The 71,811-nt window shown below is 46.1% G+C and overlaps 3 long non-coding RNA genes and 5 other non-coding genes across 13 annotated transcripts; all 8 read left to right on the top strand.

Moving 5' to 3' along the window:
* The first annotated feature begins 14,319 nt into the window (after positions 1–14,319).
* LOC119392060 (U5 spliceosomal RNA) lies at positions 14,320–14,444 on the top strand. The gene has a single exon (XR_005183652.1). It is a non-coding gene; the product is annotated as a U5 spliceosomal RNA (small nuclear RNA).
* Positions 14,445–17,574: 3,130 nt separating this feature from the next.
* Positions 17,575–22,949, top strand: LOC119390569 (uncharacterized). The gene is made up of 4 exons (XR_005183384.2): positions 17,575–17,833; positions 18,374–18,464; positions 20,487–20,628; positions 20,742–22,949. It is a non-coding gene; the product is annotated as an uncharacterized LOC119390569 (long non-coding RNA).
* Positions 22,950–24,938: 1,989 nt separating this feature from the next.
* Positions 24,939–27,694, top strand: LOC119390568 (uncharacterized). 5 transcript variants are annotated; one of them, XR_005183382.1, is made up of 4 exons: positions 24,939–25,072; positions 26,860–27,011; positions 27,158–27,326; positions 27,491–27,694. It is a non-coding gene; the product is annotated as an uncharacterized LOC119390568 (long non-coding RNA). The 5 variants fall into 5 exon arrangements; XR_005183381.1 differs by having other exon boundaries at positions 26,860–27,326; XR_005183383.1 differs by having other exon boundaries at positions 26,838–27,326.
* Positions 27,695–30,844: 3,150 nt separating this feature from the next.
* Positions 30,845–30,969, top strand: LOC119392064 (U5 spliceosomal RNA). The gene has a single exon (XR_005183656.1). It is a non-coding gene; the product is annotated as a U5 spliceosomal RNA (small nuclear RNA).
* A 4,510-nt stretch (positions 30,970–35,479) lies between these two features.
* LOC119392054 (U5 spliceosomal RNA) lies at positions 35,480–35,604 on the top strand. Its single transcript, XR_005183646.1, has one exon. It is a non-coding gene; the product is annotated as a U5 spliceosomal RNA (small nuclear RNA).
* A 5,567-nt stretch (positions 35,605–41,171) lies between these two features.
* LOC119392053 (U5 spliceosomal RNA) lies at positions 41,172–41,296 on the top strand. The gene has a single exon (XR_005183645.1). It is a non-coding gene; the product is annotated as a U5 spliceosomal RNA (small nuclear RNA).
* Positions 41,297–45,521: 4,225 nt separating this feature from the next.
* Positions 45,522–45,646, top strand: LOC119392066 (U5 spliceosomal RNA). The gene has a single exon (XR_005183659.1). It is a non-coding gene; the product is annotated as a U5 spliceosomal RNA (small nuclear RNA).
* A 1,348-nt stretch (positions 45,647–46,994) lies between these two features.
* Positions 46,995–51,270, top strand: LOC119388944 (uncharacterized). Of its 2 annotated transcripts, none has more exons than XR_007415844.1 (3): positions 46,995–47,110; positions 47,177–47,236; positions 51,145–51,268. It is a non-coding gene; the product is annotated as an uncharacterized LOC119388944 (long non-coding RNA). The 2 variants fall into 2 exon arrangements; XR_005182916.2 differs by having other exon boundaries at positions 47,002–47,110; positions 47,195–47,236; positions 51,145–51,270.
* The last annotated feature ends 20,541 nt before the right edge of the window (positions 51,271–71,811 follow it).

Here is a 71,811-nt window from a genome sequence, read left to right as displayed (position 1 = left end):
AACGTTTTTAGATTATTTTCAGTTTGCAAACTAGCTTCGAGAGGCGACCACGTATTGTCGCCGTCGCGAGAGGTGGCGCTGGCGTAGCGTTGAAATCCATTGTGCAGAAATTAGTCGAGGCAAAAATTAAAGGTGAAAGTGAACGCTGGATGACAGAGATTCGCGAAAAGAAGAAGGCCGCGCCTAGGATATTTTGGAGCCACCTAAAAGCGCTGGGTAGGAAGTCTGTCACAATGCAACAACATATGGTAGATGAAGGAGGAAATAAATTGGAAGGATATGAAGCGCTAGGTTACATCCGAAAGATAACAGCCGATTCGTTTAAAAAGGTCCACCAGGGGATTCCCCCGGTGAGTAAAAGTACGCAAAGGGGTGCAACCGACGAAGATGTAGTACTAGAGAATTTCAATTGGAAGAAGGCCGAAGGAAAAATTCCTAAGCGCACTACTCCGGGCTTAGATGGGGTTCCCGTCAGCCTCATTAACGAATTCGGACATAACACTAAAGAAGCACTGCTGAAAGCCGTAGAAAAGTGCTTACAGGAGAGGGAAATACCAGACAGTTGGCGAAAAAGTAGAATGAACTTAATCTATAAAGGCAAGGGAGAAAGGGATAACATTCGCTCGTAAAGACCGCTAACAATTACATCGGTGCTATACAGGTTGGCGATGCAGGCAGTAAAATTAAAAATAGAAGCGTGGGTAGAAAAAAAATGATATTTTGGGAGAACTTCAGAATGGATTTCGAATCGACAGGCGGTTAGACGATAATCTGTTTGTTCTTACCCAGTGTATAGAAATATCTAAAATAGAAAACAGGCCCTTATACGTAGCTTATCTAGATATCACCGGGGCGTATGACAACGTTAATCAGGAAATTTTGTGGGATATATTGAAGGAAGTGGGCATAGGTGACGACTGTGTACAGCTTTTGAGGGAAATATACCGAGAAAATACAGTTTGTATAGAATGGGAAGGAATAAGGAGCAAGGACAGCGTTGAAATTAGCAAGGGGCTGAGACAGGGATGCCCTTTGTCCCCGCTGTTATTCATGCTGTACATGGCGAGGATGGAAAAAAGCGCTAGAAGGTAGCAACATTGGATTTAATTTGTCACACAAACAGGTCGGAGCGATGGTTGAGCAGAAACTTCCAGGTCTATTTTATGCTGATGATATTGTCTTATTTGCGGACAGTCAAGATGATATACAGCGACTGGCAGATATATGCGGAAGGGAGTGTGAGGCTCTAGGACTAGGATTTAGTGCAACAAAATGTGGATTGATGGTATTCAATGATCACGGAGACCATACGGTCTTAATACAGGGCCAAAAAATACCGAGGGTAAGCGAGTACAAGTACCTCGGAGTATGGGTAAATGAGGGGGATAGATATATGGAGGTACAAGAGAAAGCATCGGTAGCAAAGGGAAAGAGGAATGCTGCAATTATGAAGCACAGAGCTTTATGGGGATACAATAGGTACGAGGTGCTTCGAGGGCTGTGGAAGGGTGTGATGGTTCCGGTGCTTACATTTGGGAACTCAGTGGTGTGCATGAAGTCAGAGGTGCAATCAGGAATGGATGTAAATCAAAGGAAGGTGGGCCGCCTCGCGTTGGGCGCTCACGGGAAGACGACAAATGAGGCGGTAAAGGGTGATATGGGATGGACAGGCTTTGAAGTGAGGGAAGCGCAGAGCAAAATGAGATTCGAAGAGAGGCTGAGGAAAATGAAGGAGAGTAGATGGGCAGAGAAGGTTTTCAGGTATTTGTATAGAAAAAGCGTTGACACGCAGTGGAGAAAAGAACTAGGAGGCTCACCAGTAAATATACGGCTGGCAGTGCGGGCGATATGGCAACAAGGAGCATTAAGCGGAAGGTCAGAGAGGCGGAGAGGACTTATTGGATGACAGCGATGGAAAAGAAGCCGGCTCTGAGTAACTACCGAAAAGGAAAAAAACGAAATAAGGAGGGAAAGGTTTTATGATAATTCAAGGGGAAGCGCTTTACTGTTTGAAGCAAGGTCGGGCTGCCTTAGAACGCGTAGTTATAAAGCGAGATTCAGTAACGAAGAAGAACATTGTGCATGCTGCGGGGAACTAAGGAAACGATGGAACATGTACTGATTGAATGTGGCGATATTCACCCAGGTATACGTGTGGGCACGAGTCTACATGAAGCCTTGGGTTTTAGGGACAACAATGGAAAGCTGAACACGTCCGCGATAGAAATAAGTAAGAGACGGTTAGAGTATTGGTGGCAGAAAAGTAGAGATAAAGTACAAAAATAAATAATGGGGGAAAATAAGGTCATTCTGCCTTAAGAGGCAGAGAGATGGACCGTGAATTTATATTTTTTGGTATAATAACATAGATTTAATCAATGTAGATAAGGCATTAGGACAACATGAAACAAGGAAGCTTTTTTTCTTCTTTATCTTTTTTTTCGCCTTCGAGCCTGGTGGCAGACATGTCACCGCCCCGTTATAAAGGGGACGCTCATAGCATCCATCCATCCATCCATCGGTTGAGATGTAGTGGATGCAGTACGAAGGGCGACGCTTGCTTCAGCCGCGTGCTTTTGCTGCGTTGTTGGTTTGTGCTCGCGCGTTAATCACTCATGTATTCTGAGGTTTCACGCTTTCTACCAAGGCATGAGCTCTTTGCAGTGATCGTGCATACGTATTTGAGTAGATACCGCGGAGTGTCAGCGCGGATTCTCGACATGCCGAGGTGCAGCGCGCCGTTATCGGGGTATGCTTCGGCTGTGGCAAGTACCGTACCGCGACATTTCTTCATGGCAGCTTTTCGTATGTTTAGAGGCATTGAAACCAAGTTGTTTTCAGTTTAGCTGCAAAGGAACCGGGTCTCTTTCGACACTTTTTGAACCCTTCTTGGCGCACTTCGGGACTGTGATGTGACAAGTGTCGGTTGGACTTCACAAGGACACCACTGCTACATAATATATGGGGTGTTTACGTTCCAAAACCACGATCGATATGATTATGAAGCGCGCCGTTGTATTGCCTCCGCAAATTTAGACCATCGGGTGTTTAACGTGCATTGACATCGCACCGTACACGGTCCTCTAGCCCATCCATCGAAATGCGACTGCCACGGCTAGGATCGAACCCGCGGCATTCGGGTCAGCAGTCGAGCACCTTAACCACGTACTGCACCACCGAGGCGGACCACCACTGTTGCAGAGCTTCACTCATACGTGGTGTTAATAATGCATTTTGCTGCCAAAGACGCTTGCAAAAGCCTAAGGTCTTCAGAAAAGGTTGCAGCCTCAAAAAAAAGAAATCAAAGCTAATGTGAAGGCTTCCCGTACAGTTCCGTCATCGTAACCAGCTTGAACCGACGTAGCGGCCGCGGGGTGCGCGAACAGAGATTTTTGAGGCCGACTGGAATAGTGACAGAAGCGAATAGAGTTGAGCATGGTATACTTTTAACACGAAAGTGTTTTATGCAGGGGTCCACCAAGACTTTCATGACGTATTTCCGTCACGGAAGTACGTCAGCAAAATGAACGCCATCAGATGGGAAAGAAAAAAAAAACTATAAGTAAAAGTTCCGTTGACGGGAGTCGAACCCATGAGCTCTCGGTCCGTGACGATGGCTGGCGGGCGTTTAGCCAACTGAGCTACCACCAAACACATTACGGAGGCTACATGAACGCGCGTTTTATCTTTCACACTTTCCTCTCGCAGTGCTCTTGGATTGGTGGATGGATGCTATGTGCGTCCACTTTTTAACGGGGAGGTGACATCTGTGCCACCAGGCTCGAAAAAAAAAAACGCACCGTTGCTACGACCGTCCCATTCGGCGCGTTTCCAATACAAGTTTAATTTCGTCAATGCTTTAACTCACCGTGAGGTGGCAGCTTTAGCTCAAGCTTCGCTCATAGCATCCATCCATATCGAAAAATAGCTTTCCGACGCTCGCCTGGCTGTCGCACCGCGTTCCCCGCTCGCTCTGTGAGATGTAACGGTCAGGCTAGAGGGAAGGCACGACGCGCATAGCGTTTCTCTTCGCATTTCACGACGCTTTGAAGGAGTGCATATCGAGTATCAATGTTTATTATGTGCTTGTTGATGCCATCTTTGCGCGGGATTCACCATATGCGGTGTCCACGTATATGTTAAGAACTTCAGCTACCGCAAGGGTTAAATCATGATCATGGGCGTTAGTCGTCGGTACGGAGATGTGCCACTAGGAGTCAACGTGAGTGAGATGCGTCCACCATCAAGCGGTGTTATATCTGCGAAACAACAGTAGGCATTGTACAAGCTCTCATATACCAATGCACTACAAAACAATAAACTACTTGTGTGACGACACGTTTCACTTTCGTGTTATACCGATTCCTATGACGGAGGGATCAGCCATCATTTTTCCCTGTCTTCCTTCCTTTCTTTCTTTCTAGTTCTCTCTCCCACTCTGTTTTTTCTCTCTTTTTCTTGTGTCTGTTTCTATTTCTTTCTCTTTCTCGCTCTTTGTGTCTTTCTTCCCTTTCTCTCTATATATTTCTCGCTTCCTCTTTCTTTCTATCTTTATTTCTTTCTCTCTTCTTCATTGATTATCTCTCTTACTGACTTTCTCTTTCTGTCTTGTTCTCTCTTTTTTCTATATATTTTTTGTGTCTGTTTCTTCTTCTATCTTTCTCTCTCTGTACTCGTCCTCTCGCCCATCAGAGCTATTGAATCCCACGCCGGACAAATCGACGCACGTGTTCCGGGAGCGAAACAGAAGAAGAGGAAGCAGAGAGCGCGTGCGGGCTCATGATGATGATACTTTTCGATTCGCTGTGCAGGAACTAACGGCAACGCGAATACTGCGAGTTGCTAATTATCTCACTGCTAATGCTTTACACAGAGTGAGTAAGCGGGTAAGTCACTGCAATGTTACTTTGTAGGTCTCTGGTTAGGCTATGCATAATCAGGTGTCGCCACTAGCGTTGTCCGTCTAGTACACGCCTCCGGTAACCCGGCCAGAACTCGAGACGTACGTTGTTTACAAAAAAGGCCCCGCACGATGACATCATCGCTTTTTGCTTCTATTTCCGATTCGGCACTTTCACGAACTTCAAAACTGAATTGAAGTACTTTTTAGGCTGTATTTGTTGCTGATATTGTACAGATGGCACCTACATACACCCATTAGTGCGTTGCGACAGTCAAATTGTGTCCAAATTTTTGTGTCATGACTCCTTTAAAAACAGCTTCGCAGTTGAAAGACTCCGACACAGAAAGGCAAAGGAATCCAGCGTTCGTATGCTGTTCTTCTGCCTTTCTGTGTGTGCTTCTCTCATTTTTTTTCCTTTTTCTCATATACGCTCGAAATTCGTTAAACCAAAGTGTGACATGAATCCGAAGATTCATCTTGAACTAAGACAGCTTACAAAGAAAAAAAAGTAACTTTAACTTTAGAAGGCAGGAGAGGCCGCGCCCAGACGACCGAAGCGCGGCAGCCGATCGCCTCCGCGACTAAAGAAATAGTCCCGCTCAAGATGGCCATCCCCTGCCCAGCAATAACAAGCACAACAAGCTCACCAGATTAAGAAAATCACCTTTTTATCTTTTTTTTTCTCTCTTTTCTTTCCCATTTTTTTACACCATGGTGCTGAAGCCAACAAGCGAGAGCACTTTGTATATATTCCAATAAAGTTTTCAATCAATCAATCAATCAATCATGCATGCGCCGATGTTCTCCAAATGCGGAGCCACCAGCCGTCCCGCTCATGACGTCAGTCCCGAATGCGGGCCCATTGGTGCAAGCTTGTGTTCATCCGCCTTTGAGGAGGAAATGCCACTGCCTTCTAAAGTTGTATCCGACTATAGTATTCATGTTAAATAAACAGGGCGTGCAAATACGGACACAAGAGAGAAGTCAAGACACCACAAACGCGTACGTCTAGACTGAAATGATGACACCGTTTGTGGTGTCTTGATTTCCCTCATGTGTCCGTGTTTGCACGCCCTTTCCCTTTAACATGAATACTTACCAACTAGCTCAGCTCTCTGTTATTCTAAAACTAACTAGGACTTTAGAATTAGCGACCCGCACAACAGGCACTGACTGAAGGACTTATCGACTCTTTTGCACAAATACCGACAATTGGAATTAGAGGAGTTCTCAGTTTTGCAGTGGGAACAAATCCGTACGTTCGTGGTCAAGTAGATATGAAATGAATCACGCTGGAGGTAAGAGAAAATGGTGCATACATGGATCGGTTCTGCGTTTTGTACCGGGTGTTTCACGTAACTAGAACCAAGGTTTTTTAAAAAGTGATTGAATTGCAACGTAATGAAATCAACGACAAAGGGTTGTCGTCAAGTGGCGCTCGTAAGGGCTTATTTATATTGAGCTGAATTAATTGACCAAGATCAATTATACAAAATTTCTAATACTCACTGTAGGGCCAAGTGCGTTTCATTACGTTGCAGAGGGCATTCCAAAATGACCGATCCAATTTTTTGTGACAACGTATATGATGCGCGGTGATTTTTTTCCGGCGTTTAAAGAAAGCCAGCGAAATATGAAATAAAACCACGTGACTGCGCTCATGCGCTAGCGTACTGCATGCAGCGCTCTAAACCGTGCTACAAGCGAAAGAACCGGGCGCGCCGACCGTGGTGAAATCAGCGGCCGTGGCTGTAGGCATCGGCTTCACAGGGCGTCAACATTTATGGTGGTGGCACACAGCAAGGAATAATAATCTCTGGGGTTTAACGTCCCAAAACCACGATATGATTATGAGGGACGCCGTAGTGGAGGGCTCCGAAAATAACGACCTCCTGGGGTTCTTTAACGTGCACCTAAATCTAAGTACACGGGCCTCAAACAATTTCGCCTCCCTCGAAAATGCAGCCGCCGCGGCCAGGATTCGATCCCGCGACCTTCGGGCAGGCCCGTAGCCAGGAATTATTTGGGGGGGGGGGGGCACTTGCTGAAAGCTTTGACTATTTGAGAAAAAAATGCCTATTTTCATGATTTATTTTCGATAAAACACCATGTGTCATCAAAATTTGGGGGGGGGGGGGGTGCGCCGGGCCACACACAGACACATACATACATACATACATACATACATACATACATACATACATACATACATACATACATACATACATACATACATACATACATACATACATACATACATACATACATATACACACACATTGGTGCAAGAAATTCCGCGGACGGGTTGAAAACACGCCTGCGTACTCCTCTGTGATGGTGCACATGTATCCTGCGGAAGGCAGTTAAACGTCCCATACCGAGATGAACGTTCTTCGCCGCTGGTGTGGTGGTGGTGGCGCCATGCAGGGGCGATAGCGTGCACCTCACGACCCGTGCCAGCGCGGCCGGCACTGCAGTGTCTACCGCCGAGGTCGATGACCCGTCCGGCGTTCGGCCGCGGCCTCCCCGACCCACATCGTTGGCGGGTCTGGCCCAGTTTGCCCGGGTCTCCGTTGATTCACGTCCTATTCACCGCCTCCTCCTCCCTTGCACGCAACAGTTCGAACCCGCTTCCCTCCTCCGGCTGCTAGGTTACGGGGAAAGCGTCTCTCTCTCCATCGTTCTTCTTTTTTTCTCTGTACACCGCGCTTTCCTTTCGCTTTCCTGTCTTGCTTGCCGTTCCGTTCGTCCGCATCTCAAGGGCACCCCGCCGTGCTGCCTGAGCGTTGCATTTGCCGTCTCACTCACGACCCCCCCCCCCCCCCCTCTCCCGCTATTTCGTTGCGTGGTGGAAACCGGAGATTCCGGGGGCCGCGCAAGTTAAGGCGTCCTTTCGAGCTAGCGCTGATCTCGACACGAAACGCCGCGAAGCGTTGTTTGCCTGTCTATTGCTTTTTTTTTTCTTATCTGCCTCATTAACATCGGACACTGTAAATGACGAGTCAGTGGTTTTCTGGCGCGAGGCTTCTTTGGGACGGGGCTAAAAAGCGGTCACGGGTCGTTGACCTCTGGGAGGTCGCAGGGGAACTTCGCCGGCTGCTCCGGTGTCGAGCGGTGCAGTTAACTTTCGGGGTGCTAGCAGTGGAGAATGCGATACTTGGATGGAGGACCGCGACAATCGGCTGTTAAATGTGATTCACTATAAAGCGGATGTACTCAGAGCGCTCTAAGATTTGTGGGTGTACGCTTCAAATATGTAAGTCTACTCAACCGTTGGTGAAGAGAACGATGTCATCTGCAAACCACGGAGGTCTATGCGATGTTCGCCGCTGATTTTCATACTAACATATAATATTTCCCTGTCAAAGAGCTCCAGCATGCAATGAATAGCATTGGGTGAATGATCCTTGCCTCGCCCAGCAGCCTTTGTCGTTAATATTTTTTCCCGCTTTTCTTGTAAGACATTTATGATGCTGTGAAACCATCTTCAAGTACTGCGATATTCACCTGTGCTCTGTTTTATTGCTCTATGTATTCACCATTTCTCGCACTTCTAGTCAATCGAAAGCTTTATAGACCTCTTCGAAAGCCACATAATATATGTTTCACACATTTCTCACACGCCTAATGACGACACGGACGCGATCCACTCTAAAAGCCATGTCAATCCAGCCCGTTCTCAACTGATGAAGCTCAAGTGTTGCCCTGATGCTGTTAAAAATGACGCCAATCAATGTTTTATAAGTAGAATGTCGTGAGAGGATAGTTAGTTGGATCTATGCACTGACTGCTATGTGAGCAAATCGGGAAGCAGCAGGCGCAGCTCAAGAGGGGGCGGGCAGAATAACCGAGAGTGGTGTTGGTTGGTTGGTTGGTCGGTCGGCCGGTCGGTCGGTCGGTCGGTCGGTCCGTCGGTCGGTCGGTCGGTCGGTCGGTCGGTCGGTCGGTCGGTCGGTCGGTCGGTCGGTCGGTCGGTCAAACTTTATTAAACTGTGTCTCATATCTTTTCTCGTTTAGTATACTGTTTGCCGGTGCGTGCATTTAGTAATCAGTTATTATAATATTTTTCTACCCTACCAAGAGCAAGTTAGCCGATATATGCCAGTGATTATAAAGTGTCGACTCGCAATACGGAATACAAATGGCTGTTGCATTGCTTGAAGAAGTATAGTAACCGTAAAATGCAGTGCAACAGCGCGGCAGTGCAGACCTCTTCAAAGGAGAAGAAGAGAAACTCCTTTCTGGAATGTGGGAGTGCAAAGGCTGACCCATGCTGACGCTGCTTCCGCAGTGCATTTTCGGGGTGTCGCGCATATTTACCACCGCGGTAATACTCTCTGCATACTGCCGCCCACTACCTGGAAGGCATCAACTCTGCCGGAGTTGATGCCTCAGGCAGTATGCGACACTCCCAGGGTTTTCGTGCGCATAAATACCCGATAAGTGGACGTAGGGTACGACCGCCGCTGTATAGCTCAGTTTGCAAGAGCATCGGGCACGTAATCCCAATTAAGGTCGCAGGTTCGGTGCCTGCCAGCGGCAAGCTGTCTTTTCGTCCACTTTCTGGATTGGGAGGAGCAATGAGAACTAATCGACACAATGTTCACTGCAGGCGCTTCATCTAGAATATACGTATATTCTTAATTTTCAATGGCTTTCAACAATACCTCAAGACATGTGGGCTTCAATTGGCTCCGGAAAAATCTGAATTGTTAGTACTTGAGGCACGCACCCGGGGCAGACCGCCAAGTTACGACGCACCGGACCCCCAGGTCTTTCTACAAGACATCCCAATACCACAAGTTGACTCACTTCGTGTCCTCGGACTCCATATACATAAGGACGGATCCGGCTCCGCTACACTACCCCGGCTGCAGAACACCGTGACACAGCTCACTCACCTTATACGGCGGGTGGCCAACCGCCGCAGCGGCTTCAAAGAACACGATACCTTAAGAATGATACAAGCCCCCCTTTACAGCCGCATAACGTACGGGACACCCTACTTAAACTTGAAAGCAGCGGAGAAACAAAAACTAAATCCGCTGATACGAAAGGCCACAAAGTTTGCCTTAGGGCTGCCACCAACCGCCTCCACTGACCGATTGCTTCGCATGGGAGTCCAAAATACATGGGAGGAACTCGCCGAAGCACACCTCATCAACCAGGTCTCGCTATAGCACTCGCGACCCAGACGAGCGAAGACTCCATCGTGGTCTTCACCGACTCACAAACAGCTGCACGGAACTACCTGAAAGGCAGAATCTCCACGACTGCGATACGACTACTTCAGCGTATGAACACTCCTACTCCCTACACCTGCGTTGTATGGGTCCCGGGTCACGAGGGCCTCGAAGGGAATGAATTGGCACACACCGCGGCCCGCGCATGCGTCCACCGGGCTTCCCTGCATGAGACCCCAGACACCTTCCTAACAACATCAGCAGAAGAAACGGAATCGGTACCCCTAACCTACCATGCACTGCTGCAACACCATCGGCTCGGACGCAGGTTATACCCTCCACCACACCCCAAACTTACTAGAAACGAAGGCACCGACTACAGGCGACTCCAATTGCACCATATGAAATTGCACCATATGAAACCAGCGTTGCACAGCTACATCTGCCCACACTGCAATGTGCCAGACACTTTGGCTCACCTATACAGTGCAAAGCCAACATGCCAGCGCTACAACCAGCAGCAACAGATGCGGACCCAACCGTCCTCAGTGAAGCGTGGGAGGCTGTGATCTCCAAGCCGGACCTGGTCGACCAGCGTCAACTCGTCGCCCGAACCCGGCGGGCGATCCAGGCCAGAGGGTTCCTGGAATAAGGGACCCTCCCACCTTCACTCACAAATATCTCTACAATAAATGTTTTCTCTCTCTTTCTCTCTCAATGGCTTTCCATTTGTTTTGGTAGTTTTGTTAAGCATAATTTCTGGCCTCATACACAATGGCATGCTCCGGCCACAACGCTTGAATACTACTGGCACAACATTTGCAAAAACACATTAGGTGGACGGGGGCAAAGTGGCAATCGAAATTAATTTGTCTATTCGAGCATCAAATGTTGCGAAATTCAGCACAGGTATGTAATTCTTTTTGCTAAGGCTTATACTTGTTATAAAGCTTTGTGCGGGCCGGACATTCCGAAGAGTAGAGGTGCCTTGCGAATCGAATTGAATACCGAAATATCCGAGTCGAGTATTCGAAGTTTCGAATATTCCGGCACATGCCCATAATTTTTGTTGTTGGAGCTCGCGTTGATGATGATGATGAAAAACATTTATTATAAAAAGAAAAAAGAAAGAGAGCTTGGGGGCCAAAGCATGACCCCGCTACATGGTCGGCGTCCCTAGTCCGGGACACCGCATGACGAGGCCCCGTCTCGCGCCCGTCGCACCAGAGCCCGTTGCGACTCCAGTGAGGAGCAGTTGAGGAGGGCAGTCTGTGAAGGTCGCTTAATTGTGAGTTCATGCTTGTCACACATAACTTTCTTAAAGCCGTGTTGATTTGAGGACCATAAGTTATTTGGTTCCGCTTGACAGAAGGTGTAAGTTATAATTGCTGTAATAAATGACTTCATCTAATTAGCGGAAAATGCACATTGCAGACGTCAGTCAGTAGTTTCCACGCAATTTGTAGCTTAAATGAAAGTGTATTAAGGCAGGGGAAATGAAATAACAAACTTAATTGCCGCTCTTGGGCAATTAAGTTGAACCCACAAGCTCTGCATCACGCGTGTGTTGCACAGTCTACCAATTTACGCAACAGGGTCGTCCCTTTTGCAATATGTCGTCTGTTTTATCGAATAAGGCACGAGCGATATAGAATGAATCGCATTTTATCTACGTTGTGTTGTCTAAAAGATAAGTTCTGGAGTTTTAGGTGCAGCGCAGATACATAATAGAGATCTAAATATACAATAATACGCGTAACTTTCTATTAATTGTCTTAATTGTCCTCTTTCGCTCACCCAGGCGTCACCAGTGATTCTGACACTAGGTCGCCAAGGTGTTAGTTTACATTTGAATCAGACTTAATTCACTTTAACTCGAATTCACGTGTCATTCCCTTTAATTCACATTTGACTCACATTATGCACTTTCGATCACTGCGTCCAAGGCTGCATCCAAGGAGGATTTAATCATACTTGGATGCAGCAAGGGTCTCGTTCTGGCAGACTTGATGCTTTCAGGTAGTATGCGAGGGATTATTGGTCAGCTGCCAGCTCGTAATAATTTCACGTGCTACGTGACGCCAACAGACAGAAAAAGAGTGTTCCACACTCGCCGTCATGGCTACTGGCGGCGCTGACTGACGCTCCCACGTTTAAATGCACATATATACCTCATAAAGTGGACGGGGTGATGGCCGCCGCGGTAGCTCAGTAGGTAGAGCATCGCGGACGCGTAATTCGAAGGTCGCAGGTTCGGTCCCTGCCCGCGGCAAGCTATCTTTTCGTCCACTTTTCTTTCTTCACATTTACGTTACATTTACTACTAATAACGTCCCCTATACTTTCCTTGGCATTATTGTCTGTTAGTGCTCATTAATATTGTGTATAACGAAGAAAAGCGAGCCCTTAAAATTTCCACTTTTTTCCTTCATTGATCATATCAGTAATTCAGATGATCTACAATGACACCACACAGTGCGCCGAGTATACAGGCATGTTGCAGCCAATTTTTTTTTTTTTTAAAGACGATAGTCTTCATTGGGGAACTTAAACACAGAAATTTTGGTCTGTCTTTCTGTCTGTCTTTCTGTTTGTCGGCACGCCCTCGATTCAGCCACTCGGCCAAAGTGGAACCACTTGCCCAAGAGCCAGCCATCGTGAACGGCTGACTAGGTTCATACTTGTGTACATTGTTGATCAAAAAGCAAACATTACGCATATCTGAGGCGCAACATCACTAGGTAAGTATTAGGTGGTGTGTTCCTTTAATAGAAAATAATGTTACGGGGAGACGACAGAAGAAGGCTGTATTTACAGTATTTACACAACCACAGAGGTAGAGGTGACAACCAAGATGGCGAAAGCAGCAACGAACACGTCCTCTTCCTCTTCGTCCTCTAGGTAAGCGGCACATAACATTACCCGCCGGCGGTGAAAGCACCGACTCGGTGCGCCCGGGCAAAGACGGTCGCGAGGATGGTCACTATACACACGCGTCGGTGGGTTCCGGTATGTGATAGGGCTTCAGACGGACAACGTGAACAATGTCGGTGCGGGGCTGAGTCGACGAGGACGAAGACAATGGCTCGATTTCATACGTCACGTCGGTCACTTGGCGGCATACACGGTATGGTCCGGTGTACGGGAAGAGGAGCTTTTCAGAAAGCCCAACACGTCGTGCTGGAGACCAAAGGAGGACAAGAGATCCAGGAAGAAAGTGGGCGTTTCTGTGACGGCGATCGTAGCGAGATTGTTGGCCCGCTTGCGATTCGGTTAACCGAACGCGCGCAACTTGACGTGCATGGTCGGCGCGGGCAATAGCTTCTGGAGTGTACTCAGTAGGTGGGTACATGGAAGGCGGCATCATCGTGTCCATCGTATCTATGTATAACAATACATAGATACGTTATTCTAGAGACCCTAGTTTCTTAAGCTGCGCTGAAATTGCGACTGCGCCGAAACTTGGCTTCCTCCGTGCCCTCTGCACGAGCTCATTGTTGTGTTTCGGTTTCGGTTCAGTATTGCACTGTACGAGTGCCATGGGGCGCCGCTCTGGCATTCCTGCTTTACCTAGGCGACGTGAATATAAAAGAGTATGTGGAGAGTACTCGTTGAGTGCGGACGTTTCTTCTGCTTCGGCGCTTCGCGCCAAACCGCGTGTTCGGGCTGGCTGGCGTCCCCGCCGGTCGCGTTGGTCACTGCCGGTCTTCGCCTGCTGCTGCGCCGGGACTACCAGCCCGCAACACAGCATTCACGTTTCCCGACGTATTGCCAGATGGCGTTCATATCTCACGCAGCGCCTCTTCTATCGCCTTTAGACGACATTTGCAGCGAAGCACGCAGATACGCGGCCAATTTTTAATCCATCTTGGTTGCAGGCCTGCAGTTGCAGCACGGCCAACGTTGGCACGGCGCACATGTCGCGTGGGCCGAAGCACGCCCAGCAGGCGATCTTGAACACTAGATGGCGACAGCTGCACCCAGAATGGAAGCCGCGCGGAGTAGTTGTGGAATTTCTATCAACAATTTTAGCTTTTAAACAAAAACGTAGTAAGACATGACATTAGTTCATTAAGAAGTGTACGTTGAAACGGGAAGAAAAGCAATAAAGTGTATTGAGGAACTGAAACATTGAGCATCAAAACCCCAAACTTGAAAAAGTACTTGTGCGAAACCTTGGCCACGAAGCCAAGTCCGTATTCGGGCGGACTGAACAAGGGCCGATTTCGGTCATCGCTCAGGTCTCTCCTCAAATCCGCGTATTAATCTTTCGCCTTTTACTAAAGATTACCGTGGGGAGGGGCACTCCAATGAGCCTATAGGCCAATTTTTGGGAGGCCTTACCCGTTTGGGTGAGGCCTAACATTGAAGTCAAAAGAAAGGTTTTAATGTGTGTGAGTTCGCAGTTTGCGCTCACCTTCGGTTAGACACTATTTGCACTCCGAAGTCAGTAACTGCGTATTCGAATTCACCTAGTGCACCAGATTTCTAATCACATACACGTCTTTACTAGGCCAGGTCCCCCCCCCCCCCCTTTGCAGCTTTCCGCACTTCGGATCGGGCCCGCCCTCCTGACTTTTGGAGATTCTTGCGACGGCTCCGCGTTCAACCTTGTGCCTAGCGCGCGAAGTTTAAATATGTAGTGCGATATTTTCGGTATTTATCGAGTAATTAAATCGCCGGCATAACAGAATTAAAAAGTGAAATTATGTGAAAAAAAAATTCTACGGAGCATTTGCATGTATTACAAATGAGGCTGGTTCAGCGTCGTCTGGGCTTGCACGTGTTCTATCGCAGATCAGTGTCCCGAATCGTCTGCATTCTTACCGCTTTGATTGCAGATGGCATAAAAAAAAAAAAACACATACTTCTCCGTTCAATCCATGTATATGTACTACGCCTGTCAGGTTATCACAGTAATTCGAAGTTACGCGACCAAACACGCCCAATGAAACACAAAACCTCTATGAAACGTTTTTAGAGGTCTCGTGTTTCGTGGAACGGTCCGGAAGGATCACACTAACAGCGTCAAGAGCTCCTCTCACCTGCATCAGCCAGAAGAGCGGTAGCTGCATGTTTTTCTAAACAAGGAAATAACACTCAATGATGATTCCTGCAGCATTTATTTCGGCATTTTACTCCTCAAAGGGGCGCCAAAGTGCAGGAAGGCGACAAAATGTTGCCGCGGTGAGTTGGGGATGTTGTGTCCGATTACAAGCACGCATTTCTAACCAATCTGCAAGAAAAACAATGCACCAGGCTTCCGCAAACACAGAGTGTACCGTGCACACGCAAAAATTAGTCAATACTGCGTGAAAAACAGCAGCGAGCAATCGCGTTTACCACGAACATCCACAAGAACCGCAACTGCAACTCCTAATCTCGGAGGGGTAGCTAATCTTGGTGGTGTTGCCCTAGCCCGCGATGTTCAACAATAGATGGCGACTGCTATAAGCTTCAATAGGTCTTCAAAATGGGAGGCCGTGCGGTGTAATAAGTCAAAAAATGTTTATCAATAGTTTTAGCTTTTAAACTATAATGCAGCAACAATTGACATTCATTGATTAAGAATCGCATGTTGTAACGGGAAAAAAAGCAATAAAGTTTATTGAAGAACTGAAACATTGAGCATGAAAACCCCAAAGTTCAAAAAAAAAAAAAAAAAACGCCAGGCCTGCGCTGAAACCGCAGCACAGTCATCGCGAAAGCTGGAAGAGCGGCGTTTCTAGAGCCCATTGTAAGCTATCTTGGGGCTACAATACATGTACACTAGAAAGATACCCACTACGCCATAAAACACAATTTTTGTGAAGTTGGGAAGCACCTACTAAGCCATTATTCGTCATTCTGAGGAGAAGCGAGGCACCAGCTACACGTCTGTAAGGCATTATGTGCACTTTGTTGACGCGACGACTGATGACGATGAAGAATTATGCCTCAGCCCTTAGTAATGGGTTGGAAGCTTTAAACGGACCACCAGTTATGTAATTTGCATTGGGTGACGCCCGGTCGCTATTTCCCTCTCCCGTCATGCTGTATAACATACGTTGACTTGGCGAGAGACGGGGGGGGGGGGGGCGAAGAACTTTTCTGAGACCCCGAGGAAATGGATCATGCGCTTATGGGCTTCCTTTGCAACCAATAGAAGTGCACTTGCGAGGAACCCACTACGCTCTAAATCATTGTAATTTTACTGAGACCCCGACAGGGCTAGGCAGTATCGCGATACAAGAGTATCGCGATAGTATTTCAGAGATACTTTTGAGTATCTGTATTTCTATATCGAGATACATTTGAAAAATGTATTTGTATCTCAGTAGTGAAATACATTTACGATGTATCGCCTGTATCGCGATACTATGCAGGACACGGGTATCTCGCTACATTGTTTTTTGTGTCGGAAATGAGTTGAGGCGTGTTCCCAATGGGGGAATGACGTTTTTTTTTCTTTTTTGTGCCAAGACAAGCAAAGGCGCGCCGCCGGTCGCCGACAGATAGGGAGGCGATGGTTTCCCCTCAAGCACAGAATGGTCCATGTGGTAAAGCGCGCGACAACGCAGGCGGCAGAATCGCGGGGGCAGTGTTGTCGGCCTCTGCCGACGAAAGTCGCTGTCTCTCAAGGTCAGTGCAGCACGCCGAACTTTTTTCGGGTGACAAGCCATTACTTCGCGACCCCCGGCGCGGATACCGCCTTGGAACAGGCTTTGCAATGCTTCGCGGGCGTTCAGTTCTCAAAGCAGCGACACTCCCTTGCAATGTCTTAATGGCGCTGAGGGTACTGTAATAAATAAATAAATGATCTGAACGTTTCGACGCGCTGCAACTTTAATTACATCATGCTGCACTAATAAGTGTATTTGCGTATTATGAGCATCCTTGAAATAAAAAAAAAGTATTCCAGTATCTGTATCGCTGTAACTGTATTCCGGAATACTTTTTTCGTCTTATTGCAAAAGTTTCTCCGAAATATCCCGTTACGTTAAAGGCAAATGTATCTCAGTATCTGTATTTTAGGCTTCCAGTTCATGTATTTCGATATCTGTATTCCGGAATACTTTTCTGAGTATCTCTGCCCAGCCCTGGACCCCGAGGAAATGGATCATGCGCTTATGGGCTTCCTTGGCAACCAATACAAGTGCACTTGCGAGGAACCCACTACGCTCTAAATCCTTGTAATTTTACTGAGACCCCGAGGAAATGGATCATGCGCTTATGGGCTTCCTTGGCAACCAATACAAGTGAACTTGCGAGGAACCCACTACGCTCTAAATCATTGTAATTTTACTGAGACCCCGAGGAAATGGATCATGCGATCAGAGTTCTTCAATCATACCAGTTGCGAAACTCCCCATAGGCCCCATGTATCAAAATCCGGACACGCCATTGGCCGAAACTGCGGGAGTGAGCTGATTGTCGCGTCATCTATCGACCAAAACACTAACTAATAAACGCCATATTTTGTGTTTTATGTTGCGCAGAGCCGTGAGCGCCGCCGCATTCTGCCAAACAACATGGCAGCGCGCAGAGCAGCTGTAGAGCAGCGGCGTGTTCGTGTGGTGGACGTTTTTTTTTTTCTGTTACACCGCAGCCGTCGCCGCTGCATAGCGTAATGGACGGTGCAGCAAAGTCCGGAGGTTACAGAATTCATTTGAAGAGCACACGATGCTTACATTTTGGCAGAATAGCGAGCGGTAAGGCGGATGCAACCGGGATGCAGCGTTGATCCAGGGGAATCGAAATTGTTTCGGTAAGTGTAACTTACATTGCTTCGCTTAACTTGGTCTTGTTGCCAAAAAAAGAAGAGCCTTTTTGCTATTTTTGAGTGTGGTTTTGCATTAAAGACACCGTCCTTGGCGCGAAAAGTTGGGCGGACACTAAAACATTGCTTATGGTGAAGGAGGGAGGCTATCGGGCGTGCGATGTGACAGCTAGCTTACAGCTGCTGAAAAAATGACGAGCGGTGTATTCGCTACCCGAATTAATTAGGCCATACACTAAGACATTGTAGACTGTTAAAAAAATCAGTGGTGCTCTTACTTTAGTTGCAGTGAGCGTCGTACATGTTTCGTAATCTTTCCAAAATCTTGAGTGTTAGAGTTCTACAGAATGACCCCATCGCTATTTCTTCTTGCTGTTATGCTCCGTAATGTCAGACGTGTGAGCACCAAACTTTATTGTTGTCGAAGTGCTATGCGTCACTCTGCCATATATTTTCTCAAGTGCTGAGGTTTAAAATAATGTTCGTTAGTTGTGCTCATTGGACTCATTTTTATTACTTTTGTCGCAGGCGTCGGCATGTTTTCTTAAAGCATTGCAGAGATGAACTGAAGTGTTTTAGCACGAATGCCCAGCTTCAACAGCAGCATCTTTCAACTGAGGTGGGTTTTATCACATGCGAATTCTGTGATGTTTCTTGTGTTAGTTGCAGAATGTATGCAGCAGTATATCTGACATTACCTGAATGTTCTGCTTTAGACAAAGTAGCCACTGGCCTGCACCTTTGTTTGATTCATGCATGCATTCATTGCCTTCCTCACTGGCCTAAGGTTTTCTATTATTCAGATTTTAGCACAAAATACCAGAAATAAAGCTGATTTTTTACCCATTGTTATCACCATTGGAGGCCTTGTTTATTGCCAACTCGCACCCACTGCTGCTTTTTTCTTAAGTATCAGTAAATATGCAAAGTGATACGTGGTAGCGGCACTTCTTACCTTTCCAGGGTAGCCTTTGTTAGAATGTAAACAGAAGGATGGAAGAGGGCAACGCAGAAGTTCAAAGGATTCACCGTCGCAAAGTAAATTCTGCTGCTACAGACATCAGTACTGAGTGATACCATTAAAGTTGACACATTAAGGCATGCTAGCTTGCTTGGGCCTGAATCATCCGCTGATCTGTCTCCTTCCATATCAGTTACCCTTTTTTAAATGTTCTGTTAACGTGCCTGTGATCTCAGCAGTATGAAGGTTAATGACAGTGGTAACAATTGCTTCACTGAAATGATTCTATTTAAGGCGAGCATTGCCTTCGCTGCATGAGAATCAAATGTAAGATACCTAAGTGCGGCAATCAAATGTAAGATACCTAACAGGGGCCTTTGGCTTATATCTTGTTCAAAAGGTGACTGAATGTGGTTGAGACTGTTGAAGCGAAAGTGTTACTTGCAACAAAGTTTGTTGTAGGCATTTATAGACAGTATACCTAAAGGCTTGCAGTACCTAAGGTACGTGTTTGCAGACAATAATTTGAGATATTTTGATAAAAGAGACCTAATTTTGCACAGAAAGCAAATGCAGCTGTCAAAGAATTTATTTAGAGCGACCATTCAATATTAGAGGATAGAGTTTAAAGCTGGAAGCACCCCAGCATTCGACTTCATCCCAGCAGTTGCAAATGTGACACGCTGATGTGTATAATGTATTCCTTGCACATCATGCTAAATGAAGCAAGCCAATGAAAAACATGACATTGCAAGGGTCAGTGCTATGATGGGCCAGCGCTGAACTGGTCTCCTTATCATAAGTGAGCCAGTCACACTTCTGTTGCCATGTGGAACAAGTTTATTCCAGGCCCCTATATGCATTCCATAAGGGGAGATGTACAAGAGCATTTGCAAAGACTTTATTATGCAACACAACACAAGCATGGTTTGCAGCACTAATTCAATACAGATAATAAAGCAGAAGCAAGCATCACAATATTGCATATGAAATTGCATTATTATAAGTACAAGAAACAAACAGAAGTTCTCCGGGCAAAACATGCACTGGTGAACGCGTTACATTATCTAGGAAAACGTGGAGCAGTGAATGCAAGGCAACAAAAAATTCTTTCTCAGGAAACAAAAAACAGCGAATAAAAAATCAACGTATTATACTGCTACAGAAGAGTGCCTAGCTTGCAACTACTTATGAAGGACATCGTGTAAGTTGCAAATCTTAGCCTACACTTTTGCTGTGTTGCCATGGAAGTGCACACAGTTCTACCAGTCAACACACTTTTGCAGTAGCCACCTTATGTATATAGGGCAGCAGCCTCCCCAAGGTGTGAAGCATTTTTCATGTTCCAGGTGATGTCATGACTAATGCATGAATGAAACTGTGTTCTTGTATCATTTCAAAGGATGTCGTGACACAACATTGCTCCTTTTCTTAAGTGCTTTCATCAGCTTCGTCGATTAGTACAAGTATTACATCTGTGAAACTCTCATCTGAACCTTCAACTTGAAGTGCTCGCACATAACTGCCTTGTGTAGTGTGCCAGAGCATCCTTCTTTGGTTTGGTTAGCCTTGCATCCTCTCAAGTTTTGAGGAAAGAGAGCACGTCATGGTGACGTGGCTAGAATTGCCTTCTTTTTTTTGTTTGTTCTCTTTCTAATTTGCTTCTTGGTACACTTTCAGTGCTGGCATTGAGTGCTTCACTTCAGATGAAAAACTAAAGCCACATCCCAGGGTCAGTGGCTTTCCCAGGAACGCCTAGGACGTAGGAATGCATACTTATCATCCTTCACGCTCACACAGCATGGCTCCCAGAAATGGAAAGGTGTGCAGCTTTTTGTTTCCGATTTTTATAATTTTCAGGCCTTGCAAACACATTTCACTTTGCCGATGCAATTGCTGCCAAGTGATGTAGGTGCCTCACTTGTTTGTTTGCAGTTCACAAAGCTGCTGAAGGGCCCTTTAATGAAGATTACAAACACTACAATATGGAAGAGGAAAGTAGCACTATCAAAGCCAGCTGTTGCACAGCTACAGCACAGGTTTTGCTTGTCAATCACTTGGTGGCTGAGTAAGCGCGGCATTTCGCTGCTAAGCACACGTGCAGGGGTTCCATTCCTGGCTATGTTGGGCACAGTTGGACTGGGGGAACAAAATTCTTGTATTTCGATACAGGTTTGCTCATTCAAAATTACATGAGCTTTGCTCTTTTGCGTGCATGCGCAGTCTCTACTGACTTGCTCAGCTTCTTTGACATGTCTCTAGCAAAAAAATGCATTCGTAGCATTGTGTATGTCCTAAGCACGGTTGCTGTAAAGTTGTCCTTGTGTTCTGCACACCCGAGTTTTGGAAACTTTGTTAACTCTAGAGCATCGAGAAGTTCCCAAAAAATGTCACTGCACAGTTGAAAGCGGTTAAGTGCGCTTGAGACAGTGCTTTCTATGCTTCTCAGTGACAGGAACATCTTCTCTGTGGGGTGCTTCAGGCTCATTTCTTTAAATGACCTAGCAAATGTTACCCATGCTGCCGGCATATGTGGAGCGTCAGTTTGAATGTCAGCTAAGCAGTTTAAACAGCCCTTTTTTCTTTGAGATTTTGTGCACAATGTAGCCAGCAAGATAATATACTACACAGTCTTCTGCAGTTGCCTTGCTGTATGAGTGGTCCTTGCTTGTGCTGGGAAGCGCAGCCATTGTGCTCGTGTCTTGCAGATCAAAGCAGAGCTCTTCAAGCTTTTTCTCTAAGCGTGCGTGGAGCTTTTCTTTGTGGCACTCATTGTCTTTGACACCAGCCTCGAGCACACCTGAAAGAACTGGCAAGATATCCTCCTGGGCTTCTACATTGCCTTTGATTGCTGCTTTCATTGGGGCATAGATGGTCAAGAGCCGAAAGATGTAGGAGAAGTTCACTATGGTGGGGTGATCTTCATGTCCTCCAAATGACGGATGTTGCCGAAGAACCTCTGAAGTGAAAGAGACATTTGTACAAATATTGTATAAATCAAAGCACTTGTAAGCGTATTGTTTACTTTAATATTTAATTTGCACTTATGCAAGGCTAAAATTGGAAGTGAAAGCATGACAATAAGGTTGCTTGTGTATATACAGTCGCCGACCATTTTTTCAAACGTCCTATTATTTGGACCACCCTAAATATCTGGTCTCTGCCATGTCACAGTTGCATGCTCCATAGAGTCAGTGTATAACATCAACCAAAATTCTGGGTATTTGAAACCCTTCTCATTTGATTTTCCTAACTTTTTCTTTCAATCGTAAGCGTACAGCTACCAAAAACCACTGAAAACGCAAACAGCATTGCTGCCATTTTGTTTTTCTGTAGCCCTGAACCCACGTTAGCCACCCTACCCGCACTGCATGTGTATCATCAGCTCATCTCGCATGCAGCCTTGACAGCAGGCACCTGCAGTTTCGCATATGGTCGGTCATGGAAGTGACACTGGCACAGTTCACTAATGGTGACAGTGAGACCAAGCTCTGTGCCGGACTTACTGAGGTCAAAATAGTTCACCAGGTGCTGGAAGATGATGACTCGGGCTCCCACAATGAGCAACCAGTGACTGTGCTGCCAACAACCTATGAACTAATGCAAGCCCTCGTGGTGCTTTCTGCTGTTTACAGCGAGAACATCACCATCACCGACGTGCAAGCTGAGCTTTTGGATGGAAGCGTAGAGCACCCGAGAAACTGATTGGCCAGCTTTTCAAGCCGCTTGGTAAATGAAGTGACTTTTTTTACGTGAATTCGTTTTGTCGGACACTATCTCGCCCCTGCAGCGTTCAATAAATTGGTGGGCGACTGTAGAGACTTGTTAATATTGCTTAGGCAAATTACATGTGTGTTTACATGGCCATGTGTCAAGAATGGATGTTTGCAGTCGTTGAGGCTTGTTACAAATTACCACAGCAGGCACGCTGCCCGCTGAATGGAATACCAATTATAAATGAAGAGTTGACATGTATTAGCAAATTTGCATGGGCCAGAGAATAAAGGCTTCTGATGGAATGGGTGGAAGCTTCGAAAGTCATTAAAACACTACAGATGAAAGCTGAGCTATATCGCAACCATTGTTGCTATATTTGACTATCAACCCTTCAGGCTATGCTACCCAGACATAAAACAGGGGATCTTAAAAAGTGTTCAAGGGTGCATTCACTTTTCAGGGATCATTTTCTTTACTATATCGTTGAACCTATAGTTAAAAAAATGCTAGTATTACCTTAGTCTTATGTCAAATTCGTTTCATTTTTAGTGTGCCCTCGCTTTGACACAGGCCGTACTTTTTAAAAACAAATCGTTCATTTTAATTAGCTAACTGAATGCTCATTTTAGCAAGATATTGCATAAGTTTGTTTGGAAACATGGCAATCAGAAATTTGACAAAGTATTTCGCTGCTAACCTTCCAACTAATTCATGTAATCATTACAATCATGAAATTGAAAAGTAAGGAAGTGGCTTTGGCATGTTAGCGTTGCTGTAAACTTGAGAGTCATGCCAGATTCTGTGTGTTGATCTTCTGTCTCTGTCATGAAACTAAATTTATTTGAGTTATTTGCTCATTTTGTTAATGAAGTCTCAAATTGAACTACTGAAATACAATATACCACTCCACCCTACATCATCACACATGTTTATTTTGAAACGGATTATTGTCCGGGTGCAGGATGCCTAACGTATGTACAGATGTCAGCACACTGCCCTGGTGGCGTGTATAGCGATAACAAGTAGTTTGAGATAGCCCACACTTGAGCATTCATCCTTAGCGGCCACGCATGATATAATTCGGGCTCTTTCAAACCAGGTGTTATCAGCAAACGTCGTTTGTATAGGCTGGAGTGCTCCATTACAGTGCTCTAGACAAGCCTGTTGGCTCTTGAATAGCCTATTTCTGTGAATTGCGTCATGTAGCCTAAATTAATAAGAGGTTGATGACAAGCAATTGCTACCTAGTTAACTGCTTGTCACAGATTTAGCAGTGTGTGTAGCCACTAACAATCAATCACTATTGTAAAAAAAACATCACCACTGTATGGTCTTACTAAATTCACCTCATCATTGTGAAGGATGTGGACAGTATGACAAAATGCTGCTTATGTACTGTGTTCTGCTGATAGCAGTGATTATGGTCACTGTTTCTCATAAATTCTCGAAGAGTTACTTGTTGGCAAGGAATGCAACCCCTAAAGGTAAACTGAACAAAATTGAGAGAACTGATGAAAATATCAAAATTCTACTTGGAGGACACGACTGTTCCGATAAACCGAGTCTATTTCACATGTTCTTGAACAGTTGGCTAAATTTTAAAGAATCCTAAGCGCGTGGCAGCTGCATGACAGCGTGAGCTGTGATGGTTAAGTTACTGCAGCGGATGCAGAATGCGTGTTTTGCTGCCTGCTACTGCCCTTTCTCCACCTCTCCTTTACATTGCACTCTCCCCCTTCCACAAAGGCGCTAAAATGTGCCCCACCATTTAGGGGCTTCACCCCACCCGGGAGCATTTTTCGCTGCCAGTGCTCATCATACCAGTTCTGGGAACCGTAGTCTGAGCTAAGCATGCTGAGAGGCTCGAGTGCCAGCTGGCATTGTTGGTATGCTTGTCTCCGGTGCATTAAACATCGCCAAACGTCACCTCCTCTAGTTCACAGCACTGCCGCCGGATGCGGCAGTTTGTAAACACATTAAATCATTATTTTCCTCAAGTTGCTGCCTTAAATGAAGTTTGCGTCTATTGATTTTAACACACAATCTTTCAATTTGGCTGAAATCATGACGTCAACATTTTTGTTCACTTTCCCTTTAAGCTAGGATATTGTAATATGGAAAACTGGATGCAGTTCAAGAAATGTTTAGAAAGCATTGCTGTGTTCGTTATTGGTAGGCGGCATTCCAAAGTGTATTTTATTTAGCCAAAAGAATATTACAATTTTCACTCACCTCCAGTGGGTCTTGATTCAACTTGCTGGTTAGCACGTAGCTGACACCTTCGCTGAAAAGGCTTGAAAGGATATCTTGCATCGACATCAGTGATACACGGAGTGACTGAATTGTCTGTGCTGAGGCAAACATGGTTTCTCGTGTTCTGAAGAATCTTTCTTCTGTTTGGTCCAGGGTACCAAGAAGGCATCAATGATCTGTGAATGAGGAATGGATAGTGCAATACTGCCTGGTTATAATATAGCAATATGTTGGCAGTATTGCTGAAGTGAATCTCATAATCCGGTATTTATTGCAAAGGCTACTCTTTCTACAGGGTAAGGAACACTCATTTTACACTTCAAATTTATCTTACAATGTGAGATGCTCAAAATGTGTGATGTCTGTGCCTTATTTCTTTTAATTTGGGCTGCAGTCGTGTTCCACAAGGGAGTATTAAATTGGCCATGAACAACACACACAATTAGTTTCTTTTGAAATAGCAAGCTATTACTAAAGTTCCATTGGCATTGTATTTTTTTTTTCAAATAAAAAAGAAAACATCTTCCAGAAAATAGGAAAGTTTTCAACGAAAGAGAGCCCCTGCAGTTTAGACTACAGCACCTATCATTACATTGTGTACAGTTGGTGTTAGTCATGTGTGTGTAACCATTCATGCTGCTTGACCCTAACATTTTTGTCGTCTTTCTTTTCCATTCCACCTGGCGTCATTTTGCGTAAACAGCTGAGCAGACAACACTTTTATGTCTCATTGGCTGTTGTCTCTAAATATTTTGTCATTGCTCTCATGCTATGCTACATTTCACCAACACACTTAGATCAACGTTTATGGTTTGACACCAAGGTTAGGGAACATTTTCTTATGTGAGCAGCATGAATAAACAATAATTGCATAATTTTAAAAAATGATTCTTCTGCACAGGTTAAAGGAACACTAAAGGCAAACAACAATTCATGTCAGAGTGAAAGGTCAATGGGTGAGAACGTCTAAAACGTCAACAGTATCAACAGCAGTGCTCTAGTAATCGAGAATTAAGGTAAAGGTAGGACACGATGTGCGCCACGAGTGGGACATTTTCGAAGTGATTCCCCGATGACGTCAAAGAGTCCCGAGTACAATTAACCACTAGTAGTCAAACTAGTTGCGATAAAAAAGAACCTTCCGTGCATCACAAGACGTAATAAAATGCTGCTTGTTCGTTTCTCTTTGATTCATGGGGAAAAAAACCTCTTGGCGTTACCATGGGGAACGGCGCGAGTGGTTCAAAAGTTCCGTTTTCACCGTGCTGCTTGTCTCAGTGGTAGTTTCGGTATCGCATACTGCTGCGTCTGTTTGGCTCTCGCTATTTTCGCACTGTTGATACTCTACTTCTGCTGCTGGCCAAGCTAAGCTCCGTTACAGTGAACTATACAGTTTCGGAGTGGCCCATGGCTGCCTCTTGGTAAGGTTGGCATGGAAACTGCTACGTCAGAGTTCAGGCGGGTGATTTGAAGTGCGCTAAAGCCGCGATTTTCTTTCAAAATAAGCATTTCCTTGGCACAAATCAAGCACTACGAGGGTTCTGAAACGCTATTCCAACAATCAACGTCGACTTAATATTTTCCTTTAGTGTCCCTTTAAAGCATTATAAGTAAGTAAAGCTGGCGTAAACTATGTTGAAATTTTTTTTAATGTAACCAATTAGGGTGTGTCGACTCTGCGCTATATATCGCCAAGCCTCGACGTTATAGAGTTTTGGTGCACTTCTGAATGATTCTTTATGGCATCCTATTTGTATTGGGACTTGTGTTAGAGGTTCCCAGCGATATTTTCTCTTACTTTTACCATTTCTGTTTCACCACATTGGAGTTATCAGAGTTTTTTTTTTTAAATGTATGTATTCTCTTTTGTATACAGTATTTCTTCTTTGAGATGTTCTTGTATTACTGCATATCCGACTTGGTAAAAACAAACATTGCCATTTTTACGAGGTATGGTGTCTGGCCAAAAAGAAAAAAAAACGCTGGTGTATTGACTTATTAAGCGGCCACACATTCTGTGCACAGACTGCACACATTTCACCTTTTGTTTCGATGACCCAGGCCTGATTCCTTCTTTCGGCAGCTTTGCATTGAGAACGTCAAACAAGTCGTTCAGCTCCTTAGTGAAAACTTCGGTGCCTTCGCTGTTTTCCAGTCCTGGGAGCCCCTGGTTCCTGTAAAATTCCAAGCCTATGGCTGTTCCACGGCTGAAAAGCTGAAAATAAGGGTACAACGGTAAGACAAGTTAGCACTGTTGCACTATGCGCGCCTCATAATCATATTGTGCTTTTGACACAACAAACGCAACAGTAATAATGTTAACTAATATTGTTGACATTGCTTGCTTGTATCATTTCAATTGTGCCTTCTCACCTGTGCAGCAAGGCGTACATTCATCTTGCGCAAGCAGTCTGGTTCAATGTGTGCTTGCGTCAGCTTTGGCACAATACGAAGCTGCTGGTTCTCCTCGGCTTTGTACAGCAACCGGTAGTGATCGTAGGCAACTTCACAGTTTCCAGCCTAGAAAAACACATGCAAATGAATTGCACGGTATGTCTAAATTCTCTCTTTTTAGAGCTTACCTGTGCAACATTGTGCTTGTGCAAGTGGTTGCGTATGCACTTTATCATGTGTGGCGCATCACACGAAGTGCAGATGCTTCCCTGGCAGGCAGGGATGTTGCACTTTGTTCACAGCAACCTTCCATCTTCCAGATATCCTGAATTGCGCCCACATGGCCTTGTTGCTCCCGGCACCATCACTGACGACTGCTATCACTACTGCATTTTGCTTGAAAAGTTCGAGAACAGCCTCAAGCACAAGCCTGGCAAGGACATCACCTGGTGCAGCTCCCTTGCTGGCGAAGCTGGCGATTGGCTGTACCCAGTTACTGAATAAAGGCACATACATGAACACAAGGGCATGGTCTGCAAGGTCTTTTGAGTGCTGTCTTTGCCATAGTCAACAAAGCCTCCAAGTTTCAAATTGCTCTGATCAAATTCAACTGTTTGTCGCACTTTCATTTCATCCAATATTAATGTTCCGTAGCAGTTGAACCCTTTTTTGTTTTTCATGTGGCTAGCAATGCTCTCTAGAGCTGTCTTGTTAAATCCAAATTGGCATGGCATGCCTTTCAGAATTTGACGCAGCCTGTTCATTGATGGGAGGGGAAGCATTTTCATGTTGTTGATCAAGCGATAGGCTTTCGGGCTTGAAATTCTGAGCAGAAGACAATTCATTAGCCATTCCTTTTCGTAGCGCATCCCTTTTTTGGATTTTCTTCTGAGTGATTGTAGTGCTGTTCGTAACGCCGCACGTTGGGCATGTGGCAGGTCCTCAGCACTTCTTATGCTTAGTTCTTTCTTCAATCGCCTGTTCTGTTTTTTCAGTGCTTGCCTCTCGTGCTGCATGTTTCTTTTTGCCACATAACTGCGGGTCAGTTTTTTTCCAAGGGCAACATTTGCTTTCTTCAGTGTGGTCTTCTGGGAGATATTGAATTTCACTGACCCAGCCCTGTCTCTCTCTCTCCTGCACATCATGCATACTGCATTGTGTGCAAGTATGGCACATTTCTTACTGTGCACTTGTGCTTTGCTAGCCATTCTGCTTGTGTATCCTTGGCAGAGCTTCAATTTTTCTAGCCGTTCCGCAAGTGCCACCAGACTGCTTGCATCTTGTGCATCCGTAGCGCATTGGAAGGTCCTAGGCGCCACTACCTTTCCGGCAGCATTTATTGTGATGCATCCTTTTTTTTCCACAATAATTGCCTTGTCAATGAAGAGGACCGAATTGAGCACAGATGGCTTGTATAGGGCGAATGTATCTTCATTAATGTTTTGAATGGTCCAACCATAGAGCTGCTTAATGCTTAATAATTCTTGAACTTCAGTAACTGGGCAACAGCCATTGAAGTCTTGTGTGGAAGCACCCTCTGCTGTGTCGGTGCTTGGGTCAGTGTGCAATTCTGCCTCATGCGAATGTATGGGAACTGCATGCTCCCTCAGGTCCCACCGCTCTCTCCTTATTTCCACAATTTTCCCCTGAATGTTATGTGTCCAGCACTTAATGATGTCCTCGGGGGCGAAGTGTTTTTCGCAGATGAGACTGCGGTCACGGAATGCTTCGCCCCTTCCTAAAAGCACTTGCTCCCATTTCTTTCGTAGCTCCTGCGTCTTCGGCACCTCAAAAAAATGCACTGACCTTGTGCTTGTGCCGCCGCTGCGTAGGGTGCTGTTGCCGCTTGATGGACAACCGGGTACCGAGCATTTCCTAGGCATATTTCATCGTGTTGAACGAGCGCGCAAAAGTGCAAAACTGCAGGGAGTCTGGTAAGCTGCCGAGTGCCGCCGGCGAAACACACGATGCAGACGATATGCTTTAGGCAGTACCATTTCCACTTTATTCGGTATTTAAATGTCGACACAGTAACTACATCAATTCGTACGCTGCGCGTTGCAAAATTATCGCAACAGATCTAAAGTACGGGTAAGTCTGTCAACGGCAGCAGACGACGTTGCCCGAGCAGCAAACGTGTCGTCTGCAAGTAAAATGCGCCGGTACCTTCGGAAAGACTCCACGAACATAGCACCAGAAAAGAAAACAGCGCTTGGAGCGTTACTTGCAAGTACATAGCATTGTTCAATGTTTCCGCTTTTTTATCATCGTAATTTCATTACTATATGATATCCCACCCTGTGTCCCATTGGTTTCGCGGTTACTGGAAGCGACCGCTGAGCGCAAGACATAGCGGCCAATTTATGGTATGTACTGGTCGGTACTGATGTGCTTTGGTTTTCACTCCACCGTATCAGTGTCTAGTTTGTGCGACCATCGTTCACATCATGTTTGTGAGACACAACGTAACCGCAGAGCGCAACACTTCAAAGATTCGTCATCTCAAATTTCCCGCGAGTAGCCTGTCCTCGAGCACAGCACACATTTTCAGGTGAGCAAACGAGGAGTAACAAAAATAATTAGGGCGCAGTGAAATAATCAGAAGCATCGTAGCACGAAATTGCAAACAGCTCCTTCGACCAAATTAAACTAGACGCTTTGACACGCCTTTTATTACTACCTGTGCAAAGCGAAAACAGCTGACAGCGGCGCCATTCAAGCCAAGGGCATGGCCAGCATGGCGGTGACAACGCCAGCGTTGCGTGCGGCGTTGAGCAGCCTGCGAAGAGCGCACGCAAGAGGGGCAATCTAGTGTTTTGTATTGTAGCTCCCAGATGGCGCGACAATCTGCTAACTCCCGCAGAATTGGCCAATGGCATGTCCGGGTTTCGGAACGCAGTTTCGCAACTGGTATGATTGAAGAACTCTGTCATGCGATTATGGGCTTCCTTGGCAACCAATACAAGTGCACTTCGAGGAACCCACTACGCTATAAATCATTGTAATTTTTGAGAAGTAGGGCAGCAGGCACTGCGCCATTTTTCGTCATTTTACGGAGAGCCTGGTACCTGCTAAACGCATGTAAGGCATTATGCGCACTTTGTTGATGCTGTGCCTGATGACGATGAAGAATTATGGCAGAGCCCTTTGTAATGGGTTGGAAGCATTCAACAACCTACTCGTTGCGCAATTCGCATTGTGTGACGCCTGGTTACAGAATTCGCGTTGTGCGACGCTTGGTGCTTATTTTACTCTTCTACCATGCTATATTGCATGTGCTAATGTGGTTCCTTCCCGACATGAAGCCTGTATAGGACCTTTTTGCAAAGCAGTTTCAAGCACCGGCATGGCTCAGACACCACTTACAGTACATGTGACGTTAATAAACCGGCAATAAAGAAAAGAAAACCGGCATGGCTCAGAGGTTGAATACTGGGCTCCCACGCTGAGGGCCCAGGTTCGAACCTCGTTCCATCCTGGAATTTTTTTCTTATTTCGAGCAATACTGATTACGGACACCGGCGGCTGCGGCGGCTGCGGCGGACAATACGGCGCCGAAAACTGCCGGTGAAATGATCTCATAACAGCTTTCGCTGCAAAAGTACACGTGCAAATCTTTGGCCGCGAAGCCAATACCGTTTTCAGGCCGAATGAACGAGGGCCGCTGTCAGTCATCGCTCAGGTCTCTCCTCAAATCCACGTATTAATCTTTCGCCTTTTACTAAAGATTACCGTGGGAAGGGACACTCCAATGAGCCTATAGGCCAATTTTTGGGAGGCCTTACCCGTTTGGGTGAGGCCTAATACTGAAATCGAAGGAAAGATTGTGTAGACATGCTGTTTTTCTATCCTCGGCGCTTTTTCGCGAGACGCTTCGGCGTTCGTCTAAGGATGAAAGCATGGTCTGCGAGGCGAGCCCACTTCGTTCACTGCGTGATATGATGAGTTCCTGTTCATGGTTGCAGTAGGGAACGCTTTGGGCTGGTTGGTTCATGGTAACGAGTGAAAAAACAGCGCTAAAGAGACTTCGTCTTTCGTCTCTTTAGCGCTGTTTTCTGGTGTCCTTTCTTGTCCCTTCTTTTCGCACGCTGTGTTTCACTCGTTATCATTCACATGTTTCCGACGCCGGATTTATCGACACACTGGCCACTGCTTGTTTATGATGCGGGTTATGTAGACCGTTATGATTCGAGCATTTGAGGGTTGCGGTCTTGAGAGACCCCTTTGGATTGGGCCTCTTGCCTGTTGCGTTTTGTACTCGCAGTGGTTACGGTGCCCAGCTGCTGACTCAAAAGACGCGGGTTCGATTCCCAGCCGCGGCGGTCGCACTTGGATAGGGGCGAAGTGCTGAAGGCCAGTGTACTTACTGTGCGATGTGAGCGCGCATTAAAGAACCTCAGGTAGTTTAAATTATCCGGATCTCTTGACTACGGTGTCCCTCATATCCTGAGTTTGCCAGGGAGAGTACACTAGCTGTGCCAGACACGGTACCTGAGTTGTTTTGGAACGTCAAACCGATCAGTCCCATAAACCAAAAGTGGAGAGCAGTTACTGCACCTTCATGAAATGCGTAGTTTTCTAGTGAGAAACTCAAATTGCACCGGGGCGCCCTGGTTCGCCGTTTCGCACAATCCTTGTAGCAACTGGGAGCCCCGGTGTTATTTGTCGAAAGTGGCACAAAAATTGGCAGAAACGGCGCACCAGGGTAACACCAGGGCGCCCCAGTGCACTCCTTTGCGATTTCATGAAGATGTCATTGGTTTCGAGCTTGGTTTCGATCACCCCCCAGGGTTTCGATTCTGAAGCAATATGCAATATGTTTAGTACAGTTACCACAGTTGCTAGGTGTGCAGAGGCTACAGAAGAGTAAATCATTGTACTGTTATATACACGCCGCTGCATTTTTTTTTTTCGGGCAATTTCTTGCTTCTCGTTATTATCAGCAACTGTTATTCCGCCGCTGCGCCGACAGACGGCCGGTCAGTCAAACTTTATTAAACTGTGTCACATATCTTTTCTCGTGCAGTATAGCTGTTTGTCGGTGCGTGCATTTAGTAATCAGTTATTATAATATTTTTCTACCCCACCAAAAGCAAGTAAGCCTATATATGCCAGTGATTATAAAGTGCCGACTCCCAATACGGAATACAAATGGCTGTTGCATTGCTTGAAGAAGTATATAGTAACCGTAAAATGCAGTGCAACAGCGCGGCAGTGCAGACCTCTTCAAAGGAAAAGAAGAGAAACTCCTTTCTGGACTGTGGGAGTGCAAAGGCTGACCAATGCTGACGCTGCTTCCGCAGTGCATTTTCGGGGTGTCGCGCATATTTACCACCGCGGTAATACCCTCTGCATACTGCCGCTCACCTGGAAGGCATCAACTCTGCCGGAGTTGATGCCTCAGGCAGTATGCGACACTCCCAGGGTTTTCGTGCGCATAAATACCCGATAAGTGGTCGAGGGTACGACCGCTGCTCTATAGCTGAGTTGGCAAGAGCACCGGGCACGTAATCCCAATTAAGGTCGCAGGTTCGGTCCCTGCCAGCGGCAAGCTGTCTTTTCGTCCACTTCAGTTTCTTCGCATCTATATCACAACTGTTACAATACACTTAAAACAGCACAATCAACGACCCGTATACACCTTCCTTGGCTTCTGCTGGTTTTCATTATCGATGTACAGTAATTACACATAGTCACATACCCAGTTATTTAATGTTGCCACGGAGGATAGATAGCCGCTTGGCATGTTCGGGAAACAGCGCCACCGTTGTGCATGCCACGTGCAGACGATGAAAACAGCCGCTTACTGAAGACCCAAGTGCTGATGTGCTAATACTGTCGTCATAGTTTAATCATCGAAGCATGCTTTCTGGATTGGGAGGAGCAATGACAACTGATCAACGCAATGTTCACTGCAGGCGCTTCATCTAGAATAACCCAGGATAATTCTGGGCTTCCTTATTTTTAGACATTTATTCTTAATTTTCAATGGCTTTAAATTTGTTTCGGTAGTTTTGTTAAGCATAATTTCTGGCCTCATACACAATGGCATGCTCTGGCCACTACGCTTCAATACTGGCACAACATTTGCAAAAGCACATTAGTGGGACGGGGGCAAAGTGGCAACCGAAATTATAATTTGTCTATTCGTGCATCAAAATTTGCGAAATTTAGCACATCAGGTATGTAATTCTTTGTGCTAAGGCTCACACTTGTTATAAACCTTTGTGGGGTTCGGATATTCCGTAGAGTAAGGGTGCCTTTTGCGAATCGAATTGAATACCGAACTATATCCGAATCGAAATATTTGAAGTTTCGAATATTCCGGCAAATGCCCATTATTTTTATTGTTGGAGATCGCGTTCAATTGTGAAGGTCGCTTAATTGTGAGTTCATGCTTGTCACACATAACCTTCTTAAAGCCGCGTTGATTTGAGGAGAATAAGTAATTTGGTTCCGCTTGACAGAAGGTGTAAGTTATAATTGCTGTAATAAATGACTTCATATAATTAGCGGAAAATGCACATTGCAGACGTCAGTCAGTAGTTTCCACGCAATTTGTAGCTTAAATGAAAGTGTATACAGACTAAGCCCAGGGAAAAGGAAATAACAAACTTAATTGCCGCTCTTGGGCAATTAAGTTGAACCCACAAGCTCTGCATCACGCGTGTGTTGCACAGTCTACCACTTTTCGCAACAGGGTCGTCCCTTTTGCAATGTCGTCTGTTTTATCGAACAAGGCATGAGCGATACAGAATGAAATACATTTTATCTACGTTGTGTTTTCTAAAAGATAAGTTGTGGGACTTGACGAAAGCCAGCAAAAGAACGGGACACGAGAAAGAGGCAGACACACACGCGTGTCCCGTGTCTTTCTCGTGTCCCGTTCTTTTGCTGGCTTTCGTCAAGTATCATGAACCAACTGGCCCAGATCTCAATATGGATATGTGGCGTTTCGTGTAGTGATACACTGCAGAAAATAAGCAGTCCATTTGGTAACATTGAGGAGAACCGAAAGCCCGTGTTCTCACGTGACACTCACTGAAGTATCTTGACGTTTTTAGCCGATTGCATTTATACTTATTTTATTATTTATCAGTACCTTACGGGGCCATGGGGCGTTGTGTAAGGGGGATAGTGCAGCGCAGATACAAAACCGAGATATAAATGTACAATAATACGCGTAACTTCCTATTAATTGTCTTAATTGTCCTCTTTCGCTCACCCAGGCGTCACCATGTGATTGTGACACTAGGTCGCCGAGGTGTTAGTTCACATTTGATTCAGATTTAATTCACTTTAACTTGAATTCACGCGTCTTCACATTTGACTCGCATTATGCACTATCACTGCGTGCAAGGCTGCATCCAAGGAGGATTTAATCATCCTTCATCATATCAGTAATTCAGACGATCTACAATGCCACCACCCACTGTGCCGTGTATGCAGGCATGTTGCAGCCAATTTTCCTCCTTGGATGCAGCCTTGCACGCAGTGATAGTGCATAATAATGCGAGTCAAATGTGAAGACGCGTGAATTCAAGTTAAAGCGAATTACATCTGAATCAAATGTGAACTAACACCTCGGTGACCTAGTGTTAGAATCACATGGTGTCGCCTGGGTGAGCGAAAAAGGACAATGAAAACAATTAACAGGAAGTTACGCGTATTATTGTATATTTATATCTCGGTTATGTATCTGCGCTGCACTATCCCCCTTACACAACGCCCCACGAGGGCCCCGTAAGGTAATGATAAATAATAAAATAAGTATAAATGCAATCGACTAAAAACGTCTGGCTCTCCCCGGTTTGGCTCGAAACCGGATATGACGTGAACTTCATCAAGCGCGTGACATACTGCCAACTGGGCACTCCGTGGCGACACGGAGAAAACTGGGGAAAATTCAAAACTTACTTAGGGAAAAAGCAGCAAGCAGACGTAATCAACGTTACTAGACGTAATAGCATTAGGTCACGTGTCAGTGACGTCATTCATTGTTCGCGGTGGGAGCCGGACTGCGGCGATACGCGTGTCTCTAGTGGGCCGTGGCTGCACCCAGAATGGAAGCCGTGCGGAGTCGTCGTGCAATTTATATCAACAATTTTAGCTTTTAAACGAAAACGTAGTAAGACATGACATTAGTTCATTAAGAAGTGTACGTTGAAACGGGAAGGAAAGCAATAAGGTCTATTGACGAACTGAAACATTGAGCATTAAACCCCAAACTTGAAAAAGTACTTGGTGAAACCTTGGCCACGAAGCCAAGTCCGTATTCAGGCGGACTGAACGAGGGCCACTGTCAGCCATCGCTCAGGTCTCTCCTCAAATCCACGTATTAATCTTTCGCCTTTTACTAAAGATTACCGTGGGGAGGGACACTCCAATGAGCCTATAGGCCAATTTTTGGGAGGCCTTACCCGTTTGGGTGAGGCCTAACATTGAAGTCAAAAGAAAGGTTTTAATCTGTGTGAGTTTGCAGTTTACGCTCACCTTCGGACCTTTACTTATCCTTAACTGACTTTGGAATTCACCTAGTGCACCACATTTCTAATCACATACACGCCCTTACTAGGCCAGGTCCCTAGAGTTACTGTATAGCATGTACAGCGGTGAGCACTCTTAGGGTGAACACGCGAGCGCGTGGCCGACGGCTCTGTCGGCGCCGCGAAACGGTCATCGGTGGAAACATTGCGCATGCGCATCATGCGTTCTACGAAATACTCTTTCCACCGCGCGCACGCAAGCGTATCCCCGACAAGCATATCTATGACGCAGTGCGCGTGGTGGAAAGAGTGTATCGCAAAGCACATGCTGCGCATGTGCAATGTTTTCAACGATGGCTGTTACGCGGCGCTGATAGTGCCGTCGGCCAAGCGCTCGCGTGTTCACCGCAACAGTGCTCACCGCTGTACAGTAACTCTACAGGTCCCGACCCTTCACCGCCCCCTGCAGCTTTCCGCACTTCGGATCGGGCCGGCCCTCCTGACTTTTGGAGATTCTTGCGATGGCTCCGCGTTCAACCTTAGTGCCTAGCGCGCGAAGTTTAAATATGTAGTGCGATATTTTCGGCACTTATCGAGTAAATCGCCAGCATAACAGAATTAAAAAGTCAAATTACGTGAAAAAGAATTAAATTCTACGGAGCATTTGCATGTATTGCAAATGAGGCTGGTTCAGCTTCGTCTGGGCTTGCACGTGTTCTATCGCAGATCAGTGTCCCGAATCGTCTGCATTCTTACACTGCTTTGATTGCAGATGGCATAAAAAAAAACCAACACCAACAGGCACTTCTCCGTTCTAGGGTTGCCACCTTTTACCGAAAAAAACCGGCCCTACGATGGGGGGAGGGGGGGGGGTGTTATCAAGAGATTAAAATAATGTTGAACAATAGATCCCTAGCAAAAATTCCCAATAAAAAACCAATAGCCTATTGGGTTATTGACACCTATTGGTCTATTGGTTCTATAGGTCTATTGGAACTGTATTTGGCTATTGGTCTATTGGTTCTATATCAGCCTACTGGACCTATATTGGTGTATTGGTTCTCTATTCGCCAACTGGAATTATATTGGCCTATTGGTTCTGTATTTGCCTGCTGGCATTGTATTAGTTTTGTATTTGCCCACTTCTCAGCCCCATTAGAATTAGTCTTGCGCAAGTGTTTTATGGGTGTCTTGTCGTCATGCAGAAGGCCCACACTGTGGCAGCGCCCCTTCACAGTGGATGAATCACAGTGGATAATCACAGTGGATGAATGAGACATATGTTCAAATATATTCTCATAATCGAAACTACAAGTGCTTCTTCTGGCCCTTGATGATGTTGGCGATCTTGCGGGCCTCATCCGCACTCGAGGAAGTGCCTGAAAGATTCTGTAAATAAACAGAGCCATGAAATCAGAAAACAGTAACACATGTTTAATTAAAGTTTACCTTCAAAGCAATGTATAGAAAGTAGACGGCACAGTGAGAAATTATCTAGACCTTAATTCACTGCACATGTTCACAATGTTGCAGGAGCTGAACTATAGCAAAAAACTGAGTGAAATATTACACACCCAACTGTGGCTTATTGCGTGGAAGAAAACAGTATATCGGCAAAATTTTGCGGCAAAAAAGGAAGGAAAAGAAAGGGGCAAAATTTTTTTTAAAAATTAAGCAGCACCTTATCCCGTTTACACGCTTGCGTCCTGTGTTTTTTGAGCTGTACCCAAGAATGAACTGCAAACTCGTCCTTAAATTACAGCAAACTCAATAATCACTTACTATCTGTGACGTGCTCTTTTTCACGATGGTGGTGCGACTATCATACTAGAGCATGCCACTAAATCTCAACTTAAAGATGACATGAAATAAATTAAGCTAGGGTAGATTCACGATGAGGCAACGGTAATATGTAAGACAGTAGTAAAGGCAGCCTTGATTCCATATCGTTGCAAGCCCAACACAGCAGTCAGGCTGCAATGAGTTGGATATAACACACGTGCTGCATGTTACGTGCTTATGCAATTAAGCCAACAACATTAATAAACCCACTCCTGCGATAGCCATAATTGGGCTGCAGTATGTAAAAATAAAAAATATGAAATAAAAAATCGCACCAGTGCAGTACATATGCTATGCACATTTTGTATAATGAATTATCATGTGGCCTTCTGTGGTTCTTGTGACATTATGTCGAACAAGTATGATAAGCCGATTGGCGCGCACTACAACACACAAACAGCATCGACTAGAGCGTTTTACTATGAGACGATAAACGCGTTTTCGGCTTAACACGCACGTTGTAAATACTTACAAAGGGCTTGCGAGACTCCAACTACACTCACGAGCAGGGCGCCTGTCCTTTACCTCTAATCTATGCTACGTTTTTTTGTGCATAGTGACAAACACAAAAACAAACTGCAATAATATATGCGCTCAATCATTCAACTTCTGAGAGCGTGTGGACTTGCAATCGAGGCGTTGCTGGTCTCGCTGTCATCAAATACCGGAGACAAAGGACAAGGGACTTGTTTTCCCGACCTTTCAGCTTCGTCCCAAGTTTGAATACAAAAAAAAGGGTGATATCAAATAAATACTAAATAGGAGTAACTACCATGCCCACTCAACTCACCAAACAATCGGAGCAATCGAGGCGTTGCTGGTCTCGCTGTCATCAAATACCGGAGACAAAGGACAAGGGACTTGTTTTCCCGACCTTTCAGCTTCGTCCCAAGTTTGAATACAAAAAAAAGGGTGATATCAAATAAATACTAAATAGGAGTAACTACCATGCCCACTCAACTCACCAAACAATCGGAGCACATGGGCCTTGTTGCTCGTCTTGCCATTATTCTTGGTGCCACTTTGTAGAGTCGAAATCAGTCGAAATCCAAGTCATTTATGGCTCAGAACGTCTCCATCTGGTGCACGCTGAACACAGTCTTCACGTTATCGTCGCGGAAGCACACTAAAGCAAACATCGTGTAAGCAGGCTTACGTGAAGCATCGAGATCACACAAAGCGCGCGCTATGGCCGCATGGCGACAGACACAACGTTTTGGCTTAGCTTGGCCGCAGGCTGGGCTTGTCTTCGTATCGGCCGAGCGCGGATGGCGCGCCAAACGCACGGTCGGTCGCGTTTGCAGATCCACAATTCTTTCTCCTGTATCTTTACAGCACTACTTATGTTGCTTAGCATAAATATTTATAAACTTTACATATTATCCAAAGCTTATCTTAAAGCTTAGCACATGGCTTAGCCTGCTTAACCAAGGAACGTGTAAAAAAAAAATGTTCACACATGCAGCGTCGCCACGCCGCGCACCGTCTCACTTTTTTTTTTGTTCGTCACCTGGCTGGTTCTATGCCGGTTGTGATCTCATGGCGGTTTCTTTATTATTATTCTGTGGTGTCTGTGTTGTCAATTCCTTCGCAAGTTCTTCTTTAGCGTGTTTTACTATAGTGCCCGTTTACCGCACGGCATGTACGGAGACACCGTACCGCCGTGGTCGACACGCAGCCTTTTTATATAACTCTTTTAGTCGCGTGAGTTGCTAACTGCACACGGTGTCTCACGGTGTACGATTAAGCTCAATCGGGATCAGACTTATCAAAAGTGAAATGATCCCGTCTGCAGCTTGCGTATAATATAGCCAATCATGATCAAGAAATTTGATCGGGATCGGGTCCGACGCGCTCAATCAGTCATAAGATGTTATAAACAGCTACCAATAGGCGGTAGCTGTTTGAACAATAAAACTCCTGTTGGCCTTATACATCTTCTGTTAGTACATTAAGAAACCAATAGGAGTACTTATTTGACCAATACAACTCCTATTGGCCCAATAAGTCACCGATAGGCAGCACCGATTTGACCAATACAACTCCTATTGGTCCAATAAGACACCAAAAGGCAGTCCCTATTTGACCAATACAACTTCTATTGGTCTAATAAGAGACCAATAGGTGGTGGCTGTTGGTGTCTATTGGTACCCATAGAAGTCTTATACAACCAATACAGCTCCAATAGATGTCCTATAGAACCAATAGTGATTTCCTATTGGACCAATAGGAAATCCTATTGGCATTTTTGCTAGGGATGCTATGTCAATTCTTCGGCATGCAGTGCCATTTAATGTAACATTACTTTCATTGAGCCAAATACACCCAGTGCACAAACAAAAGCTGCACACTCCGCTAATAAAAGTACCCGTAATTGGAACGACGCTTCGCTTATAACTCTGAATGTGCTGCACTGAAAAGGGACGACAATGCTTCTTCCATAAAAAAGCTCTTTGCGTCTGAATCCAACAGGCCAGTGGCATTATAGACACAAAGGAACGTTAAAATGTGCATATGCCACAAAAATGGCGGATAGTCATGTACCATACACGCGCAATAATATGCTCTATTCCAATGATCGCGCTAGACTTGAAGGGATCCCGGAAAGTGGTTGACTAATAGCGTAAGAGTTTTGGTGATTGACGATAAATATTTACCGTTGTAGTTGTTGAACTGACGCTTATAAAACACCCAAAAAATAAGTAATCGCGATATTATGACAAAAGAAAAAAAAAAAAAAAACCGGCCAATGGCGGCCGGTGCGGACCGGCAACCGGCCCGCCATCTGAAAAACCGGCCTGGCCGGTCTAAAACCAGACAGGTGGCACCCCTACAGTAATTCGAAGTTACGCGACCAAACACGCCCCATGAAACACAAAACCTCTATGAAACGTTTTATAGAGGTTTTAAACGCGTTAAAGACGTTTTATAGAGGTTTCGCGTTTCGTGGGACGGTCCGGAAGGATCACACTAACAGCGTCAAGAGCTCCCCTCACCTGCATCAGCCAGAAGAGCGGTAGCTGCAGGTTTTTCTAAACAAAGAAATAACACTCAATGATGATTCCTGCTGCATTTATTTCGGCATTTTACTCCTCAAAGGGGCACCAAAGTGCAGGAGAGCGACAAAATGTTGCCGCGATGAGTTGGGTATGTTGTGTCCGATCACAAGCCCGCTTTCTAACCAATCTGCAAGAAAAACAATGCATCAGGCTTCCGCAAACACAGAGTGTACCGTGCACACGCAAAAATTAGTCAATGCTGCGTGAAAAACAGCAGCGAGGAATCGAGTTTCCCACGAACATCAACAAGAGCCGCCACTGCAACTCCCAATCTCGGAGGCTTAGCTAATCTTGGTGGTGTTGGCTTAGCCCGCGATGTTCAACAATAGATGGCGACTGCTACGCTTCAACGGGTCTTCAAAATGGGAGGCCGTGCGGTGTAATAAGTCACAAAATGTTTATCAACATTTTTAGCTTTTAAACTAGAATGCAGCAACAATTGACATTAATTTATTAAGAAGTGTATGTTGAAACGGGAAGAAAAGCAATAAAGTGTATTGAGGAACTGAAACATTGAGCATTAAAACCCCAAACTTCAAAAAGTACTTGTGCGAAACCTTGGCCACGAAGCCAAGTCCGTATTCAGGCGGACGGAACGAGGGCACTGTCAGTTATCGCTCAGGTCTCTCCTCAAATCCACGTATTAATCTTTCGCCTTTTACTAAAGATTACCGTGGGGAGGGACACTCCAATGAGCCTATAGGCCAATTTTTGGGAGGCCTTACCCGTTTGGGTGAGGCCTAGCATTGAAGTCAAAAGAAAGGTTTTAATGTGAACATATTTGACAGAGATCTGTCTGGCTGGGTGAAAAATTCATACGACAAATAATAAACTCTCCAGCCACTTTGCTAAAGTTAAACTTTAAAAGCTATAAAACTGACCCGACGTTTCGGGTCCCTGGATACATTCGCAAGAAACGTCGCCGCAACCACAGACCAAACTTTAGCAAAGTGGCTGGAGAGTTTATTATTTGTCGTATGAATTTTTCACCCAGCCAGACAGATCTCTGTCAAATATGTTCACATTTAAATCGTTACGCGCTGACTACGGCCAAAAAGCAACCCTGCTAGCGAAACGGTACGTCAACTTAACCCGGGATGTGCCAGGACCTGAACGTGCCAGGACCTGAACGACGTGCCAGGACCTGAACGTGATACCACGCAGCCTACGCCTCAAGCGCCTGGTCCACACGCCGGAAGGAAACAACGTCGTGGCACAAGCCGAACGCCGCCTCGTGAAAGCCCGAGTACACGAATGCCACAACATCATCAGGAAGAAGGAACTGGACTTATACTTCCTCCGCAGACAACTGGAATACCAGATGCCCGACGTATTCGGGTCCCTGGATACATTCGCAAGAAACGTCGCCGCAACCACAGACCAAATCAAACAAACAGCCCTAAAGAGTAAACTCGCAGCACTGAAGAACAGCAAGGAGCCCCGGAACGACAGCAAGACCACCAAAAAGCGTCGTCAATCTGTCATCAAGACAACTATCCGAGCATGAGGCAAGCGTTCTGTCTAAAGGACACAATTTCAATACAACTACTCCGCCACCTCTGCCACAGATCATCGCAGCTGTTGAAGATGGCATACAACACATAGACAGCGATTCAAGAGACAACGTAAGACTCAAAGCCATTGGAATCCTCTCGAAGCTACCAGCTCGACCGCGAGGGAACCTTACAAAACCTGAAAAAGAAGCACTTCAAGAACTCCGAAAAGACTCAACCATAACCATCCTACCAGCAGACAAAGGTAACTCGACAGTTATACTTGATCGGAAATCCTATGAGGACAAGATAAAAAACCTGCTGAACAACCCTGAATACGTGAAACTCACGAAAGACCCCACACCCAGGATTCAACGAGAGCTAAACAAGCTATTGGCTGACATTTCCAAAGACCACCCAGAATCAAGAACGCTGTACTTGCGCCTCATATGCAGAAACGGTTCCGCGCCGGGATTCTACGGCCTTCCAAAGATACACAAACCGGGGATACCGCTACGTCCGATAGTTGACTTTAGAACATCCCCACTTCGCATGCTGTCCGAACATCTACACAGGACCCTGTCACCACTAGTGGGGAAGACAGCCAGGCATGTAAAGAACGCCACCCATTTTGTTCAGCGCATGTCGGAGGTGACAATCGGCAGTGACGAAAGCCTCGTGTCTTTCGATGTAGTTTCGCTGTTCACGAGCGTGCCCGTACCCCTCGCGGTCTCAGCTGCCCGAGCCGCCCTGGAGAAGGATGAGAACCTTAGCGAAAGGACGAACCTCAGCACGGACGAACTGTGCCGTCTGATGGGGTTCTGCCTCAACGCAACATATTTTTCTGTCGGAGGTGAATTCTACCAACAAACAAGGGGAACCGCCATGGGAGCCGCCATTTCAGCCACAGCGGCAAACCTGACGATGGAACACATCGAAACACGAGCTTTGGACACGTTCGCCGAACCACCAGAAATATTTTTGAGGTATGTGGATGACGTCTTTTGCGTGATCAAGGAGTCTAACATCGACGGTTTCCTGGCACACCTAAATTCGATGGAACCGGCGATTCAATTCACCGTGGAACATGAAAAGAACAACGTGCTTCCTTTTCTGGATGTGCTAGTGAAACGGCAAAAAACGGGGCTGAAAGGACGTTTGAGCTTCTCGGTGTACCGAAAACCTACACACACCGGACGATACCTGCAGTTCAGCTCTAACCACCCGACCGTCCACAAAACATCAGTGGTCAACACACTCCTGAATCGCGCAGAGGCCGTCTGCAGCTCCAAGGAAATACGGAGAAAAGAAGAAAAAGCGATCACCGCCGACCTCCTGGACAATGGATACCCGAAGAGCTTTATTCGCCGAGTGCGCCAGCGACGCCGGGAAAGCGTCCCCCATCCGCATTCTTCTGCAATGGGTGACACTAACAATGAGGCTTCCCCCAAACGTTCCTACCGCATCTCGGTCCCATACGTTCCGGGAATCAGCGAGCAACTGTCCAGGCTGCTGGGAAGAGAAGGCATCCAGGTAGCGCACAAGCCCGTGTCAACAATCGGGCGTCTCCTGCCACGGCCAAAAGACCGATTGCCAAAAGAAAGATGCCCCGGTTTGGTCTACGCGGTTCCATGCACGGACTGTAACGCCACTTACATCGGTGAGACAAAAAACTTCCCCGAAAGGATACGGCAACATCGAAACGACGTGCGTAGCTTCAACGCCGCGCGAAACGCCCTCGCTGAACACAGCGAAAAGATGGACCACCGCATCAATTTTGACGACGCCCGGGTCATCGACACGGAAGGCAACCACACAAAAAGGCAGTTGTTGGAATCCTGGCATATACAAACAACACCGGGAAATGTCAACCGCTCAACTGGAACCTTGCCGAATGTGTACGTGCACGGTCTATGGAACCAGTGGAAGAAACACCGCGGCAAGAAGAACGGCGGGAAGAAGGACGAGGGAGAGGGGGACACCACCAAAGAAACTCGCTAGCTTCGGAGCCGGCCGAACAGTCACCCCTGAGGAAGGGACCGAATCGGTCCCGAAACGTCGGGTCAGTTTTATAGCTTTTAAAGTTTAACTTTAGCAAAGTGGCTGGAGAGTTTATTATTTGTCGTATGAAGGTTTTAATCTGTGTGAGTTTGCAGTTTACGCTCACCTTCGGTTAGACACTATTTGCTCTCCGAAGTCAGTAACTGCGTATTTGAATTCACCTAGTGCACCACATTTCTAATACACGTCTTTGCTAGGCCAGGTCCCCCCCCCCCCTTTCAGCTTTCCGCACTTCGGATCGGGCCGGCCCTCCTGACTTTTGGAGATTCTTGCGATGGCTCCGCGTTCAACCTTAGTGCCTAGCGCGCGAAGTTTAAATATGTAGTGCGATATTTTGGGCATTTATTGAGTAATTAAATCGCCGCCATAACAGAATGAGGAAGTCAAGTTATGTGAAAAAAAAAATTAAATTCTACGGAGCATTTGCATGTATTACAAATGAGGCTGGTTCAGCGTCGTCTGGGCTTGCACGTGTTCTATCGCAGATCAGTGTCCCGAATCGTCTGCATTCTTACTGCTTTGATTGCAGACGGCATTAAATAAACACACACACACTTCTCCGTTCAATCCATGTATATGTACTACGCCTGTCAGGTTATCACAGTAATTCAAGTTACGCGACCAAACACGCCCAATGAAACACAAAACCTCTATGAAACGTTTTTAGAGGTCTCGTGTTTCGTGGAACGGTCCGGAAGGATCACACTAACAGCGTCAAGAGCTCCTCTCACCTGCATCAGCCAGAAGAGCGGTAGCGGCAGGTTTTTCTAAACAAAGAATTAACACTCAATGACGATTCCTGCTGCATTTATTGAGGCATTTTACTCCTCAAAGGGGCACCAAAGTGCACGAAGGCGACAAAATGTTGCTTCGATGAGTTGGGTATGTTGTGTCCGATCACAAGCCCGCATTTCTAACCAATCTGCAAGAAAAACAACGCATCAGGCTTCCGCAAACACAGAGTGTACCGTGCACACGCAAAAATTAGTGAATGCTGCGTGAAAAACAGCAGCGAACAATCGAGTTTCCCACAAACATCCACAAGAGCCGCAACTGCCACTCCCAATCTCGGAGGCTTAGCTAAGCTTGGTGGCGTTGGCCCAGCCCGCGATGTTCAACAATAGATGGCGACTGCTACGCTTCAACTGGTCTTCAAAATGGGAGGCCGTGCGGTGTAATAAGTCACAAAATCTTTATCAACATTTTCAGCTTTTAAACTAGAATGCCGCAACGATTGACATTAATTTATTAAGAAGTGTATGTTGAAACGGGAAGAAAAGCAATAAAATGTATTGAGGAACTGAAACATTGAGCATTAAAACCCCAAACTTCAAAAAGTTTTTGTGCGAAACCTTGGCCACGAAGCCAAGTCCGTATTCATGCGGACTGAACAAGGGCCACTGAAAGTCGTCGCTCAGGTCTCTCCTCAAATCCACGTAATAATCTTTCGCCTTTTACTAAAGATTATCGTGGGGAGGGACACTCCAATGAGCCTATAGGCCAATTTTTGGGAGGCCTTACCCGTTTGGGTGAGGCCTAATACTGAAATCGAAAGTGAGATTGTTTAGACCTGCTGGGTTTCTATCCTCGGCGCTTCTTCGCGAGTACTTCGGCGTTCGCCTAAGGAAGAAAGCGTGGTTGGCGTGGTCTAGTGGAGATCAGTGGGCGAGCCCACTTCGTTCACTGCGTGATGTCTCTTTAGCGCTGTTTTCTCGTGTCCTTTCTTCTCCCTTCTTTTCGCACGCTGTGTTTCACTCGTTATCGTTCACATGTTGCCGACGCCGGATTTATCGACACCAGGCCCGTACGTAGCCAGGAATGTTTTTCGGGGTGGGGTGGGGGCACTTGCTTAAAGTCTTTGACTATTTGAGAAAAACGCCTATTTTCATTATTTATTTTCGGTAAAACACCATTTATCATAAAAAAATTATGATACATGGTTACGGGGCTGATCGACACACTGGCCACTGCTTGGTTATGATGCGGGTTATGTAGGCCGTCATGATTCGAGCATTTGAGGGTTGCGGTCTTGAGAGACCGCTTTGGATTGGGCCCCTTGTCTGTTGTGTTTTGTACTCGCAGTGGTTACGGTACTCAGCTGCTGACTCAAAAGACGCGGGTTCGATTCCCAGCCGCGGCCGTCGCCCTTCGATAGGGGCGAAGTGCTGAAGGCCAGTGTACTTACTGTGCGATGTGAGCGCGCATTAAAGAACCTCAGGTAGTTTAAATTATCCGGTTCTCTTCACTACGGCGTCTCTCATAGCCTGAGTTAGCCAGAGAGAGTACACTAGCTCTGCCAGACACGGTACCTAAGTTGTTTTGGGACGTCAAACCGATCAGTCCCATAAACAAAAACTGGAGAGCAGTTACTGCACCTTCATGAAATGCATAGTTTCCTAGCGAGCAACTCAAATTGCCCCGGGGTGCCCTGGTTCGCCGTTTCGCACAATCCTTGTAGCAACGGGGAGTCCCGGTGTTGTTTGTCGAATTTGGCACAAAATTTTGCCATTCACACCGGGTCGCCAGGCGCTGCGATGAATGGGAGAAACGGCGCACCAGGGTAACACCAGGGCGCCCCTTTGCGATTTTATGAAATGATTGGTTTCGATCTTGGTTTCGACACCCCCCCCCCCTGGGTTTCGATTCTGAAGCAAAATGCAATATGTTTATTACAGTTACCACAGTTGCTAGGTGTGCAGAGGCTACAAAAGAATAAATCATTGTACTGTTATGTATACGCAGCTGCATTTTTTTTCGGGCAAGTTCTTGCTTCTCGTCATTATTAGCAACTGTTATTCCGCCGCTGCGCCGACAGACGGCGCGTTTAGTTTTTATCAGTCACATGTGCGAGCATGTGCGCGAGTCACATTGGCGGCTGTTTCGGCATCAGTTTCAGCGCCTGTCAACGTCTTTTGTTTTGTCCCTTTCGTAGCCCTTTTGTCGAACACCCACGAATATGCCTCACCGTGTAGTCCAAGCAGCACTTTGCTTGGTTTCAGGTACCGTGGTTTCAGACGCTTCACTTATTGCTGACTTTGACCACTTTGACTGCTTTGACATTCTAGTGCGCACTCTTGTTCCAGCCCTCGCGGCCAATTTCCCGGCAAGGTTCTGCCTGGCCATGCGTAAGTATCGCTACTATGGCGCTGTCAGTGGTTGGCCCGTGTGAGTTTTCCTCGTTCGTTGTCAGGCTGAATATGTGACAGACGAGCATTTAGGTAAAGAAGTGTGTTGGGGCCATACCACGCTGGGGACCCTGCTACTCCGCCGCGTTCACCGCCATGTTTTTGTTTCAGTCGTGCGGCTTTCGCGCTGTTGCAGTGGTGTGCGCTCGCTTTCCAACTCTTTATGGCTTTTAATTCCAGCAACTTGTAGTGCGGCTTTGGCAATATATCGCGACAGCAATGCTGTCATGCTCCGGGGTCAGTTATGAGCAAGCCGGGCAAAGTTTCGCTTCAAAGCCCCTCTACGTAGCTCGTGCAGCTGTTGTGAAGCTGTTGAAAGTTGAGTAGGCCGCATGCTCTTCAGTGCTTGAACAATAGGCAGTTTTAGAATAGCGTACGCAAAGCTTCGCGTTGGCTTTTCGCGCAACTGCGCATGCGTCGTACGCTAACCGCTTGCGGGCTCCCGTTAAGTGACGGAAATAGCGGGCCGCTAACGCTAACTTAGCGTACGCTATTCTAAAACTGCCTAATAACGTCACCGGTAACCGTTGCAACCATAGGAAAGGGAGTTTTTAAGAGTAGGGTACGCAAAGCTTTGCGTTAGCGTTTGCCGCCACTGTGCGCGAGTCGTATGCTATCCTCTCTAATACTCACGTTAAGTTTCGGATAGAGCGTATCCTGCCCAACGAATGCTGTCGCTGCGTACGCTGTTCCAAAACTACCTAGTTAGGGAGTTTCGAATAGAGGCTCCAAAGCCCTGTGCGTGTGCTGGCTTTGGGTCTAGCAGGAGCAAGAGTTTTCGAATAGGGTCTGCGGCGCTTTGGACACTCCCCCCGGGGTCTAGGTCGCTCTAGTTTTGGCCAAGAGCCGTCGTTTGAGTCGAAGAGACTTGACATAACGAGTTTGCGGAAATTTCGTCGAGCCAGTGGCGTCAAAATACGTTAAATGCTCATTGAAGTCTTTTACGTCACGAATTACAAAGTACGGCGCGAAATTTAAAAATGAAACTTTGAACTTGGTTTTCTCCTCTAATAATAAACCTATGGTGGTGAAATAAACTACACAAGAGTTCTCCGAGCACACTTTATCAATCTAAACACATTCATTGTTTCTCTTTAGTGTCCCTTTAACGGGAGTATTCAAAAGGATAGCACACGACTCATGCGCAGTGGCAACAAACGCTAACGCAAAGCTTTGTGCATTCTGCTCTAAAACTGCTTATTACTTGTAATGTTTGGGAGTTTTCGAATAGGGGCCCCAAAGACATAGCATTGAGGCCACTGTGCATGCGCGAGACCCAAACAGTGTTTGGGTTTTGCATTGGGGATGCTATTTCTCGAATTTAGCGGGAGCCCCAAAGCCTGCCCAAAGCTTTGCATCAAACAAACATGACGGCACCCACTCAAGCGACGGCTCTTGGCCAAGACTAGAGCGACCTAGACCCCTGGGGAGTGTCCAAAGCGCCGCAGACCCTATTAGAAAATGCTTAGCTCCTGCTTGACCCAAAGCGAGCACACGCAAAGGGCTTTGGGGCCCCTATTGGAAAACTCCCTGTTGTCATAATAGGGAGTTTCTGATTAGGGGTCCCGAAAGTTAGGGGCCCCAAAGCGCTTTGCATGTGCTGGCTTTGGGTCAAGCAGGAGCTAAGAGTTTTCGAATAGGGTCTGCGGTGCTTTGGACACTCCCCCTATTCTATAGGTCACTCCAGTCTTGGCCAAGAGCCGTTGCTTCAGTGGGTGCCGTCATGTTTGTTTGATGCAAAGCTTTTGGGGCAAGCATCGGGGCTCCCGCTAAATTCAAGAAATAGCGTCCCCAACGCAAAACCCTAATGCTGTTTGGGTCTCGCACATGCGCAGTGGCCTTTACGCTATTTCTTGGGAGCCCCTATTCAAAAACTCCCTAATGTTGATGCCCCATATGCTATGCATCACGGTAGGCAATAGCAACAGCGAAAAGGTGCCTACATTGTGAAGTAGCTGTATTGCTTGGGAGTAGTAGTGGTTTGAGGACAGAGATAATAATAATTGTTGGGGTTTTACGTCCTAAAACTACAATATGATGAGACGCTTAAGGACAGAAAAGATGATTATTTCTGCAACCCACAAGAGAGTATGGCTCAGCATCGTTGGGGGCAGGGTAGTGAAAGAGAGCAGAAAGCAGGTGCCACCTTCTCGAGAAATGAGTGCCCACAACACCGAGCGCCAGGCCAGGGTACTTCTCTCCCCACTAGGAAAACTGGTGGGTACCCGTTGGCACTGCGAGTCGAACTCAGTACCTCCCACATTGTAGGCGGAAGCTGTAAATACTCTGCCAGCGCTGCGGTTCTAGCCATAAGCATACGTGCGGTCGTGGCCATCTCGAAAACATAAAACTGTTAACGCAAACAAACTGCCAGATTTATTTCCAGGGAAACATGAATTTCAGTTTACACATTTCACGCTAGTTGCAATGCTATTATACGCAGAAAGTACAGCTAAGCACCTTTCTAAGGTGGTATCTAATGCAGTTGTACACGCAGACAGAATTTTTTAGGCATTTTTTTCACTTTTTTAAATTAAGGTGTATGGCTGTCCATGTGCTTCTTGCAAAAAATGAAAAGGCAAGAGACTTCTTTTATAAATGCACCATGTTACGGTGTGCTTTTCATCAGTTTCGATTTTGCGGAGTTCTGGGAAAGAAGCCACCATGTTTTAGGGCAAGGGGGTGTGCGAGTACGTGCGTGGTGCCACTCGCCAGCATCCCAATGTCTCGGAAGTCCCTTTGAATAAATGCCACTGTGCCTTGCTTTGCGAAGGCAGTGCAACTTACTTGGGTGTCGTAATGAGTGACCCATGAACCGGATGGACAAACGATTTGGCGTGGCTGTTGAACTCCGAGCTGGATCGGCTAGCGTCTGCCTCGTGGAGGAGTAAAAGTGCTTGTTGGAGCTTCAAGCTGCTGACAGAAAGTTGCGTCTGTTTACAAAAGTACGGAGCATGCTTACGAGGCCCAGGAATTCCGGGATCATAATGGCAATGACACATGCATTGTACCCAGGTGCGCCCAATTCGTTTATTTACAAAGGTAATTTTCAAATGTCCGTGGCTTACTTTTTGCATTCTTAAAGTTGAAACTTAGAGGGGCCCTGCAATACTTTTTCAAGTAATCATCGAATGTCTTCATTAAAAGAGCTTCTTGCCTCACGAATCGACTGCTGCAAAAGTCTTTAGTCCATCAAGTATGAGCAGAGTTGGAGATTTGTTGCATACTTCAAGCGCTTCTCTCTCCTTTCGTACCAGTGAGCGCGCTGAATGCTATGTGGGGTTGGGGAATGACAAGGGGGCAAGAAGATGCGTCCGTTCTTCAACGCACATCATGACCTTGAGCACTTTTTTTTTTCGTTGAACGCGTGGCTTACTTTCAGTGTGATTACAAGTGCGCGCGCGGGCACATGGTGGTGGCCGCGGTAACTGGTAACTGTGGAGCTTAAAAGGCTCAAGTCAGCCAATGGCCATGGACTTTGGGTTTGTGGCGCGGTCATTTGGGTTTATGACATCGTTTGTCGAGAGAAGAGGGAGTGATTTCCAGCTGACATTGAGAATCAGTTGTAAATTCCAGGCTGCGTACAGCACTATAATGCTTGGCTCGTGAGATCTCGAGAGCCTCGACTACCAATCGGCACAGTTTTCTGATCATGCTGAAAAAGGGTTGCAAGGCCTCTTCAAGTGTCCTCCAAGCTTATTTAGCTCTTCAAATCCCTGAACGATAAGACCCGAGGGATAGCGCATTTAAGAAGCATGCGACAGGCAAGACGGTGCATGCCAATTCAATTACACGCATGTACTGTCCACTTCGTTGTTTCTTATCGTGGCTCCTTTTGCCCTGTGCAGTTCATGAAGACTGCTGCCCTTGGACTCGTGGGAAACCATTATGCTGAAGGGAGGCAACTGTCAGCGACACGTGAGCTTTCAAACTAGCATGTAGGGCATCTATATAAACAAATACCTTGTATTGTTTTACGAGTGGCTTCAAGGTCCACTGGGTACCCAGAGGATAGAAGCCTGCACCAAACTGCTAGGCAGAAAGTCAGAACCCTGCATGGCTAATTGCAAGAAGTGTGTACCCTACCAGGAAAATTTCCTAGAACCAAACATGGCAAACCATCATTCGCCAAGCTTTCCATGATTGAAAAGTTCTTGGATGCCAAGCGAGGTATGTGCTTGGCATTAAGGTAGAGAGGTGGGCGAGTGTGCTTGGCATGTGTGACAAGTGGCGCGATTTTGTACGCGTTCTTAAAACGGACGGAGGCAGTTAGTTCTATCCAGCCGCACGCGATTGGTCAATGCCGGGCCGTGACGTCTGTCACGGTTCACATTGACCATTCGTGTGCGGCTGGATAGAACGAACAGCCTCAGTCAGTTTTAAGAACATAATCGCGCCAAAGCCTACCATTGGCCAAGCGAAGGAAGGGCATGCTTGGCAAATGATTGGAAACACCTCTTGCCATGTTTGGCACTGTCGTAAAATACGATTTAATAGCCAAGCATGTTCTTGATATGGGGGCCAAGCATTTTGGCCAATGCAATTTCTAGTACTCTTTGTCTTAGTTTTTTGTCTTGGCTACAATTTCATGCCTGGCTGTTCTTTGTCTAGACTTGTCAGTCCCACCCAGATAAATATTTTTGACACTTAATGTTTATTTTACACTGAATATATACAAGGCACTGTGCCATTTGTACATTCCTTCTTGCGATTACAGTTAAACCTGGATATAACGAAACTGGAAAAAGTTCGCGAATTTTCGTTACATCCAGGTTTTCGTTACATGCAGTTTTCGAGTAAAGACTAGAGAAACTATCGCGAAAACCAAACGAAGATGTGGCGGATGCCAGTTCAGTGCCACTCACTTCAAATATTTATTTAGCACAAAAAAACTGCGTTATTTTGGCTTGTCTCTCGTCAAAGATGACGTCACGCAGTGGCTCAGACAAACCAACTCATCCAATGCTGCCTCATCATCCTGTGAGCCAATGTGACGGCGCAGAATGTACAGTGCGTCCAAGACCTCCTTCGCGGTAGGCAACGCTAATGTATCTGCCTCTGACGAACCTTCACCATCACTGCGATCTTGCACAGTTTCTACAAGTGCCACATCCGACATTTCTTCGGTAGATACAGCATCACTGTCAGCGTGCAAAAAGTAAAATGCAACGTCGTCGTGTTGCAGTCGGCTCGCAATCCTCTTTTAACAGTCGCTCCCACTCTGCAGGTTGTGCAGGGTTCACCGGCATGCTGAACGTGGAAAATTTCTCCTGGTTTGAACGATAGCAATGACCAAAGTGACATGAAGCATATTTCTTCCCAGCCCTTATGCTTTACATGTTGCATCATAGTTGCAGCTTTTACTCACATGGGCTCGAAGAATGGTGCACACAGGGACAAAAAAAAAAGCTTTGTGTAGACGTGAACTAAATGCTTCGCAAAAACACTAGGCACAGAAATGTAGTAAGCCGGGCTGTTGATGCAGTTGGCACCTTCATGACAAGTAGTGCACACGCCTGCCAGCCACAGTTGGTAAGCATCACAGGTACTGCCAGCTCCTTGCAGGGGGAAATGCCTCCACTCAACACACAGTCTGCATGTTCCAGTCACTAATTCCTGGAAGGCTCACGTGCATATCCAGGAGACATGTCGTTATTGTCAACAATTTACTTGGCATGGTTGATGAGAATTTTCCTGCACATCTCAAAAATTAGACCTGCAGAATTTCGAACAAAGTGCACAACCATTTGTCCTGCAGTGCAGTGCGAGAAAGCCTCAAGGTGAAATCTTTTTCCTAATGTTACCATGTCCACACACGGTCTGTTATTCAGACGCCTACCTGCCTGCCCGATTGAGTATTCGACACGACAGTGGAAAACTAAAAATGACACCAGTGTGTAGTTTATCACATGAATTTGACCTTGAGTCTTACTTTAGCAGCTGGAGTGTGATGGCCCTGCATTTTGTCATGCTGCCTCCCTCTTGGCTATCCTAGTTACTCTCTTCATCAACTGCAGCATCACCCATTTCTCGTTCTTAGCTACGCGCGTTCTCTTGTCAGGAATGATAGCGGCAGACCTGTCGTCACCCTAAAAGAACTTGTTTTTGGGCGAGTTGGTGCCTTAGTTTGCTGAACTTATCGTGGCTGGCGCGAAGCTAGAAACATGAAAAATGGCCGGAGGAAAGAGACGCTCTTGGCGCTCTTCTGTCTCTTTCCTCCGGCCCTTTTTCGTGTTTCTAGCTTTGCGCCAGCTACAGTATGTTCAGCAAACTGTCGTCACCCTTTTAGGCAAGTGCTGCAGTGTTTGGCACTGCCGGTGCTGCGGCGCAGGACCCTGCAGGTAATGTCCGATAAATGTCCTGGGCCCCAGCCCCGGAACAATGTAAAAGAATGGCCTTGTGTCGCTCTGGTTTGAACTTGGCGTCTGCAGGCGCTAGTAGGTACACCTTCAAGACTTGCTCCCGCAGCAGTGACGGCCGGCCGGTTGTAGGAAGGAACAACAGTGGTGGAGCGTGCCCAGGGAAGTCCATGTTAGAGCGGATCTGGACAGTGCACTCTGTATTCGAACGTTGCCTGGCAGCTGCTTAGGCAGACAAAGTTGGTGAGCGGCTTTTCGGGTTTCATGTCCATCTTCATGTAGCGTGTGCCTCTGCACACGGTTGCTGTCCGTAGGGGGAAAGAAACTACAGGGATACCCTTGCGCACATTTCACTGCAATCGTTCTTGACCAAACATGGTAAAGAATACACCATTGAATTGCACATTAGTCTATTACATCGCTAATAGTTGATCGAAGTTTTTAACCAAGTCCAGCAGAGGTTTCGGTCTCCGTTGTTCCTGGCCGATCTGTGTTGTCTTATTCCAGAAGACAACCCAGATGGAAGTCGTCGACTTCCATTGTTGGCACGCTGTACATCGTCATTCCGGTGCAATCTACACTGGCATGTGCACCCCTGGGGTGTCTACATATTACCGTGTACTTGTCGGGTGCCAGAAAATGCCACACCTGGCGCAGTAAATAGTTTGGCACTATGGTTTCAAGTGTTTCTTAGGTTCACTCTCGATAGAGGCAATGGACACCTCGGTATTCGAATGTGGCCCGGTGGCCGCTTAGGCGTGCAGAGTTGGGGAGCGGGTTCTCCGGTTTCATATCCATTTTCAGGTAGTGTGTGCCTGTGCATACTTTCTCACCGTATGTAGAGTGAAAGAAACCACAGGGATGCACATGTGCACATTTCACTGCAACTATTCTTGACCAAACACTATAAAGAATATCTAAAATGGCCACTTTAATCTATTTTACGTTGCTATTAGCTGATTAAGGGTCTCCAAGTCTAAATCTCAACATAGTTTGCTGGACATCACTAACAATGGGCACTTTAATTGGCCAGTGCCCGAGGTTGCACTGAACACTCACTGGAGCCCTCAGGGTGTTGGTGGGGGAGCACCTTCGCCCGGGATTCCTCTGTTCGTCAACTGTTCGGGCGGAGCCTTTTATCCTGCTGTGCCTGTGCGCACCGCATTTATATACTGAATGCCAAGTGACGCTTGCCTTGCTACTGGGACAAGAGTAACTACTTAGTTGCCGAGGCAAGGGCCTTCAGCTTCTAGTTGTACTGCTTCTGCAGAATTAACATCGGCTTGAAAGTTGAAAACTCCATGATGCTGAACACTGTATATTTTGTTGATGACGACGAGCAGCTCCATTGCATCAATGACATCATCTATCGACGACCCTGGCAAAGTCCTTGCATTGAAAAAAAAAAAAAAAAGTTGCTTCACCAGAGGCTGTAACCTTGCTCATGCATGTGCTGTTATCATGAGGGTGCACTCTTGACGGTACTGCAGTTCTGACTGCCTCCATTCCATTGCTTTTTCCAGACAATGGCTAGGTCTCGCTTGTGCAGTCCAGTCCCTTTCAAGCTCAAAAAGCCTTTGCAACTCTCACATTCATGGTGTGGAAATCTGGCAGTCTTTTTAACTCTTTTCTGGCTTATTTGAATGCAAATTCGGCAGTTCTCTTGAGTGATTTGTCGAACCTGTAGCCCTCTAAATTCCCAAGGCTAGGATTGCTGGTGGCGTGTGATGCCGGTTGTCTTGGACATTGAACTTATTGTCGAGCAGTGACCATCTCTGACCTCTTTCGAACTTTTCCTGCCTACGTTCAGGCTCGTTGGTCTGAACGACGACACTAGACTTCTTGGGCTGTGCCCATTGAGTGAGCTTAGTGACATGCTTCTGAGGGTTATGTGAATGGTTCCTACAAAGATGTAAAAGAAGTCTAGGTAGACATTGGAGCACTAGCAAAGTTCCTTTATTGCGCAGATGAGCATGTGTCTTGTTCATGTAAAGAACCCATTTCTTTCTTGAGGTAGCAGCCATATGAAGGAACAGCTGTTGAAGTTGTGAAACCTGTGTTTGGAGATGTCGTCATAGAGGGTTGGGCGAGTCTCATGGTACGTTGGAGTTCTAGGAAAGAATCTTGATGGATCTAGCACCAGAGCTGCCACAAGTGGCGAGTCCCATTTAGGTGTCAGAAGAATTGACGTCTGCGCAAGTTGGAATCGGTTATGCATCTTTGAAACGGGCGGCACAAAAAACGACAAAAGAAAAGTACGACACACCACAGGTGCTCTGTGGTGTCGTACTTTTCTTTTGTCCTTGTTTCTTGCGCCGCCTGTTTCAAAGGTGACAGAAAATGCTTCCTTACAACAAGTTTAACATTCTCCCAGTGGATTATCGCTCTGGCATTGTGACACACCAGGTTCCATTTGGTGTGTCTGTCAAAGTACACCTTGGCTAGCTGTGGGTCAGAGGTGTCGGGAACAACTCTGAAAACTCCGCCGTAGGTTAAGCCTTCACAGTCGACTGGAAGCTGAGGGAGGGGGGTTGTTCAGATCAAGTTTTGCAAGGTTTTTGTGAAGTCTGTCCAGGCCTTTATAGTGGCGTCGGGGTGATGTGGATTTCTTTAAGTCCTCCTTGCACTCTTGATGCTTTGCACCTATTGATTTCTTTGTGGAGTCTTGCCACCTCCATTTGCAGTGGCATCGTATTGCCGCTATTAAGTCAGTCAGATCTTTCCAGATCTGCTGTTGACCTGGGAGACTGCTGCCCCATTGTGCATGAAGGGCCCTTGAGCTAATTCAGTGCTGAAATGGATTACCTCTTCTCCTGGATATTCGTCGCAAATTATTCCAGACAAATTGATGACTTGGACTGGGACAAGCAATGGATTTTGAACAACTAACTGAGGCCCATGTATTCAAACTGGTTTGTGCATTCTACTTTTAGCGGGGCTTTGAAATACTGTATAATAATAGTATCCTGCTGCCCTTGATGAAAGTTGCGAACTGGTTCTTTTCCATGAGTTAACAGTTGGTAGCTCACAGTGGCGTAGCCAGAAATTTTGTTCGGGGGGCCTCACGTTGCAGCGCGACCTCCTCATTGAATTTTTCTAACGACTAAGTATATGAATAACGCGTATTACCAGTGACAATTTGTATTAGATGCTGCAGATCACTTCTTGAATGCTGCGCACTGTCAAGGACGAGTAAGGAATGTGTTTTTTTTCATAAAAATATTATGTTGGCAGGCCCACAAAACCTTTCCTGGAATAACTGTCTTCAATCTTTTCAAATTTAAAATTTTTTTTTGTGTAACAGGTACGGCAAATATCACGTAAGCTGTGGAACTGCATCAGTTTTAAACTGAAGAAGCGCCTGATAACAAAAAAAAATTGACGTCCACAAAATAACCAAGACGAGATCAAATATTTTAATGTAGATTGTTTACGCAAAATGTTCATCTTTTTGCACAAATTATGCGGTCAGGGAAGAACAAGAATGGGAAAGTACACCTCGAATACTGGCAAAACATAAGTCACCAGAAACAGTGCGCAGTATGCATACACAAAACATCACAAATGTACGTTTAAATATGCAATCAATATACGGAACTAAGCAATGATCACTATACATAATCCCCAAAATAAGGCAAAAGAACATGCTGCACAATCACAGAAACTGATATGTTCTTGGGCCAAGCTGCTCTCGGATGCACCATGTGGATAGAACTATAAAAGAGCGCAGAAATAACGAAAGAAAATATTTCAAAACTGTTTTAAAAGTGCGAACCACTATTGTGCACTCAATATAAAAGGAGGGTTGTTGCTTCTAGTTCAAAAAGCAATGAAGAACACAAGGGACAAATGAAAATAACAAACAATGCCGCTAGTACGGCTTTTCAATAGCTGAATTTGTTTGGTAACGCCGCGTATGCCGACCTCTCAGTGAACAAGGTGAAGCTGTCTATTGGCTGTTAATGTCCACCCGATACCCATATTCGTATGTTTGTATTAGGTCATGGTGCTAACTGCTAAAAGGTACAAGATCCTCACGGCTTTAAAAGGTGGTGAACAATATTATTGCGTCAGAATTACGGGCTCATTGACCTGAACTCTGGAACAGCAGTGTCGATTCCTTTAGTTTGCACTGATTTTTGTCCTGCTCGGTATCAAAGGACAAAGTTGACCCGGCGAGGAAGCTTAGCAAAGCGGTCACTGACTTCTGACACGCTGATGTCGCCATTTCTGTGGCCGTACAGAAGTACCAGGCCAAACGTGCGTTCCTCAGACATTGTGGAGTGTAAGTAGTTCTTAAGTAAGCTCATGCTTAATTGAAAACGTTCTCTCCGCGCTGGCAGTGGTCACTGGAAGGGTGACTAGAATCTTAAGTAGCTTGTACACGTTTGGATAGAACCTGCTGTCGCAATGAGAGAGGGCATGGGTTCCTGTACTGGGGCGGTGGTTTGCTGCTTTGTTCGCCCACTTTGTCCACCGTAGTGGCAGTTCTCCCAAAGCAACCCTCGTTTCGACGTCATGCGCAAAAACGGTCAGATTTTCTGCTCCTTTCTCCCGATCATCTTCTATTGGTGGTATTGTGGATGGTACAATTACTGAAAAGTCCTTTAGAAGTGCCCTGTGCTTTTCGAACCGTTCGTTTAACTGGGCTAGTACGTGGTCCATGAACGGAATGAACAGGGTTCTGCGAAAATATTCTTCTGCGCTTTCAAATGCATTGCTCCCAAGGTTTTGCTTCCGGACACCGGCTCGACGGCTGGTGATCTCCACATTCAGTTTTTCTGCCAATGCCTGCACTTGTGCAAATATTTTTGAGAAAGAAGCATTCGCGTTCTTGCGGTAATTTTCAATTGTCTGCTGTACCGCTTCTATGTCGTCAATGGCAGCGCTCATGTCGATACTCCTCGTCTGCAGCTTCTTTGACAGTGGCAAAGTCAGTGCTAACACGTGCTCCGCCACATGCAGGCTTACAAGGAACGTTGGTGACAACAGTGCCAACATTAGACTGTTCGCCTGCACTGGACTTTCGCCATTTCCGTTAAACTCCTCTAGTGCTGCGTTCAACTGCTGAAAGAGGCTCACAAATGAAAGCACTGCTTCTTGACCCAGCACGTTTCCCAAAAGGCGCTGTCTTGTAGACTCAGGACAGCTCAAACTTATCATTTTTTGCGAAACATGTGAGCGGCTAGAAGATTTACGGAAAAAGGCTGACGTCGCCTTTAGAGTCCCGAAACAGTTTCGGATGTCTGTGACGGAGCATGCTGCTCACCACAGAACTAGATGAAGGGAGTGACTGGCACAGTGAGTGTAGAGTGCGGCTGGATATTCCTCACGAACTGCAGCTTGAACACCATTCGTTTTGCCAGCCATCGAGCTTGCACCATCGTAGCCTTGACCACGGAGATGCTGCATGGTAATTCCCATGCATATTGGCCTCAAGGGCCACCACAGGAGAGACCGGCGCTGCTATCGCTATGACGTGGTAAACGCCATCATGTGACTCTCCTTTGCCGCCGAAAGCTTTGCCAACGCTGCTCGCTGCATCTCATGCCCGGGGTTGAAGCTTTGTTTTTTCTTCAGCGTGGTCTATTGCTCTGTGCTGCAGTGCCAAACATGTTCGACCGAGCCCGGTGTGAGTTTCCACACATATCCCAAAACCAAGAAGCATCGACATGCGTGGTTGTCACTGGTTGATAAAGCTTAGAATGGGGAAGCAACCCAGCATCCATTATCGCGTGTGTAGCAAGCACTCTCGCGAAGAAGATTTTGTGTACATTTTTTTCCTGCTCCAAAAACGCTCCTAAGCACAAATATTTCTGCTCCACACCTGCTACAAGACAGCTTTTTTCCCTGCTTTGAAAAATTGCTCGAGATCATGAACTGGCTTGTCGATCACTGCTCATTGTTGCTTTCTGTCTGATTGACCTGCCCTGGCAGCCTTCTTCTCTGAAGCAGCTTTGTAGGCATTTCTAGACTGAAACACTTTTATGGTGATGGTGCTGGCATCCCCATAGGGTGTGCTTCAATGTACTTTTTAAGGCAGGCTAAAAGAGGAATTCAGTAGATATATAAATAAATTGAAGATAAAAGAAACTTGTTCAACATAGTTTTGGACGATATTAAAATGCAGCACATATTCAACATGCACATGCTGCCCAAAATGTGTGCCAAAGAGCCCATGCTGCAGCTGGTTTACCAGCATTATAACCTGCAAATAATGCCAAGAAATGTCTTCATGGTGTGCTTTTCAATCCCCCATATTGCTTTTTTGTTCAACTGGCCTGAATAGGGCAATATTATACATTTGTTTCACATGCATATATTTCGGCAGGAAATGCAGTTTGCTACGTATTGTTTGTGCCTTTGCAGGATTCAGTGGTAAGACTCATTACAGGAGTCAGTTCTAAGAACCAAGTCACACTACAGTTAAGATTGGGTTGATGGAGTTGACCCCGATGGTTCGGATGATCGTGGCGACACGCTGAAGGACTGGACAGGCCCGGTTGCTCAGGTCCTGGCAAACATGAGTTTATTTACACACATTGACCCTTGCTGACAAAACAAGGGCCGGGACGGCCATTGAACAGCTCTCGCGACAGCAACTGGGCTGGACCCGCACCAAGTGTTCAAGCCCTTAAGAGAATTCACTCAGTTTTTCGTCCCTGGATCAGAGTCGGCGCCAAGCACGACCTCTGTCCCGTCTTCAAACTATCTGTCAAGCACTAAGCTCCCCCTCCCCTCTCCTATTTCCTCCTTTAAATAAACCCTGTCTCGTCCGAGACTGCCTTATGGGACCAACCCTTTTCGATGCTCCACCAATGAAGAAAAGAACTTTCTAACTTGCAGAGCCGTGTCTCCGCCTCTACATTTTTCACGCTTTGCTGCCGTCATTATGCAGGAAACCAACTAAAGACTCAACCAATCGTATATACAGTCAAAGTACACTGAAATACACCGCACCAATGTGCTTAGTTGACATTGCAGTCTCAAGCCTTGTCTGTGACAAGGTGCTGCCACCTGTTGCAATTACTGCAAAACCATGTCGGTGCTCATTCAGTGATGACCGTCGCGACTGCAACAAATTGTTTACATTGTCAGTCTCCGTGAGGCCGCTTCCGCTGCATGGGTGATTCCGCAGCGAAAGGAGCGGTCGACAAAAGGTCGTGGGGTTCAGCGACAAAGGTGCGGATAGAGGCGAAATGCCTAATTGCCAGTCTGAGCGGCTGCTTTTCATCAAGGCGTCCCCTTTCAGTTAGGCGCAGTCTACCGATTAGCCACCGTTGGCCCGCACCGGTGAAATCTTTCTCCGAACATAACTACTACACACACACACACAAAAAAAAACCAGCAGCAACAAGGAGCCAGCTACAGTTCATGATCACGTGAGGAAATCACTTGAGGTGCATGTTTAATGAACTGCCTCAACGACCCTCTTGATTCAAAAATCGAGGCACAAGGCTCCAAGCATGATGGGTGCACAAGAACAGAGTTCACAAGTCGATGTTGCTTGAGAAGGTGCTCGGCACACTTGATGTAAAAGCTTCTGGCTCCAAGTCTGAATGCTGCTCTCCTGTGCTTTATGGCACCATGGCTGCCTCAGTGTCGGTACCAAGCTCAGCTTTGTTTTCCAATTCCAAGAACGTCTTATGTCGAGCGAGGCCAGTTGATGCCCGGACATGCTTGTAAAGGCATTTAGCTTAAAAAAAAAACCTTCCCAGAATATTTTTTTGCGAGCGTCAGAGATGAGCTGCAGAGGAAAAAACAATGTGAATGAACGGCTCACTTGTCTGCAATAATGTACGAAACATTGTAACTAGCTCAGCTGCATTCTTTACAAAGAGAGCCTTTGCACAAAAATTCTTCTGTTCCTCCTCAAGAGCTCCTTGATGCTCTCGCTACTGTGCACTGGCGTTTTGGCAGCAAGTACCCTTCAAAGCAGGCAGCTGCTTATGCAGCTGCTCCAGAGGTGGCAAAGTGACTGCCAGCAACGTGGTGCAGAAACAGTTTCAGGCAGACCAAGAACATTCTTGTTGTTCTTTCGGGTGATGGCTCTGTGCTGATGATTGCTTAAAAAAAGTACTGCGTATCTAGTGCTGCACTCTCAACTTCAACAGCAAGAAATCTAGCCCATCCCTACTGAAAATTCCTATATGTAGGAACCCATACATATGATATTGGATATGGGTCATATGGGTCGTATAGGTCATATGGGGTTTGAGTCATCTGGTGTTTATGGGTCATGTGGGGTTTATGGGTCATATGGGTGTTATAGGATTATGGGTCACGTGGGCAATACAGCTGCACAGCTATAGGGACACGTGTGCATTTGAGCATAGTCATAAGAGAATGCTGGTTAATGAAAAGTGAAGGAAAAACATATATGCAACGATGTGTGCTTGAATGATCGGTGCTTGACAATTAAGTGCTGTAGACTGTAAGTGGGTGCAGCAATTTAATATATTCTATGTATATAGATAAAAGAAACACAATGAGATATACTTTTCACCTTCATGGTTTATTTAGATCGTTAAGAATTTCTGCTATATACCTATTCATCTTTCGTAGCCGGTCGGGTGCAGGTATGTCGGCTGGCTTTAGCTTGACGTATTCAACAAAGCCATCTGCAGAATAATGTAAAAAATATTAATTAAACATCTAGGCTATTTGTTCATGTGTCAGTTAAAATCTAATGTCACTACACAGCAAAGTACCCTAAGCGAAAATACTCACTAGCCACAGCCTGCAGCTTTCGTGGTGTCAGGGCCATCCTCGGTGGCACCTGCTTATCTTCTTGGTGCACAAAGCGCCGGCAAGGTGCTTCTGTGAGGCTCCTGTTTCTAAGGTCAGGGATACCTGTCCTTACAGAACAGGGAGTCTTTCGGCTGCGACAGCAGCCATGCCCACTGCTCCTGTTTAACAAAAACGCCGCTTCTCAGGTGGACCTGCATGGAATATTGTTAAGACCTAAGTAATAACATTTGGTCCGCCGCGGTGGTATAGCGGTTACGGTGCTCGGCTGCTGACCCGAAGGTCGTGGGTTCGATCCCGGCCGCGGCGGTCGCATTTCGATGGAGGCGAAATGGTAGAGGCCTGTGTACTTAGATTTAGGTGCACGTTAAGGGGAGACACTGCACCAAAAACAACTCTTATTTACTGGCTTAACTTGATGAAAATTGCAACACTTATTCAGTTTTTTTAGCGGATTCTGAAAATGCAGTTAGTTTTCATCTAGCCTAATTAGTTCGCAAGATAATTGGAAATTAATTGTCATTATGTGATATTCAAATTAAAAATTAACCATTGATTAGAAATAACTTAATAATATGTTTTTAGACTCCCTAAAGCACAAGGAATACAACATTGCAAGCAGATTTTCAATCGCAGAATTAGATCCAAAATTGGAGCCAATTGAACACGAGCACACCATGTAAGGCAATAACAAAGTCAGAAATTGCTTCATATAAAAAATCTGTGAAATGAAAATTTAAAAATCTGCTTGCAATAATCTGTGCTGCACTCATTCAGCTACGCAGTGCAGAAAGAATTATCATCATATCTGCATCTGAAGCTGAGATATCTGAAGCTGCTGTGTAAGACCATTATTTTCATTTTGAGATAAGAAAAACGAACACATGCCTTATCTACACAAAAAATTAAACAAAATATGTACAGATTCCCCTTGCGAGCCACTAATATGCTCCAGGGGCATAGTCATTTTGATCCATGCCACCTTTGTGCCGTTTCTGCAATGTTCATTGCACATTGTCTGCAGACACACGTTTGCGCACAGATGACACTGATCGTCGCTGGTCCTTTTCGTGCATGCGTTTCGTGCTTCGATGGCCAGGGTTCATGCTCAGTTCGTTGAGAATTCCCACTGAGGTCTTTTCACGACCTGCATTGAAATTCATCACGGCTTTAGCCACAGCTGCCTCAACGCTGAAGAGTGACGCATGCTTTTCTTTTGGAGCGAGCAACCATATCAGTGAGTGAAGGCTCTCGTTAGCATTTTGCGTTTTGCCACGCACACAACGCTCGAGAAGCTTCTTCTTGGATAGGCGCTGGTATATGGGAAGCAGAGCTTTCGCCACATAATCAGGAAGGTTGTACTTATGTCCTGGTGCTGGCTCCCCTTTGGCTTGTGAGGCATTTTGACGGCACCAAGAATCAGGACCAGTAGGACAAAGGCTGTGATTCGATTGACTATCGGTTGATGTTACATGATGATAAGTCGCCATCACAGCCTTTTCCATTGCCTCAATGTCGTCACTGTGGGACTTGATTGCCCAGCCATAGTAGGAGCTGAGTTTGTTGACGAGGTCTCCCGTCAACCTCCCCTTTCCGCCAAGTGGTTTGTCACCCTTGTGTTTTGACAGCAGATTGCGGAGGGCTGTCCCCATACGCTTTTGAACGTGGTTGACACATTCCTCTTTTTGAATGTCGATGAAGCCGTAGACTTCAGCCTCCTTTAGGGCGAGGAATGTCCTGCTGTCACCGTCTGACAGAACGGTCGTGTACCTGAGTTGGTGCCTCTCTCAAGATCTTTTGAACAGGATAAGGCCCGCCTCAACTTCCATCTCACCGGACTTCTTATCCGTATTCTTTTGGCATATGTGAGTGGCCTTCCACTCTTCGTAGTGGGGGTCATCAGGCTTCGGTCCGCGTTCGCAACTAGCGCAAAAGTTGCTCAGAACGATGTGGTCTAATACGAGCCCGGAAAAAAGTCAATGACCGCACCGACCCCAATGTGGGACGAATGTCCGCGGGTCATCCAAGACCCGTCGTAGGACACGGCAATATTGCCAGGATTGTCCATGTCAAGCTCGCTATACAATTTGCGGACAGATTCTGCACTCTCTTTTTGTTGCTTCTCAACGGCACGTTTCGCGGCAGGCGTCAACTTCATTTTCTGGTAGGTCTGCCACGTTTTTGTGTGCAGCCCGTGGTGGGAAATATTCATAACGGCGAAAATGTCGTTCAGTGCCCTTTGTCGGTTGCCAGTGGCTTGCATCGCGCGCGCAGTCAAAATGTTTATTGCAAACGGATTCACTTTTTTGTCCCCCTTCACGCGCGGCGAGCTCCATACCGCTGCTTTATCGCCGCAGTTGGTGCAGAAAAGCATTAGTTTCACGGCAAGACCATATTCACGCTCGTCTTGGTAAATTTTCGCGTCTCCACCACACACCTTGCACTTAAAGTGTCCGAGAAGCGTGTTTACCAAATCCAAACACACCACGGTGAAAGTGGTCTCATCAAGCGGGCAGGCACCGGAGTCGCTCGCGGCCAGCAAGTCTGCCTTTCGTTGCGTTGCGGCAGTCGTCGAAAGCTCTTCCACTTTATTTTTGGCTCTCCTTTTACGCTCAATCATATCTGGAGGTGCCAAGATAAGTGCCGACGTCGGGGGCACTTGTCGACGGGCACGTTAGGCCTACTCAGGTAGTGCACTCCTCGGTCTCCTCGGCGGTTCCGTCATTCGATGCCTGCGGTCGTTCATCTTTGCCTTGCAGTTCATCCTCGATGACCATCGATCGTTCCGCAACTCTTCTGATGTTCAATATTTGCGACTTTTTCCTTTTTTTGCCGTACTTGTGTCGGCACGCAAACTTTCGCGCTGGCATTGTTGATCCAAGCTGTACGACAGGGCAAAATGGCGGCCGCGCACTGACGCGCTCGCGCTTGCAGACGATGCTCCCAGCCAATCGCGTAGCCAGATTTTGTCACGTGCTCTAAACAACCAATAGATATCGCCGTTTTACCACTTTTTCGCGCCGTTTTCTGCCGACACGTGTGAATGGAGGAAGGCGCTGGCGCGCGAAAATTTAAGACGAAGGGCTGCTCTTTCAAATGAGACCAAGATAGCGGCGAGCGAGGCTGGGGCACGAAAGCTGCGCATCGTTGAAATGGCACTGTTTTCAGTTTTATATCTACGCAAACTGAGGCAAGAAAAGTAATTTTACGGTTGAAATAGATGCGTTTGATGCATGAAACTTAACAGATTGGTACAATAATGCATGTAGATTTCGAAAATTGCATTTTCAAAAATTCGATTTTTTCGCGATTTTTCGGTGCCGAAGACCAGTGTCCCCCCTTAAAGAACAACAGATGGTCGAAATTTTCGGAGCCCTCCACTACGGCGTCTCTCATAATCATATCGTGGTTTTGGGACGTAAAACCCCAGATATTAAGTAATAACATTTCTTGAAAAATGCACCTTTCTGATTCTTTTTCATGTGAGTTAACTCTGTTGCATTCATTTTGAAAGTATTGCTATTACAGTCACAAATATGACTTGCATACTGCCTTTTAGCATAAAAAACTTCATTACTGAAAACTATTGTTCCAAGAGGTCACAATTTTGATTTCGAACAGATTAATATAAGAGCTCACAAAAGAATATGTATATAGGGCTAGACACATGACAACAGGTAGGCCTTCAGCCTCATATTGTTTGGTTATGGTGTAGCAACCATTGTAAGAATTTCAACCTGCAACTTGTCGAAATTCCATACTATTTCTCCCAAAGACTTTACCGAATGCAGTGATGACACCTCTACATTTGAGTCAATATTCTTAAAAAAAATATTGTGATCATTATGTGAGCAAGCACAGCATATGCACATAGCACAGATAAGTAGAAGCACCATGCAAGCAGCAGAATCAGTGTAAATGGCATATTCAGCCGACATGATGAAAATAGTGGATCTAACAATGACAAGTACTAATAAATAACATAAATTACCATCAGCGAACATAAATTACCAAGAAATGTAGCTGCCTACCTCATCATTCACGAGGGCCAACAGTGGAAGTGGCAGCTGTGCACTCGCACCTGCATCCTGATAGGCAAGATAAGGGAAAGTTTAATGAGCAACAAAACAAGGTTATTCCACACAAGCATGCGAGCATGGCTTTTCTGGGCCATGTACCTACTATTACATTAAATAATAATGCATTTCTGTGGGTGTACACAACTATGCATAATTTCCAAGAAGTGCAACAGTAATGTGATTTGGTTCCAAGAATTACATCACATTACTATTTTACTTCATATTAACTTTGTTCAGTGCACTGAGCGCCCCAAGCACTTTAAATCCTGTTGACCAAGCTTATAGCAGGCTGGTATGTCTATACAGCCACCCTTAAAAGACATCAATACAATTAAAAGCTAAATTTATGAACTGTGCACACCTGGCTGGTAACTTCGTGTGAAGCATTTGCACCAGTGTCAAGATGCTGTATGGGTGGCATCAATGGGCATGACTGCGGTGAAGGCTCCAGTAGTGGTGGTGGCGATGGCTGGATTGGCTCCGGCTCTGGCAGCTCAACTAGCTGCAATGGCTGGAGTGGCTGGAGTGGCTCGACAACCTGCGACTTAAGGGGTGACATAGATTGTAGACGCCAAAAAATCATTAAAGAAAAATTGCTTATTGGACTGTTGAAATCTGCAGCTATTAATTCAATTATTATAAAGATGAGCATTTTATCTTGTCACGCATTTGGGTGGTTGCGTACGATGGATTCACACAGGACTATGTTAACGGCACAACACATTTATTATACACACGCACGGCACTCTAGAATATAATAGTGCACAAAACAAATACCAGTAACTGCAAATGCCAACTAAACCTACACACAAACCACACTACAAATTAAACCGTCCTAAATAAAGTAGAAGTAAATAGTCACTACTAGTAGGGGAGTTACTAGTAGAGTTCGCAGAACACAATAATTTACGGATCTTGAATACCTTTTACAGAAAACGGGCTACTCGTAAATGGATGTGGAGGAGTCCTAATGGCGAAACTAAAAATGAAATAGAGGATACTAGAATCTTGGAAGAATGCCAACATCATCTTGATCCATAAGAAAGGGGACGTCAAGGACCTGAAAAATTACAGGCCCATCAGCTTACTGTCTGTTGTCCACAAGCTATTTACAAAAGTAATTGCTAACAGAATGAATGCAATATTAGAGTTCAATCAACCAAAGGACCAGGCAGGATTTCGTGCAGGCTTCTCAACAATAGACCATATTCATACTATCAATCAGGTGATAGAGAAATGCGCGGAATACAACCAACCCCAATACATAGCCTTCATAGATTACGAGAAGGCATTTGATTCGGTGGAGACATCAGCAGTCATGCAGGCACTGCGGAATCAGGGCATCGACGAAGCCTATACAAACATAATGGAAGAAATCTACAGAAAATACACAACCACCATAGTCCTCCATGAAGAAAGCGACAAAATCCCAATAAAGAAGGGCGTACGGCAGGGAGACACGATCTCTCCAATGCTATTCACCGAGTGTTTACAGTAGCTTTTCAGGGCCCTAAATTAGGAAGAATTAGGAATAAGAGTTAATATAGAGTATCTCAGTAACCTGTGCTTCGCTGATGACATTGCATTGATGAGTAATGCGGGAGATGAATTACAGCTCATGATTACTGAACTGCATATGGAAAGTAGAAGAGTAGGTCTGAAAATTAATATGCATAAAACTAAAGTAATGTGGAACAATCTTGGCAGATAACAGAGCTTTGCGATAGGTGGCGAGACACTGGAATTTGTAAAGAGGTACGTCTACTTAGGACAGGTAGTAACCGCGGAGCCGAACCATGAGAGTGAAATAACTAGAAGAATAAGGATGGGATGGGGCTCATTCGGCAAGCATTATGAAATCATGAATGGTAGTGTATCACTATCCCTCAAGAGGAAGGTATATAACAGCTGCATCTTACCGGTACTTACCTACGGAGCAGAAACCTGGAGACTTGCAAAGAGGGTTCAACTTAAATTGAGGACGACGCGGCGAGTGATGGAAAGGAAAATGATAGGTGTAACCTTAAGAGACAGGAAGAGAGCAGAGTGGGTCAGGGAACAAACGGGGGTTAAGGATATCATAGTTGAAATCAAGAAGAAGAAATGGATATGGGCTGGACAGGTAGCACGTCCGCGGGATAACCGGTGGTCATTGAGCATAACTGACTGGATACCAAGAGATAGCAAATACGTGAGGGGGAGACAGAAAATTAGGTGGGTATATAAGATTAAGAAGTTTGTAGGTATAACGTGGCAGCAGAATGCACAGGACCGGGTTGATTGGCGGAACATGGGAGAGGCCTTTGCCCTGCAGTGGGCGTAGACAGGCTGATGATGATGAAATAAAGTCGGGTAGCTCTACAACGCTTTGCAGCTATAGCTAGCCCTGAACCCTTAAGAGATGAGGCCGAGACCCAAACAGACACATCTTTACTGGTCCAAGCCTCGGCCGCAACTGCCTGCTGCCAGCGGCTGCTGAGCGCGAGCTGCGAGCGCACCCGCGGTCATCGTTCTCTTCTACCTACGATTGGCGCGCTCGCGGCCGGCGCTCCCATAAGCCTTAGTGCTACTCGTGTCTCGGGTTGACCTTCATGATGAAATGGCTGACCTTACTTGGCCCAGCTGATGCGCTTCTCGTCAATGTACAAAGGGATAAAATATTGCGATGCGCTGATGTGCGTGCCAGTTGAGGGAACAAGAATTCAGCGTTCGCGAGATGTAATGCCAGATGATAGCATGATTAACGGTGTGTTGCAGACGCATGGTGTTAAACGCTTAAAATTGGAGGAAATGGAGACTCCACTGAAAGCACCTAAAACTGGTCGTAATTATCAGCAGACAGAGAACGCGAAGAACGAGAAGAGGCGCGGGCGAGCGGTAGCGGCGGCATGATGTGTGCGACCCGAGACGGCTAGCAGTGCTTCTGGCAAGGACGTGCCCCAGCCTCTGCAGCAACGCCCTGCGAGCTGCGGGAGCACGGCCAGGAGTAGAGCTTGCGCACAACGTCATCCCCCATGAGGACACGCAGACTTCCTACGGCTACGCCCTGTAGGCCACGCACCAGAGTGGACGGACGGACGGTACAGCCGCTGCGGAAAGCTGATTTCGACGTCGTTCCTGAGCTACATCGGCGGTACAGCTGACGGCCGTACACCAGTGACACTGTGAACATCGCTGACGCGACGAGCCGTACGACTTGACCCCGAAGCAACAGCTACGTCAATGCAACGCACTTGTGACGAGCTGTAAATGTGACTATTAGTTTTTGGTACATAGTTGCTTAAGGGAGTTTTATAGTTGTTTTCCATGCCTTTTTTGATACTTCGGCTTTTTCAGTGATAAAAATTTTTCGTGCTCCACAATGTTCCTGTATTGTGCTTTTCCATCTATAGAGACCATTACAAAATATTGACGAGCCTGCCAGGATTGATTATCCTACCTAATCGGTCTCTCACATCACAGGAGCATGGATTACGAGAAATTGTTGGGAATAGCGACTGCGCTGGGACTCGGCCTAGAGGAGTCGCTTACCTTGTTTGAATGTGCGGAAAAGGAAGCTCGCGAGGCACGTGAAGCTGAGAGATTCTGCTTTTAGTTGCGGTTGGCAGACGTTTCTATTCCCAGAGACGATGACAGTCAATCGTCGGTTTCTGTTGAAAGGGAGTTGCCGAGAGCTAAGAGCATTTGTCCGCGAAAGTTAACGGCTCCATTTGATAAGAGAGATGATCTGGATGCCTATTTACACCGGTTCGAAAGAATTGCTTTGGGACAAGGATGGGATAGAAGCAAGTGGGCGACAGCACCTAGTCTCTGTTTAGTAGGCGAAGCCTTGAGTGTGTTGTGGAGAATGCCCGCCTCCGAGTCAATGGACTATGACAGTCAAGAAAGCACTGCTTCAGCGGTTCAGGCTGGCTGCTGAAGGCTTCCGCGAAAGATTTCGGAAATATAAGCCCGAAGACGGTGAAACGGGAAAGCAGTTTGTGGGCCGCTTGTCTAACTACTTTGACAGATGAATGGAAATGGCTGATACTTCCAAAACGTATAAGGGTGTGCGTGACTGCATGGTTAGAAAACAATTCCTTGCTTGTCACCCGAAGCTGTGTGTGTTTCTAAAGGAAAGGAAGCTAGGATCACTCGATGAGGAGGCCGATTATTCTGACCAGTACATGGAAGCTCGGGCAATTGGAAATTTAGAACGATGGATTTGGACAGTACTCTGTTAACGGCACAACACCTTTATTAACACACGCACAACACTCTAGAATATAATAATGTACAAACCAGTACCAATAACTGCAAATGCCAAGTAAACCTACACAAAAACCACACTAAGAAGTAAACCGTCCTAAATAAAGTCAGGCAGCTCTACAACGCTTTAGCCTTTGTGCTACTCATGTCTCGGGTTGACATTCATGATGAAATGGCTGACTTTACTTGGCCCAGCTGATGCGCTTCTCACCAACGTCTGGGATCGGTTGAGTTGTGTCCCAGTTGTTGATCTCGACGGTCTTGACGACCATGGTTGTTGTTGCCGCTGCTGAATTGTCGTCCGTTGTCGTCATCACATGACGTCGTCGCTGACGTGGCAGAGGCCTCCAAGATTAGGCCTAGCGGCGGTCGCTGATGCCCGGTGCTAAGAGCCGACGTGGCCCACCGGGGACTGTCTTTGGCGGCTTGCTTTGAAGAGGGCTTGTGCCACGAATGTCGGTGATGGCTGCGCATGGTTGCTGCATCCCGAGCAGCCTCACTCGAACTGGGTCGAGGTCTCCGCCCACCTCTCGGGACGTCCGTGTCACAGGCTGTCAAGTCGGAACTCCTGCTGCTCCCGTCGCCAGTGCGCTTGCTGGCGAGACAACCTTCTCCTGTCAAGTCCACATAGGCAGTGCCAGCGCGTCGTTGCTTGTATCCCGATCACAGCTCTGGTCACGCGCCTTGGGCTTCTCCATGTTATAGTGTGCGTGCTCGCGCCCTTTCGAACGTTTGGAAAGTTTCGTCATCTTTTTTCTTGTGAAGGCTCATGACACATCTGCATTTTAGTTTTATGTGATGTACGTCTTCAAGGTAAATAATTTTTTTTTTGTGACTTAAGTTTATCGATGTGATGTCTCGCTATCTAGAACAACTGGAGTTATAATTTTTTTAACATGATGTCCAGTCTGCATATCAAAAAGGGCTAGGGGCAGCTCTTTAATTTTCTGTACATATAGTTTTCTTTTTTTAATTTTGCTTTTTGTTCATGATGGCCACAGCATAAATATTGAGTTTTGATTGAAGAAACGCTAACTATAACTTGAATTGAAAATTTACTGTGCTGCTCCTATTGCATATT

Source organism: Rhipicephalus sanguineus, chromosome 4 (genome assembly GCF_013339695.2).
Source record: "Rhipicephalus sanguineus isolate Rsan-2018 chromosome 4, BIME_Rsan_1.4, whole genome shotgun sequence".
Classification (NCBI taxonomy): Eukaryota; Metazoa; Arthropoda; class Arachnida; order Ixodida; family Ixodidae; genus Rhipicephalus; species Rhipicephalus sanguineus.
Note: the sequence above shows the minus strand (reverse complement) of the source record. Positions and strands in the feature narration are given on the sequence as shown.